Below are 56,150 nucleotides of genomic sequence, written 5' to 3'. Positions count from 1 at the left end.
TGTGTGCTGATATGCATCTAGGGATTATCCCACAATATGCGCATGTATTTTAGCTTTATACACACATACAAAGTTACAATGTACCTACCTCAAAATCAAAAAATCTATTGAAAGAACTCTCCTAAATTCATATTCACCACTGGATCCTTCCTACGATGTGCACCACCAATGGAGTAGCCACACCAAATCAACTCCTTCTTTTCTAAGGAGGGGCATGTGGGAGGAAGAACGAAGAAGGAGAGAGATAGGAAAGCAGAGAGAGAATATGAAATTAGCGGAAGTAGGAGGAAAGAGAAGAGGTCTCCCTTAAATAACCTCTCTTGTGAGGTCTCTTGTTTAAAAAAGGAACTCCTCAAGCCAATTTTAGCCAATTAGGATTCTTTCTAAATTATGAATCTTAGCTAATATGGGTTTCCTAAATAATAAGAAAATAAATAGGAAAAATCAAGAATAGGAAGGTAGGTGGGGATGTCCTACCTAGTTTGCCTTGGATTACCTTGATTGAGTCATTTCCCAAATGGGATTTCAAGGTCCAGGAGAGGCCCACCTAGAGAGGCATCCCACCCTATAGGTCAAGTTTTCAAATTTGAATGAAATTTTAAACCTAATTTTAAATCCAAATTGCAATTAAATCCTAAATTAAAATTTGAATCTAAATTGAAATTCAAATTCAAATTTAAAATTCTAATCCAAATTAAAATTTGAATCTAAATTAAAGTTCAAATTCAACCCAAATTGGAATTCAAACCAAAATTGAAATTCAAATTACATTGGAGACAAATTGTATTTATATTTATTATAAAAAATTCTTAGGTGTTATAACTACTCATGCAGATAAAAACATCAAACATCTAGTATAATACTATTACTTATTTACACTACTACAAGAAATTAGTGTTTTATTGACTCACCTTGATAGTAGCGCTAGTGTAAAACGTGTTTTACTGGCATAAAAAGAGGTTGGGTCAAAGAAAAAACACCTTTTTTGGCACAACCATACAGTGTGCCAGAGAAAACCTATAATATTTGGCACAAACTATGGTTGCGCAAGTAAATCCCCTAATCATTTTGTGGGAGGCAAAAATGTTTGTTCTCCCTCACATTTTTTCATTTCTTACATTTTCATAGGTTCACGAAAGGGGGATATCAGGAGGTGCAACAACTCTACTCCAACAATGATGATGATGGCAGGTGACGCCATCACTCTATATTTTCTTCTCTATTTTGCGTCATGTATTTTCTATCTCTTTCTCTCTTGTTCTTCTCTCGATGTTAGGGTTTTATTTTTCTCCTTTTCCCGATTGTAGATTTCTACTTCATTTTGGATGCTAGGGTTTCCCAAACATTTGTTGTTAGGGTTTGGGTTAGGGCTTCACTCGGTGTGCTGAAGCCATGTCTTCGAGGCCCAACTCCGAGACGGAGGTCCAAAAGAAGGTAACTTGGTGGACTTTCTTTTGTTTCTGGATTCATTCATATCTAATATGCAAATTTCTTAAAGTTCACAACTAATAGAGTACATTCATATAAACATCATATGAATGTACTCATGTTCGTAATTAATGAAGTACATTTACATAAACATCATATGGATTTCTCTATCTTCGTTGGCATTACGTTCTCAAATAATGGAATATATTCACAGAAATGTCATACAAATGTCTTCAAGTTTGTCAATAATAAAGTATACAACAACAACAACAACTACGCCTTCATCCCAAAACAATTGGCGTTGGCAATATGAACCAAAAAAGAAAATCATTCTGGGTCTTCCACATGAATCCTTCTCCTCCAATCATTTCTATCCCATGCCATGTCCTTAGTGAGGTTCAAAGCATTCATATCCTTTCCTATCACCTCCATCCATGTCTTCATAGGCCTACCCCGACCTCTTTTAACTAATATATTTTCCCATTTCTCCATCCTTCTAACTGGAGCATCATTAGGCCTTCGCCGAATATGTCCAAACCACCGTAAATGATTCTCTCTCATCTTATTTTCAATGAGTGCAACGCCTACCTTCTTACGTATCTCCTCCTTCTGAATCTTATCTTTTATTGTATTTTCACACATCCATCTAAGCATACGCATCTCAGCTACACTCATTTTTTGAATATGATGTCTCTTGGCAGCCCAACATTATGTACCATATAGTAAAGCGGGCTTAATAGTCATCCTATAAAACTTTCCCTTCAACCACAATGGCATTTTACGATCGCACAACACTCCAGTTGCACTTTTCCATTTCATCCACCTAACCTTTATCCTGTGATTTAAATCTCCATCAATTTCTCCATACTATTGAATGATACTTTTGAATGATAGATCCCAAATATTTGAAAAAATCATCCACCGGTATTTCTTGCTCACCAAGCTTCACTACACTCCCATCACTACTTCGTTGCTTACTAAACCGACATTTCATGTATTATGTCTTACTCAACTTAAAACTTCTTGCTTCCAATGTCTGTCTCCATAATTCTAACTTAGCATTAACCCCAGCTCTAGACTCATCAATCATAACAATATCATCAGCAAACAATATACACCACGACACATTTTCTTGAATTGATCTCGTAAGCTCATCCATCACTATAGCAAATAGGAAAGGGCTTAAAGCAGATCCTTGATATAACCCAACCATTATAGGAAAATTGGTTGTCATTCCTCCACAAGTGCGAACATTGGTTACTACTCCTTTATACATATCTTTAATTATACTAATGTACTTGAGAGAAACACATTTCTTCATCATTGTCCACCAGAGAACGTCCCTACGTACTCTATCGTATGTCTTCTCCAAATCAATAAAAACTATATGCAAATCTATGTTCCTCTCTCTATTTCTCCCAATAAGTTGTTTAAGAAGATGTATAGCTTCCATAGTTGATCTTCCAGAAATAAAACCAAATTGATTCTCCGATATTATGACAACCTTCCTCAACCTAGACTCAATCACCCTCTCCCAAAGTTTCATAGTATGACTCATGAGTTTTATACCACGATAGTTTGTGCAATCTTGTATATCACCCTTATTCTTATATAGAGGCACCAAAGTACTCTTCCTCAACTCATTAGGCATTTTATTTGTCCGCCAGATCTTTTTAAAAAGATTTGTCAACCATTCTAAATCTTTCTCTCCCAAGCATTTCCAAGCCTCGATAGGTATACCATCTCGGCTAACTGCCCTTCTTGATTTCATTTTCTTCAAAGCCTCTGCAATTTCTTTCTTTTGAATCTTGCGCATGAAGTCACGATTCATCTCATGAAAAGGAATGGACAAGTCTCCAAGATCCTGGGCATGACTTCTATTAAATAGCTTATCAAAATAATATTTTCATCTCTCATTAATCTACTAATTTTTGACTAAAACCCTTTGTGTTTCATCTTTGATACATCTAATCATACCCAGATCCCTTGATTTCCTATCTCTCATCTTTGCAAGCCTATAAATATCCTTCTCGCCCTCTTTGGTATCCAACTTGTCATAAACCTCCTTATATACTTTATCCCTCGTGTTTCAAACTACTTTTTTAGCTTCTTTCTTTGCTATCATATATTTCTCCAAATTCTCATTATCACGACTCTTACTTAGATTTTTATAACACTCTCTTTTAACCTTAATAGCTAATCTGACATCCTCGTTCCACCATGATGTATCTTTACCTAGCGGTGCACCGCCTTTAGACTCACCCAATACCTCCTTAGGCACCTTTCTCATGCCACCCGCTATCTTATTCCACATTGATTCTGAATCCTTTTCGAGACACCAATCAGCGTCCTTAACTACCTGCTCTACAAACATTCCTTGTTTAGCTCCTTTGAGTGCCCACCACTTAATTCTAGGATCTATCCTATGTCTATCCCTTTTGCGGCATTGTCTAATTCTAAGATCTAAAATTAAAACGCTATGTTGTGTTGCTACACTTTCTCCCGGTATAACGTTACAATCGATGCAACAACCCCTGTCTCTCTTTCTAAGTAGGAAAAAATCTATCTGACTCGTATTAACCCCACTTTTAAATGTTACTAGGTGAGACTCTCTCTTCCTAAACCAAGTGTTTTCTAAGATCATATCATAGGACAAACCAAAATCTAAAATCCTTTCTCTACTTTCATTTTTATCTCCTATACCATAGCCTCCATGAATACTCTCAAATCCATCCTTATTAATGCATACATGCCCATTAAAGTCACCGTCGATGAAAAGCCTTTCTCCATAAGATATCCCTTGTACTACTCCATCTAAATCTTTCCAAAATTGACGCTTAATGGAATCATCTAAACCTACTTGAGGTGCATAAACACTAATAATATTAATAATATCCGTACCTAATACTAATTTAATAAGTAAAATCCTATCACCCTTCCTACGGACCTCAACTACATTATCTATAAATTCACGACTCATAACAATCCCTACTCCATTCCTATTCCTATTTATTCTTGTATACCAAATCTTATATCCCCAAGGTTCTATCACTTTTGCTTTCTCACCTACCCATTTGGTCTCTTGTAGACATAAAATATCAATATTTCTCCCACACATAACATCTACCAACTTACCAGTTAAAGACCTTATGTTCCAAGTGGCTAACCTAATTTTATGGTCTTGGACTAACTTATTTACCCCCACCTGTCCAACAAAGTGAGGGAACCCTTGCCTATTTGACACCACACCCGGGCGCCTGTGTGACGCGTCGCTTACGGGCGACGACCTAGCAACCCTTGCCCATTTAACACTACCTCCGGGCCTATAGAGTACAACGTGTCGCTCAGTAGGGAACGCCCCAACGAAATTCTCATATTGGTTCATATTCATAGGGTATGACTAAGTTTTTATGTTGGTTGTCACAAGCCTACCGCAACCCTCCTCCTTTATCCGGGCTTGGGACCGACAGTGTATAACTAAACAGTTATACACAGGCGGAGTCAATAATAAAGTATATTCAGATAAATATCATGCAGACTTCCATATCCTTGTTGTCATCAAGTTCATAAATAATAGAGTATATTTGCATAAATATCATGCAGATTTTCTTATCCCTGTTGTCATCAAGTTTGCAAATAATGAAGTACATTTGCATAAACATCATGAGAACCTCCCTATCCTCGTTATCATCAAGTTTGCAAATAATGCAGCTTATTTGCATAAATGTTATGTGAATATCTTCAGGTTTGCAAATAATAAAGTACACTTGCATAAACATCATACAGACCTCCCTATCCTCGTTGTCATCAAGTTCGTAAATAATGGAGTACATTTGCATAAACGTCATGCGAATGTTCTTAAGTTTGTAAATAATAAAGTATATTCACGTAAATATCATGTGGATCTCCCTATCCTCATTGTCATCAAGTTCATAAATAATGGAGTATATTCACATAAACATCATGCAAATATCCTCCATTTAGCAAATAATGGAATATATTCATATAAACATCATGCAGATCTTCCTATCCTCATTGTTATCAAGTTTGCAAATAATGGAGTTATTTGCATAAACGTCATGTGAATGTCCTCAAGTTCGCATATAATGAACTATCTTCACATAAACATTATGCAGACCTCCCTATCATCGTTGTCATCAAGTTCGTAAATAATGACGTGCATTCGTATAAACATCATGCGGATCTTCCTATCCTCGCTTCATAGTGTGTGAATATCCTCTATTCTGCAAATAATGGAGTACATTCACATCACTATATGTAGACCTCTCTTTACTCACATCACAATGTGTGAATGTCATCCATAAGTCAGTGTATATATAACATTCAGAAAAATCACCTATTGTATATTCAAAATTTATACATTTAGAAATTCATAGAATCATAAATTCACCTTTTGTATATACATTAAATTCAAACATTCACACAACTCATATACATTTAGAAATTATATTTAAATTCAAACATTATAACTTCACACAAACATTATATTCATTCAAATTTACAAAAGTATTCAATTACAAAAGTTACAAGTATGCAAATACAAAAGTATTCAAATTTTAAAATATACACTGAAGCTAATACATTCATACAAACAAAAATTCAATTACAACTTCAATTACAAAAGTAGCATGTATATTCAAAATTTATACATTCAGAGATTCACAGAATCATAAATTCACCTTTTATATATACATTAAATTCAAACATTCACACAACTCATATACACTTAGAAATTATATTTAAATTCAAACATTATAACTTCACACAAACATTATATTCATTCAAATTTACAAAAGTATTCAATTACAAAAGTTACAAGTATACAAATACAAAAGTATTCAAATTTAAAAATATACATTGAAGCTAAAACATTCATATAAACAGAAATTCAATTGCAACTTCAATTACAAAAGTAGCATGTCTTACAATCATTATAATGATTTATAAAAGTAACATTGTTAACTAAATTACAATGAATGACAAAACAATATTAACTGAAAACAAAAGTCATTATTATGGATGCATTAGGTGCACGCTTATTTTCTCGATAACTCAGCGCTTGTTAGCGATCAGGTCAACTTGAGTATATATTAATGGACTCCTTTACTTGAAGCAAATCCTTCAACATGCGGTTTTCAACTCTTACAAGAGCCAACTCTGCATCTGCTCCACTTGCAGTCCTTTTGTGATTCATGTTTCTCACCCCAACTTCCTTCGCCTCTTTAATGCCCCTCTTTTTGGAGGGACTGCTTACCACTATATCCTCATCCTCGTGGGCAGGTACCATGGATGACGAGCTGATGTCCTCATCATCTTGTTAGTTTTCAAGTTTTGTTTCGAACATCATAAGGTAATCCTTGGTTTGATCTTTTGCACAAAAAGAAACAACTTTGCTAACTCCATGAGGGCAACCGGGTGGTTGTTAAACTATCCCAAACCGTCGGATCACTCGGCTGGCCATTTAGCACTCAACTTCATTTATGTTGTGCAATCAAATGTCTCTCCTCATGACGTCCATAACTTGCACAACCACATCATCCATTTTCTCCTTCGCGTCTGCGTCTTTGTACAGATACCACGTTACCTACAAAACAAAAGTTTTATTATTTGATTTAGCCATTAAAAGAGTGATTCAACCTATCGAAATGTCGAATCTCGATCTTTTTCGAGCATTTAACATAATAAATGTATTTCCAATGGATCAAAAACGTGAAAATAATCATAGATGATCAGTGGATCATCATCTTAAATCATGGAGCATGGGGCTTGAACAAAAAAAATGAAAAGAACTCAAGCATAGGGGGCGGCAATGACAAAAAAACATAAAAAAAAACAGAACAAAATAAAAAGAAGAAGAAAAGCTTACCTTACTTGCACCAATGGAGGAGGGTTGAGAGAGAGGAGAGAAAGCCACAAATTTGAGAGAGGGAGAGGATGAGAGAGCGTGTGGGGGTCGACCCCCTATAGCCCCTATTTATAGGTTTTTACAACTCTTAATTAAAGAGTTTGATTTTTTTTAAATACTCCTTAATTAATTAAGATAGACCAAATGGGGGGGGGGGGATTTTTGGTAGAGTCAGCCCACACAATTTTGCAGTGCAAAGTGCCTTTCCCATCTGAGAACCCAAACCACTTTGAACATTCCCCTTTGAGATAATTTTTCACTCATCCTTTTATAATAAACAAGTTCAAAATTACTTACAATAACAAAATGAGGAATCAAGGTAAATAGGCGGGCAAAAGGCAAAAGAGATAAGGAATAGGCTATTGAATAAGAATTATAAAAACAAACAAGATAGACTATTGAAAATGCAAAAAAAACTAAAAAATGATGAAAGTGTTCCATACTCATGTTTATAATATAAGATACACAACAGATAACAAATGAACACTCATTAGCAAATGATTTAAACAGAGAAAAAAAATAAAATATGCTATTGAATATGAAAAAATAATTTGAAAACCATGCAATTCTTTCACAAAATAACTGACTCATGCCGATGTTTTAAAAAATAACCGATTCATGCCGCTATTTCAAAAAATAACTAATTCAACCGTTAAAGATGTGTTTACCAAAAAAACTCATTGTTGATGATTGTAAAAAAGTCATTGATAAAGTGCCACTAACAAAGTGTTGCCACTGATGAATCGCCAAAAAAATAGTTGCCAAAAAATTGCCAAAAAAATTGGTCAGAGGAAGAACGTTGGGGACTATAAAAAAACTTAGTTTATGCAAAAATAACCCTGAAATGTGAATCATCACTTTTATATTGACGATCATCGCATTTAATGCTCATACGTACATTTGTAAAAACTAAGAAAAATTACAAGAAAGTTATTCCGCAAACTTGTGAATGTTCGAAAACTTTGCAAATGAGTAAGAACTTTCGTATATAGAGAGCAAATTCATAAACATTATATGAAAATGTTGTCACACATTTGTGAACCTCCTTGAGGATCATTTACTTAAAAGCGATTTGCATGGTAGCTTGTGAATGTCGTACTATATATGCAAAGGTAGTACCTTATTTATGAAGATTGATCAGAATGTGAAGGTCGAGGACATTCACAAACATTAATATGTGAATGTCTGAACACATTTATAGACATCTTTGAGGATCAGTTACCTAAAGTAGATTTGCACGATAGCGCGCGAATGTCGTCTATATATGTGATTTTCGTACGGTATTCGCGGACCTCAGATATTTGGATAGTAGCTTGTGAATGTCGTACTTTATATGTGCAAAGTTTGAGAACATTCGCAAACATTAATATCTTTTTTGGAAAAAAGACATTGGAGGGTGACCCTAAAATCTATTTAATAAGATGAGAAGTTACATACGATCTCCCATCGAGGGCAGTCAATCAGGCAGCTTGTCCTTTTAATACACAAGATTACATAATCTAAGCATGAACAAGATTTCACCTAAAGCCAATAAGGGTCCCTTGAAATAGACCTTACAAATCTGAAAATGAGAATGGAGAGCATGGGCATCAGGAAGAGTCACGTCCCTCATTAGCATCCGCTAACACTCTACACCATTGTCGGTTATTAGCATCCGCTAGCACTCTACACCATTGTCGGTTATTAGAAACACTTGTACATGACATGGCGGACTTTGGATAATCAAGTTACATCAATCAGCCTCAATAGGAACACAACCCTTAGGCCTCTTCAATCCACCAATAGACACAAACATACTCTGACAGCAAAGGCAACTAACTCAAATTCCTTGAAAGAAACTAATGCAAACCGGATAACAGTCCCATGTTCTATCTCCATGCCAGTATGACCTGCCGCCCAGGAAGGACTCCCTCATGATAGGTTGTATTGCGCAAAGTCTATATTCTCCAGCAAATTAAATAAAAGACTAAATCTCAGCAACCCTTCAGCCATGAGTGCTGAAATTTAACCGACATCCACCATTTCAGATCAACCACAAACTCAAGATGAGGATTTCTTTTCTTACCAAAAAGCTCACACACATGTTTCCAAATGCTAGCAGAAATAGTGTAGGAAAATAAAAGATGATTTGGTGGTTCTTCACTCTTTAAGCATAACGAGCAGCGATTTGAGAGGGACACCCCAAATTCCTTAAGCCTATCATGAGTTAACAACCTCTTATAAACCCAAGATACACCACCCACGAAGAAGCCCGTCGTAGAACATTCTTCACCCAAACTAGTTTGTACCAATCATGTGATGTTTGTTCATTGACAAATCATATTTCAAACATTCTTCACCCAAACATTAATATGTGAATGTCGTAATACATTTGCAGACCTCCAATGAAGATTCACACGATAGCTCACAAATGTTGTCTATATATGTCAATTTTGTACGGTATTTGCGAATACACACAAATTTCAGTTACAAGAAGTTTGCAAATTTGGTTATGCAAACTTTTAGAGGTCCACAAAATCATTGTGTAAATGTGCTTTTTAGTGAAAGGTTGCGAGATCAGGACATCATACCTATATATCGTGCAAACCTCAGGTGTTCGCACATGCAAAGAGTAAAAAGGTCCTAAAAAAGTTGGCCATTTACGAATTTGGATGTGGGGCATTTCAGAAAACATGTTATTTTTGCCGTACAGTAGTCATTTTCCGATATGATAATAACAAGGTAACATGCAAGGGGCTTCATGTTTCATGCCCCATATAAGACACAACTTGAAATCTTAATAACTTAATATCTTTTTCATGTGTTATGAGGCTTGATGCCACTGCTTAAAATCCTCCCTTGCCAAAATGAGCATGATATCAAAAGTGGATTATCAAAATTGGACATCAAGACATTCTAATTCCTATGAACTAATCTTGAGTAATCTTATGTGTCAAAATGTGTTTGTGAAGCAAAAACCACCATGGTCTTTCTTTTTCTTTCTTAATCCCTATTTAAAAAGCAATTAGTGAAGCATCTCTGATTTATGCCAAAAAAAAATTTACGAAGAAAGCTGGGGTTAGGCAGACCCCAACCACTTATACAACTTATACCATTGGGTTTTGAACTTGAAACATCCCAACACAAGGTGACGTGCACTAACTGCTCCTACCAAACAAGCACAAGAAAAAACAAAAGGAAATAAATGGAAAAAAGAGGAACACGCGCCCAATTTTTTGTCATGTAAGATCAGGAGCAGAGACTCATTCGAAATAGACCTCTACAAATCAATCTCCAACTTGGGAGGGGTGAGAATAATTGCAAAAAAGAAAATTGTGTGCTGTGGGGATTTGTGTGATCAAGGATTCTCCACGTCCTTTACAAAACTTGACCTAAGGCAGGTTCGATTCAGACTTTATGTAAAGGACTACTTGCGTTGGATGAAGGTTGAGTTAAAGCAACTATTGTAGAGAGAGAGAGATCATCTTCAAGATTGCTCACATTGACGTCGAAAAAATCCACATGAAAGCATACAATAATCGGAGTGAAATTAAAATGAAATTCTGAGATTGGTAATTTGGCACTCAAAGAAACAAGGAGCACTCAAACTGCAATATCTTTCACTAAGAATAGTAGAATACGTTTTCTCGATTCCTATAGGTAACTAGCACAATATTAACAAACTTCATAGCCAATCTATACCTTCGTAAGCTGGTGCCCAGTCTCTGCTACAGGAAAATCTGTAGTAAGAACTAAGTCATAATCACCCTTGGGGTCTTCCTCTTCATAATCTGCCCTGGAGTTAAGTGTCAACATCTGACAGATCAACCACAAAAGAGTTGAATCAAGAGCCAAGAATGCAGCACCACCAAATAGACCTGTCTTAGCAGTAGGGCACGTGTAGCTCATGTCATGGTGGATATTATGTAAAATGTGAAGGCTTTCAGTGATTGTAGCCCATAGCATAAAAGCTCCAGCAATGAAAGAAACAAACCTGGCACAACATACAGGACAGTCACATTAACCATTGTCATAGCATGTGTAAAGAACCTCTTCCCAAATAAAAGTTAGACAGATGCCCATCAGTATCCATTACCAACATGATATTTCATTAAGATCCCCAAGCAAAGTAAACATGAAATGAAGGATGATGATGGTAAACATGGTGTAATCACTTAAATTAACATACTCATCAATAAATTGATGAATGGAGTGACGGTTTGAGTGTAAGTTAACAATAGTGAGATCATCTAGCTGGTAGTCAACAAGGACTGGGAGTTTTTACTAAAAATGTTTATGAAAATAATTTGTAAAAATCACCATTATTGCTTCCCGTGTAAATCTAGAATTACAATTTACAGCAAAATAACCAAAAAGACAGTTGACAACTCACGTCGCAAATACAAAGAACACAAGGAGAGTAGTGCTTCGAAACAAGCCTGCAGCTGGAACTGACTTCCCCTTGTAGGGGAAAAACACAGCAATGAGGCCAAGAATGGTTGAGAAGAATAGGAAAATAAATGACAAGCTTCCCAACGCAACTGAAGGATGGTTGGGAAATTTGCAAACCACAACATCCCTTAATATGGTTACGTCCCCTGCTTTTGGCTGCCAAAAATTAGCAAGCAACATGCAAAAAGATGATTGTCAGACGAAAGAAACAAAAAGTAGCCAGTATCATCAACCGTGAGATCAGCAACATAACCAACAGCATAAAAAGAAATCAATTGTCCAAGAAAGAAAAAAATGCATGCAATCATTTTACCAGTAATCCAAGCATAATGTACATGATCGCTTTTTCTGTTGCTACTGCTTAAAAGTTCTAAAGGTTTACATTTCAATGGAAGAGGTTTTCACTGCTGGGAGCACCACACCTTCCACTGCACCACACTTAGGCAACCAAATTCCTGACTTTTGCAACTGTGTAACTGCCAATGATTCATTATCTTTTTCTTCACAGCATATGGAAAAAGTATAGTGCTCTGAATACAGAATAGTATCTGAAGGGTCCTTTAAAGTTATATTTCTTGTTTTCTTGGACAAAGAAAAACAAAGCTTGGTTGAAAGTTTTTAAGTCAGATACTATTTCTCTTGCATGGCTGTGGTCCACGTGGACAAGATTTTGAACCTTTCATGCTTAAGCATCCCACCCCACTTTCAAGAAGTTAAATTCTAGTTTTACAGTGAAATGTGACCGGATATAACCTTTATTACACTTCAGGCAAAACTATAATAAGTTAAAACTTTTACAGTCTTCCAGTACAAAAAATGACTTTTCAGACCATAATTTTCATAGCATATCTTCATGAAGCAAAAGACATTATCTTGTCACTAAGAGAAATTATTTATAGCCCAACTCCCTGTGCTTTTCCTTTTTTTCTGAGAGAGAGAGAGAGAACCGTGCATCTTATGGGACCTAAATTTCATTGCTAAGGTGTAATCACCAGTACATAGCTTAAAAATTAGCAATGAACATGTAATTATTTAGAAAACAAACATTTAGAGTTACTGCAGTTTCCACTTCTCAAAAAGGAGCACATAACAGGAAGCATGCAAGAGAAACTAAATAAGAGGCAACCTATAGTAGGTTATCCTTATGAACTATATTACATGTACTGATCATGCTTCATGGAACTTTGTGCTATATGACAATATGGAAACTTAAAAATATAAATACTATGATCTGAGTGTGCACAAGGGTTTATCTGTGACTGACATGGTAAGACATTTTTTTTCACTTAATGTTTTCCTTTTTCCATTTCTTACTTCATGCATCTATGTGTAATATGAACTCATGATGAATTATTACTTTCAATGATTGGTATGAGCCTCATTTGCTATAAACACTAAAATTTGATGATAGAACTGAAGTTGTGAAAATCATTAAATACTAATATATATATATATATATATATATATATATATATATATATATTAAAGCTAGAAAAGAAATGTCTAAAATGAGTGGCATTCAAGAATGTTTTATTTCTTAACTCCAGAAAAAAGAAAACCTTCTTGTTCTCTGCAATTACTCCAAATATGAACGCAAGACTGCCAACTAATGCCATTGGAATAGCAACACGTGCAGCTTGACCTAGAGCCATTGTACCTAGATTTTAGCACCACAACCTGGATGCATAATAGAAGAGAAAAGTGTCATTATCATATGAAAATGACCAGAGACAATCCAGTGATAAATATTATGCAAGACTCTTAAAAACAAGAGTATGCTTCTCAAAAAGAACATCAGTCCAAAACATGGTTTTGGATATATGATGTGCTTGGACTAGTCATAAGATGAAAAAAGAATAATCCTCTTACATAAACACAACATTTGTCTCAGATACAAATAAGCAACTTTTTATATCGTTTAGGATATAACAATACAGCAGTACAAAATACTGGAAAACAGGGGAATATACAAAGGATTTGATACAGGTCTCTAAATATATCAAAAAGAATACAAATAAACTTGCACTACAATAAAAGAAGGTTCCCAATTTTTAGAAAATTTAATTTTAAAAAATACCAGAAGAATTTTGAAATTCTCACAAGTTCCATCACATGGATTTCTCACAATATTTGTAGCAGTATGCAGCTTAAATCACTACATGGCTGTCAGACTTTGAATGTCTTCAATAACTTAGTCCAAATAATGCTAATAATCTTGCTGATAAACACCAACTAGAATAGTTTTCAATAGGAACGCAACAAAACTCACGGAACATAAATTAGTCATTGATCACCAAATGATACAAATTGATGAAGCATCCTATCGTGTGGGAACCCTGACCCCTCCATACTCAACATGATTGGAAGATAAATCCTACAGAAATAATCCTTAAAATAAAAAATGCTTTAGTTGTATCAAAAATATCAAATAAGTGAATAACAAATTGAAAACAACCCAATTCCACATCCAATCAAGAAGGTCAGGTTGCTTGTCACCTTGTATTAGCATCTACAACCAATATATGTCATTACAACAGAATAAACACAACCAGCACATTGCAGGGAAGATGTCACAAAGCAAAAGAGTTAGAACACAAATAAACCCCGATCCTGTGTGAATTATGGATGAAAAAGAGAACAACAAAATCAAGTAGGGTCAATGCTATAAGATGATTAACTTACCATGTACAAGACCAAACGAGAAAGAGAACTCAGAAGATTTCTATGTATTTCAAGCTAATAAGAAGCAAACGGATTTTAAAAAAAAACTTGTTTCAAACAAAAATCTTCAATCATGGAAACCTTTACAAACAACCAAATGCATTTTTAAAAAATAAAATAAAATTCTACATATTTTGAACCAATATGAATCATAAAGATTTTCAAAGCGCACATTTGGAACAAAAATCTTCAGACGTCAAAGCTTTTCCAAAGTAGACGTCAAAGTACCAAACATGATTTTCTAAAAAAAAAATAATCCCGAGAAGCCCATATAAAATTTTAAAAAGATGATCAAAGACAAAACCTATTTACCCAAAAAATATAAAAAACGCCATCCAAAAAACACCATCTTCTATTCGGTCAAAAATAAATTTCGCGACCAACATAAAATGCTAAAAGGAAAAAGGTTCGGGTACGGTTTTTTGGTTTATTTGGATGCAAGATATTTTATGCATTACTCTTCTTCTTTGATTATAGAAAACAAACAACCATAGATTCCGGAGAAAAAATTTATTAAAGGGGAGAATCGAATCAACATGAACTCATCCGGTGCAAACATAAGTCACGTAGAGAGAGAGAGAGAGACGAGGTACGTGAAAACAAAAACAAAAAGAAATAAATCAAGCTCCACAAAAGAAGAAAACCACCCGCCAAATTAAATCCCAAGAAAGAAAACGAATCGAAGGATCGAAAACACGATGGAAAAAATCGTCACACGAACAATAACCACCCCAATAATAAAGACTGGTATTAACCAAAAAAATTAAATAAAGAGAAGTATATCTCACCTCCTTGTGAGTAACTAAAATGAGTACTAAACCTCCTCTCCCACCAGGATGCCGATTGGGTGCTCTACATGGATATTTGTAGAGAGAGAGAGAGAGATTCTGGAGAAGATGCAGTTTCCTATCTGGGATCGCCTTCCATATTCGGCTGTGAATATTCTACCCCTTCAAAATGACGGTAATACCCCTTCTCCGCAAGACTCCCTACAATATAAAACTTTGTTTTTTGGAGACATCTGGCCAAATACGCAAAACATCCAATGTGAACCACAGAAAATCAGTGGAGCTAACAAATGTAGAGGGGACCAAGGGCAACTATTTTCCTAGTCCACACTGAAGTAGGGGGTGGGCAATGGGCCTGGTGGCCGGGTAGGGCAAGCCGACCCGTTTTTCCATGGGCGGGTTTTGGGTCAAGGTCTTAGGTTCTGACTTTTTAGCTATCTAACCGAAATTGAGCCGGGTTCAGGTTGGCCCTCTAGCTATTGGGCTGACTCAACGGATATGAGTTATTTATTAATTTTTAATAATATAAAAACAAAAAATTTAATTAATTACATAGTAACTTAGTAACTATTATTATTTATCTAATTAATTGCATTAACTTTATGAAAATCAAGATGATAAGTACATGAGAACTTGTTAATTATTTATTATTTACTTAATTAATAAAACTAATTAGTTGGGTTTGGATCGAAACATGTTGGGACAGGCCTCCTTCACATTGGCCCATTGGGCCAATAGGGCGGGTCATAGATTGATCTTCAAACTCAAGCTCATTAATAACCAGGCCAAAGCCCTTACCATTAATAAATGTGCAGAGTCATCTCAGGCTCAAGCTGCACTTAAAACCTGGCAGTCTAATCTCTAAACGGGTTCGGGCCAGCCCGGGCCGATGCCCACCCCTACTTTGAAGGAAAGGATGGAGATGAAATCCAAGAAAGAAAACAGTGACACTGGGTGGCCGCTGCCTTCCACAGGACCACCAAACTCTCAAGAAACCCATGCTCCCTGCTGGACAGTAGCTATGTCATTATAGCACACCAACGAACCTCTTCAATTCTCCCAAGGACAGTGATTACGGGATTCCAAGGAGTAACTAGTGTCGGTTGGATTTTTTTGTTCAAAACTACTTAAGTATAACCTTTACGTTGGTATAGGTTCTCTACAAAAATTTAGTCTGATATTGAAAGTTGTAAAAACTTTATTTATTCTTATTGGCCTTTAAGGGCATTAGATTTTTGGGCTTGAACATTCCTTGAATAGGAGAATACAAAAATATATATTTATATTTATATTTGAGTTTGGGTTTGGGTTTGGGTTTATAAATTCAGACTTAGACTCAAACTCGATTCAGTTCGGTTTGGTCTGATTTTATACTTTCTTTTTAATACTTAGAATGATTTTAATCTTCAAATATATTTTTTTGACCTTTGATCAACCATTAAATAAACTACACGTTTTGTCGAATCAAGAAAATGTGGTTTTGGCATTTCTCCTTCTGAACATGGGTAGAGTCTCAGCTAAGGCTAAAATTAGTTTTATGAGTTAACAGGTCTAGAGTTGTCCTAAAGGGGTATGCATGTTTAAGTGTGATCAGGGTATGTGTAGGAGTTTAGAAAAAGGAAAACAAATCACAAAATGGTATTGCATTGTTCCTTTGGATGAGGTCTTGGTCTAGATGACTTAGGTAGCTTTAGAAAAAGTTAGGAGTTGGTCCTAAGGTATAATAGGAGTCCAAGGAGTTTATAAATACCTGAGACAAGACTGAGAGGATAACTGATTAGCAAAACCATGTTTGACAAGGCTCCAAGGTTAGCTTCCGTAGGTAAAAAGGCGCTTTGCTAAAAGACAAGGGTAAAAGAAGGGCTTAGGTCCTTGGAAGGGATGAAGGACTAGCCTAGGGAAACTTGGCCTCACGTGAATCATAAAGAGAAGAGGGAGAAATGTGGGAAGAGAGAGAGAGGGAGAAGGAAAGAAAGAGATGTCTAGAGAGAGGGACATTTAGAGATAGAAAAGTTATGAGAAAACTTCAATATTATTTCATTGTATTAAAGGAGAACTCCAAACATCTATTTATAAATGAGAGGCCTGGGGTAAAGTCCCTAATTAATCACATAAGTCATAAAAAGTCCTATAAAACAAGACCTAGATTAGCGAGATGATTCTAGTGTCCTACCTCTATCATAACTCCTACTATAATTAAAAGTTATAATTAAAACCAACTCGAGAAGACTTTATTAGATTCTCCTCAATCACCTTCCTAAAATGTGAAATAATCATATAAAAATGTACTTCTTAAATAACGTTCTCCCATGTGGGCTCTGTCCACTGACACTTCCTACTTTTGGCATGGACAAGTGTTATGCTCTTTTTTTCTTTTAGTATAGACATATGTCCATTGACTTTTTCACATGTCAAGAAGACACCTTAGCTGCCGCATAACCCTTATGGGTCTCACTTAGGCCTGGACGGCCCTCACCACCTGTAAAAAAAGGCATGCGGATCCTGAAGCTCGAATCTGCACCATCTTTTGAAATTAGGTTGTAGCATTATTCCAATTAGACATTCCCAAACCTTATTGGTTAGATGATATCTTAACTGATCATTTGCCATGATAAGTCCTTAATTATCGTAACCGTTAGAGATGTTGAAAGGAAAGCCAATCTCTTTGTCTCGTTTACATGTTGTTGGGTTTAAATGCTTTGTACACTTGCCAAGAAATACATTAGGACAAACTCAACAGTCAATCAAATGTTATTTCTCTCAAAAAAGAGTATATAAATGTTATGATCCTGTACAAAAAATTGTATGTCTCGCGTGACATATAGTTTTTTAAATATGAACCTTATTTTCCAAAGAAATATCAATATGAACATATAATTTATAAGGAGTTTTTTTAATAAAATTAGGTCACTTGTGCTACCCATCGTATCAACTTATGACAGCAGTGGACAACCTCAACAAATTGATGAAAAGGAATCAGATGGCACCAACTCTACAAGTAGTGAAGTTGAACAAGGAGGAGAAAACCTAAGAGAGCTCCTTGTAGCAACAATTCATTAAGAGCCCTTGGATCGACATTCTTTTCAGTCACCTCGATTCACTCAAGGAACTTGTCCACTTCTAAGATTGACTTTTACACTTTTGACTCCAATTCTTGTACTCTTCACCCCATTGAACATTTTGTTATTTAATTATTAATATTATTTTGATAGTCTCTATGTTTGAGTTTTGTCATTCCTGTATAACGAACTTGCCTGGAATTTTACCTTATTAACAAAATTGTATGTTTTTACTAAATTCTATTTGTTATATTAATATATTCATAAAATGTATCATGGTAGCCATCTTACAAAGGAAATTATTGATATACGTAGATAAACTATAGAAATGTGGCATGAATAATATATAAACCTTGATACTTGCTAGAATTGAAATTACTGGGTTCCCCAACAGCCCCACCATTTTTTTAAATGACTGTAGTGTGCAGCAAAACTGATGTGTTTCTCCAAAAATCCTACTATTTTTTAAAATCCACTCGATTTTCAAAATTGCAAATGTCTAAGTTTAAAAGGTACAATTTAACATTTGCATAGTGGACCTCTTAAGGTTCACATTATATATTGGCATGCTCCCCGGGTATTGCACCCTCTCACTTTAAGGTAGATTCACACGATTGTTTTTTATGGACCATACAAAGTTAGTATAACCAAATTTGTGAACCCCATGTTAAAATGAAACCTCAAAACATCAAAATTTTTTATTAAATTCACATATATAACTTAAAATTCATGAGATATAGTGTGAATCTCGTGTTAATATATTATAACTTTGCAAATATTCTACTAAATTAACATATATAGTTCGAAGTTCGTATAACCATATCTATAAGCTTCTTAGTTGAAACATCACAAACTAACTTTGCATATATAGTACAAAGTTCACATAGAAATGTGCGGATTTTAATTAAGTAACTCAAGGAGATCCGCGAATAAGGGGCGATCTACGAAATTTTTTAGCATGCAAATTTTCTTACATTCGCATGCTTTTTGAATCATATATAAAATTATTTTTGTTCATTTTGTTTTTTTTCTCATTTGTTTATGCAAGAACCCTAAACCCTTTTCCTTTATAACCCTCAACATTTTTTCTCTTCCCTTGCAGTGATTCTTGTGATTTTATTGTGCTGCATTCTAATGAGGTTTTGATAACCTTCACATTGACTTCCCAAGTTAGGTCAAAATGTAAGCATTTAATAGCCCCATATGTATTTGTGTTTGCTTGTTCTTTAGTTAATATTTTATATTTTTGTATTGGTGTAATGGGGATAGGGTTTACCGTGCACAAGCATTGAATAGGGGTTTTCATAGTAGTTGTTGTAGGTAGTTATGTTAATTGAATGTATGAAATGTATATTGATGGTCTTTTCTCACATACTATTTTCATTAGATGAATAATTTACAAAAAATGAGTGTACTGTACGACAAAAATGATGTGTTTGTCTAAAAACCCTATAATTTACCAAAATATGCTCGATGACTAAAATCACAAATAGCCAACTTTGTTAGGACCTTTTTACCCTTCACATGTATGAAACTCATGAAGTTCACGCAATATATTGCTCCACTCATCGAGTATTGCAAACTTTCACTTAAAAGGAAGCACATTTTTTTTGCAAACATCACAAAGTTCACATAATAATATTTGTGAACATCCTTTTTAAGCACAAACCTTGAAACTTTGTAAATACCTAACTAAGTTTGCATATATATCCTTCTGATATGCGAATCCAAATATGTGAAGTTCCTCATGAAAATTCACACATATAAAAGAAAAATTGCATGAAATTATGTAAATATGCATAAAACTTTCATATAGTTTAGTGGAAATTCGAATGGAATCATGGAGATATGCATAACACTTCCACATAGTTTGATATAAAATCGCATAATTAGAAGAAAAATTGTACGGAATCATGCGAACTTGCATAGAACTATAAGGTTATTAACTGCTCATATCTACAACAAAAAGTTTAAAACACCGAAAATTGCAGAATTAAAGCAAAAAACTAACCGGGGAAGCCAATCAGTGTCTGAATGGAGCAAAAAAACTTACTAGAGAAGTTGATGAGCAACATAATGAAGCAACAAAAACTTTCACATGAATCATCACAAGGGTACATCGAAAAGGGCTAGGGTTCTAGAGGGAAAGGGTTATCACTCTTTCCACATACAAATGAAAAAATAAAAAAATGAGCACAAACCCTATATATATAAAGGTAAATCTGCACACTAAAGCGGAATCTCACATCTCTTAAAGTTGACTGCATGGAAAAGTCCATCAATTCCACAAACTTTTCATGATTTTCGCATTGAAAGGACACTTGCACAACTACCATCGCAACACTCTTGGCGAAATTTGCAAGTAATGGATTTTTGAAAGGATTATCGCAATTTTAGTATTATATTTGCGAAACTCATGAGAAATTTTTGCAAGGATTGTCAAGAGTTTTCATCAGATATCGTGACACTAGTGAATTCCACTGAAACATTGTGCAAATATTGTTTTTAGTGGTATTTGTTGTACAACACAATCATTTTCATTTAAAATCACTCTTAGTTACTCAATGAAATAAATTATGCTAATTATTTGTAATCTATTGACGATGATAATTATTGTCATCCATATGCTGGTTATCTGTAATCTTATGGATGACTATGTTAGTTTAAAACCGATGATAAATGTCACAAGTGATATAATTTCCAGCTGCTATATCTATTTTTTTTTCAAACTAACATAACTGATGATTTATTATCGTCGACATTAGAAATACAATCAATATTTTTTATATTTGGCTATATTTAGTTTTTTTTTGTTTTTTAATTTTGAAACTAACACAACCAACGATAAAAATCATCGACTATTTTCCTTATACCAATGATAATTTATTGTTGGCTATGTTAGTTTCAAAATAAAAAAATGAATATAACCAACGATAAAATTCGTCGCCTATTTTTCTTAGAGCGACAATAATTGATTGTAGATTAGGTTAGTTTCAAAATTTTAAAAAAATGAACATAGCCAATGATAAAACTGGTTGGCTATACTCTTAATACTGATGATAAATATTGTTCGGCTATGGGTACTTTAAAAGCAATGATAATCATCATTTGGTAATTGACAAAGATTAATTATCATCGTAATTATAAAAAATGTTTGGCGTTGATTAATCATCATCATATTTTTAAATCAATGATAATATCGTTGGCAATGTCTCTTTCTGACCACCTTCTGTGTATTCTTATTCATATTACCGACAGGATAAGGTAAATGATAAATTATCATCGACAATAGTTCTTTTCACTATGACATTATATATTGTCAGGATTAAATTGTTATTGACAATGATAATTTATCATAGCTATTTTTTTGGTTGGTAATAACTTATTTTCTTGTAGTGATTCCATAGACAATATATTCAGTCACTAGAATATGAGAGCTGAAAATATGAGAACTAATTTGTGAAGTGTGATTTTCATCACCTTTTGTTCTTTTCTCTTGAATCTAACTATGTGATCTACGTACTTGGTTTATAAGAACCTGCTCTTGAATCATCCTATTTTGATGCATAAATGAGTTTTTTTAAGACTTTAAAATCAATGTCATTCAAAAATAAAAAGATTTCATTGAAAAGTGAATGATTCCTGACAAATTCAGCATGCGCAGCACATCCGTATGGTTGGATTTGCAAAAAAGTGCTGGAAATGCTCATATTTTTAGTTCTCATGATTCCGTTCCATATCCTATAGTTACTCTCTCTCTCTCTCTCTCTCTGTATATATACATCCTCACAAAAGGATACATGAAAAAGGACGAGGGGAACAGTGTATGAGAGAGAGAGAGAGGAGAGAGAATGGGCGGGAAGGAATACGCGTACAGGGATGTGTCGAATTGCAACACGTACACCTACGGCGACGCCCTCTACTGGGACAACCGCTATCTCCAGGAGGTCATGCCCTACGACTGGTACCAGCGCTACTCCGCCCTCCGCCCCTTCGTCAACAAGCACGTCCCCAAGTCCTCTAGGGTCCTCATGCTCGGCTGCGGCACCGCTGGTCTTCTTCTTTCTCTACCCCTCTCTCTTATTTTCTTTTTGATGGGAATTGTCATCGTTCTAGCCTAGCACCTCCTTCGAATCGATGTTCGATGCTGGAATTTCTATGACAGAGTTGGATCTTCTTTCTTGGAATATTTTTTATGAGCACCCTTTTGGTTATTTCGGTCATGCACCGACGATTTGGTGAAATTTGCGTTGTGGATGTTTGAAAAGTTCTGATTTTGTGATTTTTTGTTGCTTTTGTAATGTAATTACGGGAGCATATCCGTTCAAATTTCCAACAGACAGGAGTTATATTCTCCACTAGAACGTTTTAGTCAATACCCTTCAATTACTTTGTTAAATTCCCCAAGTATGCTGGTATGATCCCTCGTGCATGCACCGACGCCTCACTGCCCGAGGTGCCTTTTGGTGTTCTCCATGTTCTCATCCAACGATGCACCTCTTGCCGTCAGCGATGGGGCTCATCCTTGTCCCCTCCTTTGTGCCCCAAAAATGTCTCATGTAATGCCTATATACACCCTGTATTCCTGAGGGCTGTTGTATGCTTCTTAATAACAATTCTTCTCCATCTTCTCGTGGATGTAGGCTGAATAGCCGAACCACGTAAACCTTTGTTTTTGCCTTGCTCTTGTTCTCGACACGATCCTGGTTCTCCCATTGTAAAAAAATGGGTCACGTTAAGGATAAGTGCTGGGAAATCCATGGCTGAACTACAAAAAGCCAGACCGACAAGGACCAAAAAGGTGGTACTACACTTGATGATTTGGCCTAGATGATTCAACAATTGAACAAATGAAAATATCGCCATCAGTCATGAAGCCCCGAAGGATCCAAGAACAGGTAACCCTCATGTCCTAACCTCTAATACATCTAGCAAAACTTGGAGCATGGACACCGGAGCCACAGACCACATGTCAGGTCACGTGGAATGGTTATCGAACTTCATATCCGTTAACAAGGATCCCGTATGCATAGCAAATGGATCCTTAGTCCCGTTTCAAGGAATAGGTGATGCTTCCTTTTTGGACAACATGAAAAGTTCCGAAGTATTATATATCCCTTACCTTCCCAGCCATCGTATTGTCTGTTAGAAAATTAATGAGAAGTCGCAACTGTGCCATTATGAAGTTGTTTTTCAGGACCTGAGCACGAAGAGAACTATTGGTAAAGGGTACGAGTCAAATAGACTCTAAGTTTTGGATGTTGAGACTAAGGCATACATTGCCAAAAAGGAGACCGATCCTGATCGCCTATGGCACTCAAGGCTGGGACATCCATCCAATAAGATTCTAAGGATTTTATTTCCTGAGATTTTACCATGTTATGATTCTTGTGAGGCATGTCAATTTTCCAAACAAAGTAGGATGCCATTTTACCCTTCTGATGAAAGATGCAATGACATTTTTCAGTTAGTGCATTCTGATGTGTGGGCCTGCCCTAGATGAATTATACTCTGGTTTCATATATTTTGTTATATTTATTGATGCTTTTTCTTGTGCTACCTGGATTTATTTTCTCAAGCTCAAGAGTGAGGTTTTTAGGGTCTTTAAAGATTTTGAAAGTATGGTCAATGGCTAGTTTGAATTCAAAATAAAAATTTTTGTTATGATAATGGAGGAGAATTTATTAATAATAATTTCACCGAGTACCTGACAAGTAGGGGCATCCACCACCAGACTACATGTGTTAGAACCCTGCAACAAAATGGAGTCGCTGAGCGAAATAACAGACACCAGCTCAACGTGGCATGGGCATTCATGTTTCACATGAATGCCCTAAAGGGGTATTGACATGATGTTGTTGCCACTGCTTGTTGCATCATTAAGAGCCCCCCTTTTCGGCCATTGAATTATAAAAATCCATTAGAGCTTTTGAGAAGTAGAAAGATTTCCTTATCCCATTTACGGGCTTTTGGATGCAAATGTTTCATCCACATACAAGAGCAACATCACTATAAGCTAAGAAAATACACAACAAAATGCATATTCTTGGGCTACTCTGTAGAAAAAGGATACAAGTGTTGTGACCCCGAAAGGAAGAAATTCTACTATTCATGAGACATGAATTTTTTGAAAAAGAGTCATACAACAATGAAGGGGACCCACTTTTCTTCGATAGTGGAAAATAAGGGGAGAAACCAATCATGTAGGGCACTTCCGTCTTACCAACACTTGATGCTCAAAACCATAACAGAACCACCAACTCACCATGAATTGGCAGATGCAGAGGATGAACATGGAATTTCCAAATCTAGTCCCATTACGGTCCCCAAACAAACCATTAATGGACCTAGGTGATCCATCCGTGTAAGTGTTAAAATGTAATTTGTATATACATAGATATATCTATATATGTATACATTATATATCTATATATATCTATATATATATATATATTATATTTTTTCTTGTAATACCCTATAAGGGTAAAACCATCATTTCCTATTTTATGCATATTCTCCTTTAAATATGCTTGTAATGTTTTTTTCTTCTTTTATTTTTTTCCTTTTATTTTTTTATTTTGGGGGTCCACAATATAGACGTTGGGCCCCTCCGGGGCGTTACACCAACGATCACAATTGTGACCGTTGGAGGGGATCCAACATCTACATGGAACCCCTCCAAGGCCTCCATCTCTTGTTTTATAAATAGGGGTTCAACCCCATTGTATTCTTAAGTTTTTTAGCGAAAGCTCTCCATTTCAATAAAGATTCTATTTTATTTTTATGCCTTTGCATTTGTAATCTCTTGTATGTGTTGTGCCTTTGTGCACACATCACACATTGAGAACTTAGTGCTTTTGTGCACATAGTCTCTTTGAAGACATTTTTACATGGTATCAGAGCTTGGTCTATAGAAGAAGAGCTCATGTATTGTGTCATCATTGTGGTTGCCTCGAAGAATGTGCCCATTCCACATTCTTGTTCTTTTAGCGTGAAAAGTTCTTGCAAATCATTTCAAGTAAAGCGCAATACATCAAGTAAGCTCAAAGAATATCCGTAGTGGTAAGATTTCAAATTTAGAAGATTCTTTCTTTCTCATAAAGATACTTCCATGGGGGAATTTGATTCTCATTTTCCCCTTAGTTTTAAACTCAATGAGTCCAACTATCATGTTTGAGCCAGCAATATGGAAGCTCGTATTAAGGGGAAAAACTTTTGGGGCTATGTCAAAGGCACCATTTTCGAACCCGAACCAAAAATCACCATCATTGGAAAAGATGAAATTAAGGTTCTTGATGGGGGAGAAAGAGAGAAGGCCTTTGAAGAATATAATAAGAAACATGAAGAGTGAGAAATGAAGAATTACAAAATCCTTTCATGAGAGAATGTATACCTTAAGAGATTTATCCCATAAATACTATCTTTAAAAAAAGGCATTGTCTTTTCAACAAGGAGAGATGTCTATTAGAGAATACTTTGCCGAATTATCATCCATTTGGGATGAACTTGCACTCCTTGAACACAAATGGGGTGGAGAAGCTATTGAGCTAAGGCATAAGCAATTGGAAGAAGTTCACTTTTTCAATTTTTTGAATGAGCTTAGACCCGAATTTGAATAAACTGGATCCTCTCTTTTATCTTCTTTTACATCTCTTCCTCTAGAAGATGTTCTTACCAAACTAAGTGGAGAAGAAACTAGATTAGGAATGAAAAAAACTAATCAAAATATGTTGGCCGTTCCTTCAAAAGATGAAAATGAAAGAGCCTATGTCGTCTCTAGACCAGAGAATAATGTGAATACATATAAACCCCCTCATTTTAACAAATTTCGAAATCAAAATCAAGGAGCGAGAGAAAATGATGTCCAAAATGAATGGTATCAAGGAAGAGACTATTGTAAGATTATATGTCATTTTTGCAAAGAATCAGGACATTTTTGCTATGTCTACAACCTTTCAACCATATAAAGAGGAGGGTCCATCTACTTCTAACAATGAAGTGTTGTCTCTAAGTCAAATCATGGAAGCTCTTCAACCTCTTCTCAAGGGATCCATTTTCGGGGCCGCCATGTCACCTCTCATCCTGGTAAGACTTTTTGACTTTTAGATTCGGGTGCTGTGATCATTGCAAAATTTTTCCTCTGGTTTCCCTCTTTTCCTTTTTTTTTAGTCTCTATTCTCTTTTTGAAGGTGAAATAAAAGATAAAAAAGAAAAGAGAAGAGAAAAGAAAAGAAAGAAGAGAGGAGAACTCTTTTGCAAAGGTCTCACTTGACCTAAATTTTGAAAAATGTTTTGAAATTACTCGCCCCCGTTTTTGAAAATTTGCGGGAAAATGGTGAGACGATATTCGGTCGTCGGTACGAGGTTCAACCATTTCTGGCGCATTTACCAGGGGTAATCAAACCAAGGATCGAACTTATTATGCCTTTTGCTTTGCCTAAATATTATTTAAAAATTTATTCTAAGTCTAAATGCACAAAAAATCATGCTTGTGCAATGCAAATGCAAAGATGTATGCTTTTGAAAAGAAGATTTTTAGAACTTTGATTTTTCCAAGTGATTTTGAAATACATTTGGAGATACTTGAAGAAATGATTCAATTAGTTTGAAAAAGTTAGATTTTGAATCTAACTTATAATTTTGAAAAATGGATCCGGAAGAAGAGACTTGAAATTCTAAGTCTTGAAATAATTAGAGTTTGGGAAAATAAATCTTGGATGAAGAGAAATGGATGATTGAAATTCAGAATTTTGAAGTAAGAATGAGATTTCAAAGTCAAGATGAACTTTTGAATTTGGATCGATTTTAAAGAATCGATTTTGAAAGGCGATCTTTGGTTTTGAACCTGAAATAGGAATTTTTGATTTGGAAATTGAATTTAGACTTGGGAAAAGTGAATTTAAAAAAAAAATAGAGTTGGAATTGGAATACGGATTTGAAAATCAATGTGAGATTTGGAAATGGAATTTGAGTTTGGATTTGAAAATCAAATTGGAAAATGAGATTGGATTTGAAAATCTGAATCCGAGATGGAATCAGATTTGAAATCTGGAATCCTAGATGAAATTTGATCCGAAATCTGGAATCCTAGGTGGAATTGGATCTGAAGTTTGGAATCCAAGATGGAATTGAATCCGAGATCTGGAATCCTAAACGGATTTGAAAATCAATGTGAGATTTGGAAATGGAATTTGAGTTTGGATTTGAAAATCAAATTGGAAAATGAGATTGGATTTGAAAATCTGAATCCGAGATGGAATCAGATTTGAAATCTGGAATCCTAGATGAAATTTGATCCGAAATCTGGAATCCTAGGTGGAATTGGATCTGAAGTTTGGAATCCAAGATGGAATTGAATCCGAGATCTGGAATCCTAAATGGATTTGGATTTGAAATCTGGAATCCTAGATGTAATAGGATTTCGAAAATCCAAATGAGACTTTGAAGATGGATCTGAATTTTGGAAATCCAGATTGAATTTGATTGTGGAAGTGGATTTTCAGAAATCTGAGTGGAATTCGAAAAAATGTGGAGTTGGATTTGAGAAATCCTGATTAAATATGAAAAAATGGACTTGAATTTAGCGCTAATCTTAATCTCAAAATGATTTGAAGATTTAAACTCAGAAGATTTCAAAATAACTTGGGGATTTGGGAATTTGAAGTGAAGAATAGAAAACCTGAAATAAGGAGATGAATATGGAAATTTCAAAGTTGAATTGAACTTTGAAATACGATTTGGGATATTGAATTGAATTTAAAATTGAATCCTAAAAATGAAAATGATTTTGAATTTTCAAATTTTGCTTTGAACTTTTGAAATTTGATTTGAATTGGAAATTGAATTTTGAATATGGAAGTGAATTCAAAATTTCAAAGTCAAATTTGGACTTTGAAATTGAAGTTTGAATTTTGAAATGAGATGAATTTGAATTTTATAAATAAGGATTGAAGATTGATTTGAGAAATGAAGAAGATATTTGAAGAATCATCTCAAAATCACTTGGATTTTGAAATAATATGAAAAGAGTTTTGAAAATATGATGTAATTCTATCATAAATGATAATGAATTAAAGAATTTTTGAAAATTGGATATTGAAAAACATATTTTATTTTTTGAATTAATTGAAATAAGATTGAAGATATAGTACATTCCTGACTATGGTCATAAAATGTATTATAAGATAATCTATATTTAAATTCAGATGAAGAATAAAATACATTTTGGTGCCTTTATAGAGTTTGAAATGAAATTAACTCAATATATTCTGACTATGACCATTGATATATATTTTGAGTTAATTTCAAGTTAAACTCTGATAAAGGAAGAAAAATTCAGAAAATATGATGATTTTTGAAAGAGACCCAAGTGTGGATCCAATGTTATTCTATAAAAGATAAAAATCCTAAGCATTGTTCACATTTTGACTATGGTCATCAGTGTGAATCATTTGCTTAGAGTTAATTACCTTTTATTAGAATGATGCACGTGCCATTCATGTTTTACCATTGTGGGATTTTTTGAAATAAAAGAAAAATAATATGAAGCAAGTAATTTGTGATATCTGCATGCTCATACATTTTATTCTAAGCTACAAAGTAAAGATTCTCATTAATATCTAACTATTACAACTTTAGAATTGAAATTCAATTTACAAAAGCCCCTAATTTATGGAGAAAAGTAGCATTTTCCATGTATTTCATGCAAAACAAGATTAAGACACAACAAAAATATAAAATATAGAAGAAACTAAGAGATTGCATTGAAGTTAAAGTGCCTGCAAAGATGCCTATATGTTTAATGAGGGGGGATCTACATAGAAATGAATGTTCATTTAGTGAGTGTTGTGACTAGTGGTGATATGCTTAAGTGTTTAGGTGAAGTATTGAGGGGAAGAAGGTGGTGCAGCTGAAAGGTAAGAAATATGACAGGTAATACCAATTGCTATGTGGGAGGTACAGTAGGTATGGAGATACAAGGGATCCCAACGTGTTATGCTGTGGGAATGGAGCATACAAATGCAATGAGGACACTGTTGGCAGGGTGAAGGTATAAGAATATGAATGTAGTGGTGGGGTCTACAAAAGCGGAATGAGGTGTTGAAGTAGTGTTTCAGTTATGGAATAGATGGTGAAGGAATTGTAGTGAGAGCATAGGTTAGGTGAATAGTGGTGAAGGTAAGTAGGTATATATGCAGTATGCAGATGGAGTGGGAAAAGGTTGAAAGCAATGATGCAGAAAACGAAGAAGGAAAGGGTGAGTGGCTATGGGGAAAAAGTGCAGTGGTGCTGTAGCAGTGGGTGCCACAACAGTGTGCAAGAGGGTAAAGTACCTGAACACATGAGGTGATGCTACAACAGGTGTAGCAGGGGGGGATTAGTGCGTGAGGGTGTAAACATGGGCTAAATGGTGGTGAGGAATGAGGTTATGAGGAAGATGCAGTGTTTAATGGTAGGGGGTGGCTGATGTACGAAGGTGTTGATGCTGCAGGAGGTAACAGTGTGATTAAAGAGTGCAGTGAGTGAGTATGAACATGATATTATGCAACAGGTGAATGGATGGAGTGCAGCCAGACGAGGCTGTAGGTGTTGATGAAGGAAGCACAGGAAGGTATTATAAGGGATCTTGACAACAAACAAGAATTTCATAGTAACAGAGGCATTCCAACATCCAACAGTAAACAAAAACTTCTGATAATAAACCAAAATCAGATGCTCATGATGCATAAGATGTAGGGGATAGTGTGAGTGGGTGCTGGCAGCAATGAAAACTGATGCAGGTGTTTGAAGCTAAAGTAAGATGGAAGTGGTGAAGATGTGGAACCTGTGAGTGTGGCACAACTGAATACAAGTGTGTTAGGTGCTGTGATGGGACCCAAAGAAATCACTGCTGAATTTGTTGAGAACGAAACAAAATAGAAACAAACAAGCTGCAAGAGGAAACTAAAGAACCCAGTTCTGAATTTACTGTAGTAGTTGAAGAACCTAAAATATTCATAATACTACGGTAGATGAATGACAACAGACATCAGGCAATCGACCCCAACCATAGCCTCAAAACTTTAGTTGCCTGCACACCTAGAACAAAGAAAAAAATTTCATTTGGCGTGATTTGAATTAGGCTGGAGCCTAAACCTGCAGGCATGGTGGGGAAAGAGGCCATATGCGATGGAAATCAGCATGCTTGCTACTGATAATAGCATTCCCTACAGAAATTTGAGCTACCTCTTCCTTTTCCATCACATTTCTGCTTCTGATCATCGCCAACCCAGAAAAATTTAAATCCAGAATGACCATCTGCCTGGTCATCATTAGGAGCAGGAAGGTTAAGATCAAGAAAATCTGCAATTACAGGTACCTGTTGTTGAATCAAAATTGTCCTACAAGCATCGCCTCTGAACCCTGAATCTCCAACTGGGGCAAGATGAGATCTCTTGTGTCCTAATAATTGGCCATAAGTGAACACCTTACAGCAGATTGGGCACTGAACTTTGTATTAAAGGCAAAAATAGACACACTTGAATGAATGAAAATTCCTTCATTCCCCCACGGAGAAAGTTGAAAGAATAGCGGAAAACTTCACGTTTCTTGGAATTTTGATCGAAGCCATAGAGAAGTAGCATGAACAGGAATGGTCTCTACAACTATGCACCTCAAATGGATTGCCAGGAGTGAGGAGTCTATCCTCACATCAGATTTCAGTGTTTCTTTGAAGTGCCATAGCTTCTAAGTTATCTGCACCCACAACTAAAATTTGTCTCAAGCATTTGGTACACCAACCAAGATGCAAGATCAGAAGCATCCCTGCCCCCATTGTCAAGATTCGACCGCACACTTCCCATAATCAAAGTTACTCTGCAAATTATAATATTCAGGTTTCTAGTAGTGCTTAAGCCTTCTTTCAGAGAAAAAAAAACTCACCCAGAGGAACCTTGGAACTCCAGCTATATCCAAGTGATAGCTATTTTAATGAGCAATCTGAAAGTGAATGGCATACCCTACGATGAACTCCTTTCATTACCCTATTTGCCTTTCCATCTCTGGACATCACAATGACTGAAAGATCTATTTCAAACCCAACATATTTAAAGGATCTGAAAACCCCCAAGTCAGGCATCACCTGTAACGACACTAGACCCATCTTCTTGTCCATTAAGGATGCTCAGGGTCTTTCTGGCCGCACCACACGCTATCACCTTGTGGGAGCACTTCCTGAGCATCATTTGGAATGATTCTGAGCTAGGTGGGAATTGGGGTTGCTCATTGAACCAATCGTTTTCTACCTTCCAAACAACACTGCCCTAGAACCTAAGAAAGAAAAAGGAAAAAGGAAAACCGATTAGGTGTTTTTCTTTCTCCTGTATCTATTGAGGGCAGAAGCAAAGAGGCCATGAAAGAGGTTTACTCAAGCAAGATGCTATGTGATGCGTCTCATAGAGACATGAAAACGCCACGAGATACAACAGTAAAACCAAAAATACGGTGAATCAAGGAATGTCCAAACCGATATTGCTGTATTGTGGTGAAGCAGATTGATGTGGGCGATAAAATGTGATGCATAAAAGCCATGATATATAGTAGAGGGATGCGAAATCAAGACGAACATCATAATAATCAAACACATTCATACAATATAATAGATCATCAACTTAGAACAGGAAATTGAGATTGACTAATAACCAAAACAGGGACTCGAAAATAATAAAAATGCTCAAAATCACAAACCGATTATCGAAACGGAATTGAAAATCAAATGTGGCCTAGAAACCGAAATAAGAAAAGGGAAATAAAACATAATATAAATTGGAATCGCAATATGTAAGGTGATGACGAGAGCATCGACATATATAAAATCACTGAAATTCAATAAACAGAAAGAAGAGAAAACAAAAGAAGAAAAGAGAAAAAAAATGTTGGGATGAGACCATCCTGTTGCTTTTGCACAGGAGTGTGTTGAAATTTCTATAAGCAATTCAACGCTACCCATGGTGCGTTAACGAAAAATCAATGTAGACTGATGATGCAAAAGCACAGAATCAAAGAAGAGAACGATACAGATGTGAAATAAAAATAGATCTAGCGATCTAGTGATGATCTGCAAAAGGATAGAAGCAAATATGTAATTCGATGTTATTAAAACGAGAAATAAAAAAGCAAGATAAAAAAAAAGAAGGAAAGGAAAGAAGAAACAAGAAATTAGGTGTTGGAATAAGAAAATTCCGTCAATGTTGCAATGGATGGATCGATCTTGCTATATGCAGGTCGATTCCACCCACTTTGCCTTGTAATAAGAGAAAAGAATGGAGAAAATGAAAGAAATTAGAACAGTGAAATGCTGAAGATAAAGGAAAAGAAATATTTGCAGAAAAGAAGAAGACGATGGTTACTTACCTGTAGTATGGCTTTAGGATTAGCTTGATCGGCAGAAGAAAGAGGGAATCCAGAGGACAGGGGAAAGAGGAGATCAGATGAAGAAGTGTCGAGATGCTGGTGTAATAACCGCAAAATTTATGCAGCTTAAAGAAATTATATTTAAATATATACATATATTTATTTAATTAACGAGAAATGGGCCTGGGATCCGTTATCGGATCCAAAAGAAAAATGTGCATATTAGAGTATTTTAGTAATACTATATAAATAAATATCTAATAATAGTAGATTTTTTTTCAAATCCACTGTCGGACCCAAGTGGATCCAACCCCTGGGTCCACTGCTATTCACGCGACCCGGATCCAAATCGAATTTGGGTCCAGCATCGCGGGTCGGGGGTCGGACCCGGACCCGACCCGACCCGACCCACTCCCTATAAAGTTTTAATACAGGGAGGGATAAAAGGGGGGGGGGGGACCCGATATGGGTTGCCCGATAAACGTAACAAGAGGGGGGAAAACCCCTCCCCCGACATATCGAGAGTTAGGGTTCAGTGGAACCCTAACGCGTAAGGATGGGGAGGTGGGGGAGCACACCGCAGCCGTCGGAAAGGTAAGATTTCCTCCCTTTTCGGGAGGCCACCCTCCTACAAAGGGGGACCCCCGAACCCTTTTTTTTTCCTCCCTCTCTCTCGATATCCCATTCTCTCTCTCACTCTCCTCTACCTCTAACCCTCGAAGCACCCTCCGATCCCAGGCCTGCAGCTCGAGACCTTGCAGGGAAAAGCCGACCTCTCTGGTGGTGGTGCTGTCCAAGCCAACCGACCTCCTCTCGTGGCTGCCGCAACCTCCTCGCCGGATAATGGTAGGTTACTGTGCTTATTTCTGTAGGTATTTCATGTTTCGGGATGATTGGGGGGGGGGTTTACAATAGATACTACCATGATTAGGGGTTTTCGTGTTTTACCCTATTCGAGGAGAGGATGGGGATTTATGACCGTGGGGGAGACTGTTTTTTTTTAATCGATTGGGTGTTTGCTTGAAAATTCATCCTTCATTCTCGAATTAGTTATTTTGTTTGAAATTTAGATGGGAAATCTATATCCTTTTCAATCGAAAACCCTAGTTCGAATTGGGTTTTTCTTGACCTTGGTATTGAAAGCCCTAACTAAGAGTCGGTGTGTCTTTTTCAATCCTTTCAAGTCTGAAATGTGTATGACTGTTTCAAATTAGGTCTGATATTATGTTGAATCATCGCTGAAATCATTTTGGATACTTAAATGATGAATATCGCATGCCTTCAATTAATAGTTTCTTTATGTGTAGCATTCATTTCTTACTACCGTGTGCAACTGATATGTGTATGAGTTATTGACTGTACTAATTGAACATGTGGGAGAACTTAACAGGTAGTTGCTTTTGTTTTTGGGTCCAGCCGAGTTATCTTGATCACACCATGGAGGAATGTCTAGCTGTTGTTTGTTTTTGTTTTTGTTCTGCATAATACAACATGCTGTATTTAATGAACTGAAATGTTAAATAATACTTAGTTCATATAGCTGAACAGGGTCTAGTTGGGTTATTGGTTTCTTGCGTAACTCAGCATGCTATGCTATACTAAGTATAGTAAATGGCTGAACCGATAGTTATTATACATGCTGTATTTTAGTGAACTGAAATGTTAAATAATACTTAGTTCATATGGCTGAACAATGTCTAGTTGGGTTTATTGGTTTTCTGCGTAACTCAGCATGCTATGCTATACTTACTACAGTAAATGGCTGAACCGATAGTTATTGTACATGCTGTATTTTCGTGAACTGAAATGTTAAATAATACTTAGTTCATATGGCTGAACAGTGTCTAGTTGGGTTTATTGGTTTCTTGCGTAACTCAGCATGCTATGCTATACTAAGTATAGTAAATGGCTGAACCGATAGTTATTGTACATGCTGTATTTTAGTGAACTGAAATGTTAAATAATACTTAGTTCATATGGCTGAACAGTGTCTAGTTGGGTTTATTGGTTTCCTGCGTAACTCAGCATGCTATGCTATACTTACTACAGTAAATGGCTGAACCGATAGTTATTGTACATGCTGTATTTTAGTGAACTGAAATGCTAAATAATACTTAGTTCATATGGCTGAACAGTGTCTAGTTGGGTTTATTGGTTTCTTGCTTAACTCAACATGCTATACTATACTTAATTATTCAAAAAAAAAATATACATTGTAATGACTGGGTGATCTAGTACATTGAATTTCCTGTGTTGTATAACTGAAATAGGCAGAATAGGTTACAAACTCTATTATTTTCGGCATGCATTGTGATGCACATCAAAAGGTTAAGTTTTGGCATATTGGCTATAAACACCGCATATGTTAGTTCGACAATTGTAAATATTTCAAGATCTTAAGGAGATGCCTACTTCCCTTTTTACATGTTGTAAATAGTATGCATAGAAATCTTACGTTCCTATTAATGAACTATCAATAGTGGGTTTGTGAATGTGCCAATTATCATTTTAGTAAATTTTATCACCATTGATCCTTATAAAGGGCCGAGCTAAGTTAATGATGATTCAAGTCAAAAAGAGTTGTAACCACTCTTTTAGTTTAAGAAAACCATGGTAGTGATTGATGAATAAGAGTAAATTTTCATTTATGTGTAATTGTTATGGTTTAAGGCTGGCATGTGAATCACCAAGCCTGGTACTTGAAGGCTTTACCTTGGCACTCTAGTTAAAAAGGTTAATACCCACATAAAAATTTAACTTTCGTGCTTCACTGGTTTACAGGCACCAGAGCACTTTGGGTGGGTTATGCAACCAATACGACAAAGGATTGGGACGGTTTTATACCCTGGGTAAATTGACTAAGGTTGGGAATTCTACTGCCGTGGTAGTAGAAAGAAGTTGGGGAAATGCCCTGTGCTTCGGGAAATAAATTAAATAAAAAGAGTAACCCACTCAGTTTCGGGCTTACCTTGGAGAGGGTAGGTGGTACAAAACTTCGGGGACATGTGTTTTTATTCGAGCGTAAAGCGACTCGTTGGTCCCAGTCCTCGGAGTTGGGGGACCCGGACTACCAATATGTCCTAGGTGGTAGCTCTTTGTTCTTCTGCAGAAGTTAGGGATGTATCCTGTTTTGGTTCTGGCCTTTGGGAGTTTCTCTCGGTCACTGGCCGCTCCCTTGGGATTTCAGTCTCAGTTAGAATGTTCGGGTTAATAAAATACCCTTGAATAATATACCCCCGAACGCTTTCTTCTGAGATGGTTGCCTTGGCCCGCGTGTACCCGTGGGATAAGAAAAGATAAATATCAACTAGAACAGTTAGGTATCACTGTGTTGGAGTCATTAAAGAGACATTTGCATATTCTTCAGCATACTTTATATTCGGTGCTTATGATGAAACGACATCCTAAACTGTGCAGATATGAGTTAATTGAATTCATATTGTGTATGTTATATAGATGTTATGCATGTTACTGTTAGTTCTGTTATTGAATATGCTTTAATTGCTTAATACCTTACTTGCTTAATTGTTGTAGTTGCATAAGATGCTTTACATGCTTAATTATAACTGTGGCATAATCTACCACTCTACTTAGATATACGTCGGTTATTGCTGTTGCATCGACTTCTTTATGTGTTTAATCACACACCTGACACATGATCTACTTGCAAGAATAATTACAGTTTTCCTACTTAGACGTGGTAGTCTAATTCCTATAACTTTTATCATTTTCATGCACAGAGTAGTTCTATAAGCAATGCGAGATGAGGCGCTGACCAAGACTTGATCTATTTGTTCCCTAACGATCCCAATTTCTTTCAGATTGAAATTTTTGTCTTGAGACTCATGATGTGATAAACTCTGATGTTGGATTCTATTATTATTGAAATAAAAAAAAATAAATGGTGTGGTTTGCTTTTACCTTCCTAATGCTTAACCCTAGAATCATTTGTTGTTTCCGCTTTTACAAAAAATCCTCAAAAATCTGGGTTAAAATTTTGGGGCGTTACAGCTGGGGTGAAAGCGGATCATGGAAGAAGACCCCTGCACCTCCTGTTTTATAATAGGAGGCCGTTAGGCTTTCTTTCAATTGGGTCCTTGGTTTTGAGATTTTCCAAAAGGTGGCTCCCTAGTTTTTTTTTGAAATTTTCAAAAAGGGGGCTCTTTTACAATTTCTTTTCAAAAGGGGTGTTTAAAAGCCATTTTTTTGATTTTCTTTTTTTTTTCTATTTTTTTGTTCTTTTTGTATTTTCTGTTTTTTGGTGTTTTTGAAGTAAAAACTCTAAAAACTAAAGGATTTTAAACTAATTTTGCAATTTTCAAAAATATTTACAAAAGAAGGGTTTTTCTGAGAATTCAGGTTTGATCTTTGGGAATTTCTTCAGACCTCGAATTGAGAAATATGGAACAGTGGATCCAAACGGATACCGGATGAACTGTCTGAGCCATTCCAGACTATTTTTGGTATTTTTGTAATTTTAATTTGGAAATTGGATAACGCGACTCAGGTTTGGGTTTTAACACTGAATTCAGATCCAAAATCGAGTCAGATATAGAAAATGGATTCTGATTCCAGTGAATTCGAGAAATAACTGGAATTTAGATTGGAGCTGACTCAATTTATTCAGAAAATGAGGGCCAGGGGCAAAAAGGGGATTTTTATAAAGTTTTGAAAAATTTGGGATGTTCACAGGTGCTTCCTTTCATATGACTCCAAATATCTTTGCTCTTTTCGAATACACAAAAAAATTTATCTCCCTTTTTTGTTTCAACTGCGTATGGTGTTTCTTTTGAAATTAAAGGAATTGAAAATTTTGAAAATCAAGAAATTTTTATTCCTAAAATTAGATTTATTTCTAAGTTAAAATTAAATTTGCTTTCGGTCTGTCAACTATCGGACCATGAGTGTGATATCAAATTCTCATCAAATAAATGTTGGATACAGGATCGCCGGTCTGGGAAGTTGATTGGGGAAGGTTATAGGAAAGGAGATCTATATTACATAGAGTTTCTCCAAATTTCGAAACTCTTTTTTGTAACATTGCCCAAAATAAAGATATAAATGTTTGGCATAAGCGTCTTGGCATCGTCAAACTTTCTTATTTGTATTTTGTTAAAGATCTATGTAAGGACAACTTCACTTGTGATGATTGCATTCTTGAAAAAATGAGAAGCTTAGCTTTTGGACAAAAAACTATGTTTACAACCAAACCTTTTGAAATTGTGCATTTGAATGTATTGGGACCGACACCCGTTGTATCTAAAGGATGATTTGCTTACTATGTCATTTTTGTTGATGATTATTCTAGATTTTGTTGGATATACTTTTTCAAGCATAAACATGAAGTTTTTTTTTTATTTTTAAGACATATCACATGATAAAAAATCAATTTAATAGTAAGTTAAAAATTCTTGGGACTGATTCCGGAGGAGAATATCTCTCAAATGATTTTAAAAATTATCTTGAAACTAATGAAATTATTCATAAAAAATCATGTCCCAAAACACCCTAACAAAATGGCTTAGCCGAAAGAAAACGTAGACATATAGTTAAAACCACTAAGACTTTACTTATCTCTCAAAAAATTCTTAAAAGATTTTAGGCCGAGGCGGCTCTTGTATCCGTTTATCTTATAATCGTCTTCCTTCAAAGAACTTGAATAAAATATCACCTTTTGAAACCTTGTATCAAAAGGAACCCGATTATAATAGACTAAGATTTTTTTGATGAAAATGTTTTGTTCTTACCGATAAAAATGATAAACTTTCACCCAAAGTCATTCCTTGTGCATTTCTTGGATATTCAGAAACACAAAAGGGATTTAGGTGTTATAATGTCGTAAACGATAAACTATATGTTTCTAGAAATATAACCTTCTTAGAAAATTTATGTGGTTTTGAAGAATGTAAACCCCATGAGGATAATGCCGATTATTCCTTCTTGTTTGAGTTATTGTCTAGAAATGATGATATTTCTAGTGATGATGAAATGATATTTGATGCTTCTAATAATGATACACAAGAGAGTGAGCGTCCACTTCTTGGGCAATTCTAATAATGATACACAAGAGAGTGAGCGTCCACTTCTTGGGCAACCTATCGAATAAGGAATATATAGTGAACCAATTACGTATACACCTAGAGATAAAAACACTTTTAGAAGTGCAATTGAAAAATATAGTGAATCTAATGAACCTTCCTCAATAAACAGTCCTCGTAGAACCGAGAGAACCAGGAGAAACCCTTCTAGATTTATATCCTATGAATCCTTCTCACCTAAACATAGAGTATGTCTTAAGCCAAGAAAATGATAGAATGGAGGGATGCAATGGATAATGAACTTAGAACTCTTATGAAAGCTTATGATGTAGATGGTTTTTCAAAGTCAAAACTAAGAGTGATGGGTCACTTGAAAGATATAAAGCTCGTCTAGTCGCTAAGCGATTAGTCAAAAATATGGTATAAATTACGATAAAACATTTGCCCCCGTTGCGTGGATGGTTACTGTTGGGTGCCTAATTACAATTGTTTCTATTAAAAAATAGAATATATATCAAATAAATGTTTAAAATGCAGTCTTAAATGAAGATTTAAATGAAGAAATCTATATGGATGCTCCTCCGGTATGGATGTACCTAATGGTACAGTTCTTTGCCTATAAAAAGCTGTCTATGGTTTGAAACAAACTCCCAAGGCTTGGTATGATCGATTTAACAATTTAATGGTAGAAAATAGTTTTATTTCATGTTATACTAACACTGCTCTATTTGTCAAGAAATCTGATGTAGGAATTGTGATTTTGTTATTATATGTTGATGATATGTTGATCACAGGTGATTATGCCAAATGAATCGAGAGTATTAAGTTTGCATTAACAAAAAAATTTGAAATATCAGACTTAGGTTTTCTGACATATTTTTTAAGCATTGAAGTTGCCTATTCTCACAGGGGCTATTTTTTGTCTCAAACTAAACATGCTTGTGAGGTCATTGATAGGTCAAACATTACAAATGATAAAATCTGTGAAACTCCTGAAGTAGTAGATTGATGATGGGATTCTTCTAGAAGATTTTACTCCTTACAGGCAACTCATTGGTTCATTGATGTATCTTAGCATTATCAGGATGAATATCTTTCATGCAATATATGTTGCAAGCCAATTTCAACATGCCCCTACATCAGTTCATATGAGTGTCATTTTTTGAATTATCATATATGTAAAGGGAACCATAAATAAGGGAGTATTTCTATTTTCATCTTCTGATTTGAATTTAATTGCGTATACTGATTCTGATTGGGGAGGTAACCTAAATAACCATAATTCCACCACTGGTTTTTGTGTCTTTTTAAGCGAATCATTGGTTTCTTGGAGATGTAAGAAACAACAAAAGGTATCACTGTCTTCTATTGAGGCTGAGTACCGAGCCATGATAATTATAACCATGAAAATTGTTTGGCTTCGGCGATTGCTAGAAGATATGGGAGTTCGTGTTTAAGGGCCTACAAAGCTGTGTTGTGTCAACAAAAGTGCAATATATATTGCCAAGCATCACACATTTCATGAGCGTACAAAGCATATCCAGTTGGACTGCCACTATGTTAGAGAAGGATACCTGAAGAAAGTCATTGATCTTCTGTATGTGACATCAGAATATCAAATGACTGACTTCTTTACTAAGGCGCTCAGTTTCCTTCTATTCAATTTTCTTCTTGGCAAACTTTTGATCATCACACCGTAAGTTTGAGGAGGATATTAAAATGTAATATATATATATATATATATATATATTATATTTTTCTGGTAATACCCTATAAGGGTAAAACCATCATTTCCTATTTTACACATATTCTCCTTTGAATATGCTTGTAATATTTTTTTTCTTTTCTTTTCTTTTATTTTCAGCAATTAGGGGCCCCACAATATAGACATTGGGCCCCTCTAACGTCTATATGGAGCCCCTCCAAGGCCTCTATTTCTTATATTATAAATAGGGTTCAACCCCCTTGTATTCTTAAGCTTTTTAGCAAAAGCTCTCAAAAACTTGTCTCAAGCCTAGGTGTCGTTCCTATACAATGTGTACTTTGCAAGTGATCCATCAAGCTTTGTGGATGCAAATTCACAAACAGTTTGGAGAAAGGCCATGGAGGAAGAACTCACTGCACTTGATAAGAACCAAACATGGGAGGTTGTTCCTTACCCTCAGGAAAGAAGGTTGTTGGTGGACCTATAAGATCAAACACCGTAGTGATGGAACCATAGAAAGATACAAAGCCAGATTGGTGGCCAAGGGCTACACAAAGAGCGAGGGAATTAATTATAATTAGATGTTTGCACCTGTTGTTAAGATGAACTCAATACGAGTTATTCTATCTATTGCTACTAACGGGAGTTTACCCACATACCTTTTGGATGTAAAAAAATGTGTTCCTCCATGGGGACCTCGAGCAGGAAGTATACATGGAGATGCCATTGGGGTACTATTACCAACAAAACAACAACAACAAATCGGTGTGCAAACTTAAGAAGACTCTATAAAGCCTCAAATAATTATCAAGAGCCTGGTTTGCCAAGCTCAGTGAAGCTCTAACAAACTTTGGGTTTCTAAGGAGCTTCATTGATTATTCTTTGTTCGTCAAAAGAGAGTCCAATGGAATTATGGTTGTCCTGGTCTACGTGGATGCCATAATTGTCATTGGCAACAATGCTGAAATGATAAGAAAGACCAAAGATCTCCTAGACTCCAAATTTGAAATCAAGGATCTTGGCCAGTTAAGGTACTTCCTTGGTATCGAAGTTGCCTATTCTTCTAAAGGAATCTTCATTTGCCAGAGAGTACAACCTTGATCTTCTCAAGGCGACTGAAATGTTTGGGGCCAAACTTGCAGACGGGTCTAAAGCCTCGTATATCTCACTGTAACGAGGCTAGATATTACACATGCTGTGAACTTAATGTGAAAGTATCTTCAACAAGATACTTTAATCGATAACACAATAACCTTGAGAATAAATGTGTGAACATACACACACCAAGAACACTTGGAACACTTGTGCACAACAAGCACAACACTCAGAATCACAAATGTGCAAATGCACTCATAAGATTCATAAACATCTAAAAGGTTGGGCTATAATCCCAAAACCCTTAAGAAAATACAAGAGGAGCTGTCCATATTTATAGGGCATTTAGGAGGCCTTGGGAGGGGCTCCACATAGTCGTTGGAGCCCCTCCAACGGTCACAAATGTGACCGTTGGAGGGGTCCAACAACTAGTGGGTTGGGCCCCTCCCAATGCAAGTACAATGCATTAATTAAAGAAAAAGAAAAAGAAAAAAGAAAAAAAGGGAAAAATACAAACCATATTCACAAAAATGAATATGTGTAAAATGCCTAAACTACCCTTAGCAATATATATATTTTATATATATAATAGGTAGATACATATACATATATAATAGGTAGATACATATACATATATAATATATGTATCACCTTATATATATAAAATATATATACGAAATTACAAGATTGTTTTACATATTTTAACACCCCCCTCAAACTTAGGGCAAGATGACCGATAGTTTGCCAAGAAGGAAGTTGAACCGCGGAGCGCACAAGGCTTTAGTAAAGAAGTCTGCCAACTGATATTCGGACGTGACATAAAGAAGATCAATGACTCCTCTGAGATATGCTTCACGAACATAGTGACAGTCCATTTCGATGTGTTTAGTCCGCTCATGAAAGGTGTGATTCTTCGCAATGTAGATTGCACTCTTGTTGTCACAACAAAGCTAAGTGGGATTTTCTATTGTAATCCCCATGTCTTCTAGCAATTGATGAATCCAAACAATCTCCATGGTAGTAGTTGCCATGACACGATATTCAGTTTATGCGGAGGAGAGCGACACCTTTTGTTGCTTCTTGCATCTCTACGATATCAGTGAGTCTCCTAAGAATACACTAAAACCAGTGGTGGAGTGACGGTTATTTGGGTCACCTCCCTAATCAGAGTCAGTATAAACAATTAATTTTAAGTCGGAAGAAGAGGACAAAAAACTCCCTTATTTAGAGTACCCTTTATGTATCTTACGACTTGTAAGATGACACTCATGAGAATTGATGTAGGCGCATGCTGAAACTGACTTGCAGTATGGACTGCATGGGATATATCTGGTCTGATAATACTCAGATACATCAATGATCATACAAGCTGTCTGTAGGGTGTAGGATCCAAAAGGGGAACCCCATCATCAATTTTCATCTTTGCCCCTACTACCGCAGGAGTTTCACAAAGCTTCTCATCTGTAATACCTGACCTGTCAGTGATCTCAGAAGCAAGCTTAGTTTGAGATAAGAAATATCCCCTAAGAGAGTATGCTACTTCAATTCCCAAAAAATAAGTTAGAAAACCCAAGTCAGACATTTCAAATTTATCTTTTATACTCTTAATCCCGTTAGAGTCACTCCCGGTGATGAGCATGTCATCAACATACAATAGTAAAATTACAATCCCTGCATTGGATTTTCTAACAAATAAAGCAGTGTCAGTAAAACAAGAGGAAAAACCATTCTCAATCATCACAGAGTTAAATTTATCATACCAAGCCTTGGGGGCTTGTTTTAGACCATAGAGTGCTTTTTGAAGACGAAACACCTTTCCCTTAGGAGTCTCCATTCCAGGAGGAGCATCCATATAAACTTCTTCGCTTAAATCGCCATTTAAAAAAAGGCATTTTCAACATCCATTTGATAGATGTTCCATTTGTTGATAGAGACAACAGTTATAAGGCATCAGACAGTGACCATACGAGCTACAGGAGCAAAAGTTTCTTCATAGTCAATACCATATTCTTGACTATATCCTTTTGCAACCAAGCGAGCTTTATACCTTTCAAGGGATCCATCACTTTTAGTTTTTACTTTAAAAACCCATTTGCACCCTATTGTTTTCTTGCCTTTAGGAAGATTTTGAAACTCCCAAGTTTTGGCTCTTCTCAGAGCCTCAAGTTCATTGTCCATTGCATTAATCCATTCAGGGCACTTACGTGCTTCTTCAAAATTTTTAGGTTCTATATAGGAGTGGATGGCACTAAGGCAGACTCTATATCTTGGTGAAAAGGAGTCATAGGAAATGAACCTAGAAGGAGGCCTTCTACTTCTTTCGGTTCTACGAGGGATCACTTCATTCTGAGAGGCACTGGGACTGACATCATTATATCTGTCAAGAGCACTCCTAAAGTTGTTTCGATCTCTATGAGTATAGGTGATAGGGTCTCTAGGTAATTCTTCATCAATATGTTGATGTGACGAAGGAAGCAAGGAGATGTTTTCCTCAGTTTCAAATTCGTTTGGGTTATTTTGATCTGACTCATCATCACTAGTATCATCGTCTTTATTCAGTAAATCAAATAAAAAGGAATAATCCACATTTTCATTATGAGGGTCACAACGTTCGAATCCACTAAGATTTTCCAAAAAACTCACATTTCTGGAAACATACAATTTATCACTTTTGATATCATAACAACGAAACCTCTTTTGGGTTTCAGAATAGCCAAGAAAGGCACAAGGAATGGCTTTAGGAGAAAGTTTGTCATTCTTATCAGTAAGAACAAAACATTTACACCCAAAGACCCTTAACCTGCTATAATCAGGTTCCTTATCGTACAATTTTTCAAAGGGATAAATTTTGTTTAAATTTTTCGATGGGAGTCTGTTTATGAGATAGACAGAAGTAAGGGTTGCCTCAGCCCAGAGATTCTTTGGAATATTTTGAGAAATGAGTAAAGTCCTAGTTGTTTCAATGATGTGCCTGTGCTTTCGTTCGGCTAACCCATTTTGTTGAGGGGTTTTCGGACAAGATTTTTGGTGAAGAATACCAAAATTTTCAAGATAACTCTTAAATTCATTTGAGAGGTATTATCCTCCAGAGTCGGACCTAAAGATTTTTAAGCATCCATTGAATTGATTTGAAATCATCATGTGAAAACTTTTAAAAGTTGAGAACACTTCATGTTTATGTTTAAGAAAATAAATCCAACAAAACCTAGTGTAGTCATCCACAAAAATCACATAATATGAAAATCCTCCTTTTGACATTACCAGAGCCGGTCCCCATACATCGGAATGGACAATTTCAAATGGTTTTGTCGTAAACATGGATCTTTGAGGAAAAGGCAAACATTTCATTTTCCCAAGAATGCATTAATTACATAAAAAATCACTTTTACAAAGATGTTTAACAAAAGGCAAATAGGAGATTTTAACAATATTGGGATGACCCAATCTCTTATATCACACATGAATATTTTTGTTTTGGACGACGTTGCAAAATTGACTCTTGGGAACTTGAAGAAAATCTACATAGTAGAGGTCTCCTCTTCTAGAGCCTTCCCCAATCAATCTCCCAGACTGGCGATCCTGTATCCAACATTTATTAGAAGAGAATTTTATATCGCAACCATGGTCCGAGAGTTGGGAGACAGAAAGAAGATTTAAATTAAGGTTTGGGATAAAACGAATTTTTGGAACAAAGAAGTCTTGTCTTTCAAAATTACCTATTCCTTTAATCTCAAGAGATGTTTCGTCCGCAGTTGAGACAAAGGATGAAAAATAATTTTTAGAAAAATTTGAAAGAGAGCAAGAGCTAGGGGTCATGTGAAAGGATGCCCCGGAATCTAAAAGCCAAGATGTCTTACCGGGGGAAGATGATGACATAGCGGCTCCGGAAGTGCCTCCCTTGAGAAGAGGTTGTAGTGCCTCTACGATTTGTTATAGGGAAAGAGACTCACTTGATGAAGAAGGTCGTTCTTCCGCTTGGGATGCTATAGCTGTTGCAATCAATTTCTTCCATTTAGGACACATAGGTTTGATATGTCTGGGTTCTTTACAATAGTAGCAATTCAATTTGCTATAGTCTCTTTTGTCATACCGATCATTTTCTCCTTGACCTTGGTTCTTGAAATGAGGAGGTCTATAGGTCTTCATGTTATTTTCCGGTCTTGACACGGCATTAACCATTTCACCATCTTCTTGAGTAGAAGTAACAAGAATGCTAGAATTATTTTTGCCAATCCCCATACGGGTTTCTTCACCACTTAGCTTGGTGATAACATCTTCAAGTGAGGGTGATGTGAAAGCGGAGAGAAGAGAGGACCGAACTTGTTCAAATTCAAGTCTAAGGCCATTTAGAAAATTGAAGAACCGGTATTCCTCAAGTTGTTTGTGCCTTAATTCGATTGCCTCTCCACTCCATTTAGGTTCAAAAATTGCGAGCTCGTCCCAAATAGAGGATAATTCGGCAAAGTACTCCCGAATGGACATATCATTTTGTTGGAGGGTCAAAACCCTCTTTTGGAGAAAGTACTTGTGGGATAGATCTCTTGAGGTGTACATTTTCTCAAGATACACCCAAGCTTCGGAAGCTTTTTTAAATTTGATGATATTGACGTTTATCTTGGTCTCAACGGATGAGAAAATCCAAGATAAGATCTTGAAGTTCTTCATTTCCCAATCATCATGTTTTTTAGAATACTCTTCAAGAGCCTTTTGTCTTTCATCCCCTTCAAGGATCTTAATATCCCCTCCTTCAATGACGGTGATTTTGGGTTCCGGTTCCGGTATGGATCCATGAATGTAACCCCAAAGCCCCTTTCCTTTAATATGGGTTTCCATATTACCGGCCCAAACATGATAGTTTGAGCCATTAAGCTTAAACCCAAGAGAGAAATGAGAGTCTTTTTCGCCCATTAGAGAGGAAAGAAGACAAAGAATAATACGTACCTCAAATACTTTTCGCGTCTTTTTTGACAAGAGAGGCTCCTAAAATATTGCTCGAAGAAGATGATTCTCTTTGATTTCAAAAAACTTGAAGGCACGCTTTTCGAGGAATGCAAGAGAGGGCGAATCACAATTCTTCTTTTTCAACGAGGCTCTGATACCATGTGAAAGTATCTTCAACAAGATACTTTAATCGATAACGCAATAACCTTGAGAATAAATGTGTGAACATACACACACCAAGAACACTTGTGCACAACAAGCACAACACACAGAATCACAAATGTGCAAATGCACTCATAAGATTCATAAACAACTAAAAGGTTGGGCTATAATCCCAAAACCCTTAAGAAAATACAAGAGGAGCTGCCCATATTTATAGGGCATTTAGGAGGCCTTGGGAGGGGCTCCACATAGTCGTTGGAGCCCCTCCAACGGTCACAAATGTGACCGTTGGAGGGGTCCAACGTCTAGTGGGTTGGGCCCCTCCCAATGCAAGTACAATGCATTAATTAAAGAAAAAAAAATAAAAAAGAAAAAAAGGGAAAAATACGAACCATATTCACAAAAATGAATATGTGTAAAATGTCTAAACTACCCTTAGCAATATATATATATTTTATATATATAATAGGTAGATACATATACATATATAATATATGTATATGTATCACCTTATATATATAAAATATATATACGAAATTACAAGATTGTTTTACATATTTTAACACTTAATCAGCCAATTTTGCATTGTCCCAAGCTTCCTCACCTAGAAGCAGTACACAAGATTCAAAGGTACTTGAAGTCGAGCCTCAGGGAAGGAATTTTGATGAGCAAGAATGGCCACAACAAAATTACCGGCTACACGGATGCCGATTGGGCTGGAGATCCAGACGATAGGAGATTGACATCAGGGTACTGCACTTTTGTTTGGGGAAATCTTGTGACTTGGCAGAGCAAAAAACAAATTGTCGTTGCTAGATCCGGTGCCGAAGCCAAATACAGGGAAATGGCATCCATCACATGTGAACTCATATGGATAAAGGCTTTAGTCAAGGACATGGGGACCAATCCTGAGCCAATCAAGATGAAATGCAATAACCGGGCCGCGATTCATATTAGTGTAAATCCTGTCTTTCATGAGCACACCAAACACGTAGAAGTTGATTGTCACTTTGTCAAGGAGAAAGTTCTTCAAGCTAAGGGAATCTCTACTTTGCATGTCAAGAGCGAAATTCAACTCGTAAATATTTTTACCGAAGCATCAGGAAAGGACAAGTTCCAAAACATTATTAGCTAGTTGTGGTTGATCGACATCAGCGCACCAACTTGAGGGGGAGTGTTAATTTCCCCAAGTCGGCTGGTATGCTCCCTCGTGCATGCACTCTACCAGCCGACGCCTCACTGCTCGAGGTGCCTCTTGCTGTTCTTCATGTTCTCATCCAAGGATGCACCTCTCACAGTTACTGATGGGGCTCATCCTTATCCCCTCCTTTGTGCCCCAAAAACGTCTCATGTAATGCCTATATATATACCCTGTATGCCTGAGGGCTGTTGTATGCTTCTGAATAACAATTCTTCTCCCTCTTCTCGTGGATGTAGGCTGAATAGCCGAACCACGTAAACCTTTGTTTTTGCCTCGCTCTTGTGCTCGACACCTCTTAACATACTTTTTATCATGTATGGACGGTTTGAAGAAATACTCATTGGTATTTGAAATTTTTGAATAGTGATGGAAATGATGCAAGTCCCTATGTTAATTTTGATCTTTAGGACGTCTCAGTCAGGACCCATCAATTGTTTTGATTCATATGTGGAGAATTTTAAGAAATTTGAGTTGTGGTTATCTGAATGTTTTTTTTTTCTAGTATGGATATGTGGCCGTTGGGGGTTCTTAATTTGCTATTTGGGTATTCTCCTGTGTGTGTTATTTTTTATTTTGATTTTTTAATGCACTGCTTATGAATGAATCCATTTTTAAAAGTGAACAAAGTGGCGTCTCTGTCTGATAAGACATATGGTCTGGTTTCTTAGGCTAGCAACTGGCTTTGTATGATGAAAAACAGTTTTTTTTTTGGTAGTTATGTCAGAAGATATGGTGAAAGATGGATATGAATGCATAATGAATATCGACATTTCATCCATTGCAATTTGCATGATGAAAAAGAAGTATGCGCATGTGCCTCAGCTGGAATGTATCCTCAGAAAGGACTGACTTATTGAAATGCAAGACCGATGTTTGGTGAATTTTTCATTCTATTTGTTATATCTTTTACATAATGGTTAGATATGCAAATGGATGCTACAGACATGAGTTTCTTTGGTGATGAGTTGTTTGATAGTGCTATTGACAAAGGTAATTTTTCTTGAATCTTCTTTCTCATCTATGGAGTGGTTGAATCAAAGTTGAATGAAGCTTCATATTTTGAAATTTGAATTAAAGATGATCATTACGATTTCATAATTTGCCATTTTTATTGCATTATCTAACTTGTATTTCTTCATGTTATCGATTTTCAATGTAGGAACTCTCGATTCTTTGATGGTAAGGTTCTTTGAATGATTTTGTATGGTCTCAGTTTCAACTTTTGGGCATAAAATTCTGATATTCAAATCTAAATGTGTGTTCCAAGTGTGGCTACAATGCTCCTATTAGTGCTGCCAGTATGCTGGAGGAAGTAAGCAGGTTTTGGATTCATCATCTCCGGAGTTGCATCATAATTGTAAACACTAGATTAGATGATAGGATCTTTTCCATTTCTTCATTTAGTGTTTTTTTTCTTCCTAAATCTTAAGACTCTACTATTGGTTCTGCACTCACATGTTCTTATTTCATTGTGGACTTGTAGACTTCTTAAACCTGGAGGCATCTTTATGTTGGTACTCCCATAAAATCTTTTCTGCGACTTCTGTGCCTTTTTCTTTTTCTCTTCTGATTAACTCAATCTAAGTGCAATTGGTCTGCCAATTCCTACAGATAACATATGGTGATCCAACAACGAGAATGCTTCTTTTGAACCAGTCAAGGTACAACTGGAAGATCACATTGTACATTATACGTAAGTTACTTTTACATTATCATTCTGGAAGCTGACAACTAGTTTTAACAACTGATGATGCAAATATTAGATGTTTGCCTAATTTTTTTTCAATCTTTTGCATTCCCTTACATGGTCAAATATCTTTAAGGGATTAATAACAAAAGTATTCTTTACAATATTAAACGTAACAAGAATTATATAAAAGGGAGGGGAAAAGATAGAACTGCTCATGAGAGTTTGTGGATTGGCTGCTCATGAAAGTCATCCATAAGGGGACGTTTGAAAAGCCTCGGATCTCAGATGGCATGGGACACACTGATGTGGTGCAATGCAAACCTCATGCCAGGATCCAAGGCTAATCAAACAAGTGATCTCAGATGAAGGATCTGAGATCCCTGGTATAAAGGGAATAATGGGCAAGTCTGTTATCAAATCTTTGGATCTCCCTTGGATTTGAGAGCCGAGGCATTCAAACACAGCCTAAAATAATCTTGTCTTTGTAGTATTCAACGTATGCCAAATTGCTTAGTTTTCAACTTTCTCGACTGTCAATGACAAAATCAGCAAATTGGTTTGTAAATTTAAGTTTAAAACTGGGAGGAATGTTTTATCACTTCAAGGCTAGATTGTAACCAAAGGTTGCACCAAGGATTACATTATGAAGACACACTTATTCCAACAGTAAAATTGAGATATATTTGTGTTTTCCTCTTACTAGTAAAAATCATGCCTAGGCTCCTAGGTAACATGTGTCCTGGCCTAGCACCTAGCAGCACCTCTGTGCTAGGCAGGTGCCTAGCTGGGCACTTTAAAAGCAATCATATATTCTTATTTATGATGCTTGATTTTTTTGAAGAAAATAATATTATTAAATAAGATGTAAAGCAACAAGTGGTCACGGAAGAAAGATTTATAGCTTGTCCTATCCTGTTATATCTGGTCCATGAGAGGTCACAATTTGGTCGTTTAGCTAAACTGCATAATCTTACATCCCTTGGAATTAAACTATGTATATAAGAGCTTTTGGAGATATCATTTGATTCCTTTCCATCCAAATGAACCATCACACTGAGAACAACTATCACTTCCATATTTGGCGCCACCTTTTGCTCTTCCTCATGTTTGTGGGTTCCAATGAGTTCCCTAATGCAGTTAGCCACATCCACTTACAAAAACATATCAGGCCAAGCTTTGCCTCCTCCAACCTGCACAAGTATCACACACAATGCTTGAAATTATTATAATTCTAGTTTAGTAATGTTTACAAAAGAAAATCAGTTTTTGAAGTTTTTCAAATATTTAAACATTTAAGTATTGTTTGATATAGGTTTCTAATTGATGCCTAGTTGTCAACTAGGCATTCCTGGGTGCCTAGGAGGCCCATGCATATGCATTACCTAGTGCTTTTGACCAATGCTGTCAGTATCGGTGTGTATCAGCCTGAATCGGCCAATACATATCACATCGCTAGAAAATTGATACAAGACTCACGTGAATCAGCTATTTTTTAATAAATGTAAAAAATAGTTTAAAATTAATTTTAAAATTATTTTAATGGCTTTAACACGTCACTTTTGATTGACACAAATTTTTTTTAATTATTTTTTGGTCGATTCAGAATGATTCACTTGAGAATCGGTATCGGCCGATTCACCTGAATCGTTGGGCAAACGATATAGGTCCAATTCCGATAATGACAACATTGCTTTTGACTACATAGGTTGTTCTTTATAATCAATAGTTGGTCATGAAGATATATTTCTTGAGATTACATATGGTAAACCAATGTTGTACGTATCGCTACTATAAGGAATATCGATACGATATGTATCGTACGATACAGACCCATATCGTACGATACAAGGTCAACACACTTAAAAAAAGGGTCAAATCATATTTTTTCTGTTTTGGGTTTTAAAGTGGAGAATAGATTTTAGATTTTGGTTTGTCCTATGATATGATTTTAGCAAACACTTGGTTTAGGATGGATTCTTACATAATAACATTTAAAAGTGGGGTTAATACGAGTCAGATAGATTTTTTTCTACTTAGAAAGAGAGATAGGGGTTGTTGCATCGATTGTAAGGTTATACCGGGAGAAACTGTAGCTACACAATATAGAGTCTTAATTTTACATCTTAGAATTAGAAAATGCCGCAAAAAGGATAGACATAGGATAAAACGTAGAATTAAGTGATGGGCACTGAAAGGAGCTAAACAATGAATGTTTGTAGAGCAGGTAGTTAAGGAAGTTGATTGGTGTCTCGAGGAGGATTCCGAATCAATGTGGAATAAGATAACGGGTGGCATGAGAAATGTGGCTAAGGAGGTATTGAGTGAGTCTAAAGGCGGTGCACCGCTAGGTAATGATACATCATGGTGGAACGAGAATGTCAAATTAGTTATTAAGGTTAAAAGAGTGTGTTATAAAACTCTAAGTAAGAGTCGTGATAATGAGAATTTGGAGAAGTATATGATAGCAAAGAAGGAAGCTAAAAAAAGTAGTTCGAAACGCGAGGGATAAGGTATATAAAGAGGTTTATAACAAGTTGGATACCAAAGAGGGAGAGAATGATATTTATAGGCTTGCAAAGATGAGAGATAGGAAATCAAGGGATCTGGGTATGGTTAGATGTATCAAAGATGAAACGCAAAGGGTTTTAGTCAAAGATGAGGAGATTAAGGAGAGATGAAAAGATTATTTTGATAAGCTATTTAATGGAAGTCATGCTTAGGATCTTGGAGACTTCTCCATTCCTTTTCATGAGATGAATCGTGACTTCATGCGCAAGATTCAAAAGAAAGAAATCGCAGAGGCTTTGAAGAAAATGAAATCAAGAAGGGCAGTTGGCCCAGATGGTATACTTATCGAGGCTTGGAAATGCTTGGGTGAGAAAGGTTTAGGATAGTTGACAAATCTTTTTAACAAGATTTGACAGATAAATAAGATGCCTAATGAGTGGAGGAAGAGTACTTTGGTGCCTCTATATAAGAATAAGGGTGATATACACGATTGCACAAACTATCGTGGTATAAAACTCATGAGTCATACTATGAAACTTTGGGAGAGGGTGATTGAGTATAGGTTGAGGAAGGTTGTCATGATATCGGAGAATCAATTTGGTTTTATGCCTGAAAGATCAATTATGGAAGTTATATATCTTCTTAGACAACTTATTGAGAGATATAAAGAGAAAAACAAAGATTTGCATATGGTTTTTATTGATTTGGAGAAGGCATACGATAGAGTACCTAGGGATGTTCTCTGGTGGACAATGATGAAAAAATGTGTTTCTCTCAAATACATTAGTATAATTAAAGATATGTACGAAGGAGTAGTAACCAATGTCCGCACTTGTGGATGGGTGACAACCAATTTTCCTATAACGGTTGGGTTACATCAAGGACCTGCATTAAGCCCTTTCCTATTTGCTATAGTGATGGATGAGCTTACGAGATCAATTCAAGAAAATGTGTCGTGGTGTATGTTGCTTGCTGATGATATTGTTTTGATTGATGAGTCTAGAGCTGGGGTTAGTGCTAAGTTAGAATTATGGAGACAGACATTGAAAGCAAGAGGTTTTAAGTTAAGAGTAAGACAAAATATATGGAATGTCGGTTTAGTAAGCAACGAAGTAGTGATGTGAGTGTAGTGAAGCTTGGTATGCAAGAAATACCGGTAGATGGCTGTTTCAATTATTTGAGATCTATCATTCAAAAGTATGGAGAGATTGATGGAGATATAAATCACAGGATAAAGGTTGGGTGGATGAAATGAAAAAGTGCAACTGGAGTGTTGTGCGATCGTAGAATGCCATTGCGGTTGAAGGAAAAGTTTTATAGGACGATAATTAGGCCTGCTTTACTATATGGTACGGAATGTTGGGCTGCCAAGAGACATCATATTCAAAAAATGAGTGTAGCTGAGATGCATATGCTTAGATGGATGTGTGGAAATACAATAAAAGATAAGATTCGAAACGAGGAGATACGTAAGAAGGTAGGCGTTGCATCCATTGAAAATAAGATGAGAGAATCGTTTACGGTGGTTTGGACATATTCAGCGAAGGCCTAATGATGCTCCAGTTAGAAGGATGGAGAAATGAGAAAATATATTAGTTAAAAGAGGTCGGGGTAGGCCTAAGAAGACTTGGATGGAGATGATAGGAAAGGATATGAATGCTTTGAACCTCACCGAGGACATGTCATTGGATAGAAATGATTGGCGGAGAAGGATTCATGTGGAAGACCCAGAATGATTTTCTTTTTTGGTTCATATCGCCGACCCCAATTGTTTTGGGATGAAGGCGTAGTTGTTGTTGTTGTTGTTGTATATATATATATATATATAAATAGTAATTTATAACCCAAAATAGTTCTATAAATGCAAATTATACCCTAATTGACTTGAATGAACAAATGAATATGCAATAAATAAATAAATGAAATTCAAAAGCTAGAAACACATTTCTAATTTGGAGATAAAAAAATGAGTTCTTTATTTATTAATAATCCTTAAAAATTACGGGTTTTACACAACACGAGTCTTTTTATGGTGCCTGATACAAATAGGCAAAGGTCTGGCCAAACGAGGTTGGTTTGCAGACTAAGCTAGTACCTTGTTTCACATGAGAGCTTTCCTTTGAACTCGGTGTTGTGAGCAAGAAGTCTTGATGAACGAGGTTAGATGAAGATGAAGCAAGTGTCTTGTCGTTTGAAATCGCACGAAATATCGTTGGCGATTTAATCAAGCCAAAGACTTCTTTTTGAAAAGACAAAGACAAACAAACTTTTTGGGGAAAAAGCATCGAAAAGACTAAGACATTTTTTTAATTTTGACGGGACGAAATAAAATGATGCCTTTTTAGAAATGTGCCTTTGGGAATATGATTGAGTTTAAGATGGTTTATGGGCTCGCCAAATGGGTTTCAGATTGCTCCATTAATCCGTGGGTCAATCTAAGGACCTAATGTCCATCTATTTAAGAGTATTGGGTAGGCTTTTCCTAATGGTTTGGGTTAATTGGGTTTCTAAGAGTTTCTAAGTGCTATGTTAGTTGCAAAGAAAACTTGTTAGTAACATGAAAAAAGAATGCATATGACATGACATGATGATGCATGATGAAATGCTTTGATTTGACCCATTTTGATCAAGATGATCCGGAAGCAAGTTCTTAAGACAAATTTTCAGATTCTTGATGTAACGACCCCAAATCGACCCTAAAAAATATAGTTTTCTTAATTAAATACTTTTTTAAAACATTGAAAAAAATATTCCGGGGACCCGGGGTACTTTCTATTCATGTTTGTGTTTGAAATTGATGCTGCTGAAATAGTAATATGTATGTCTCACATAGTAGTTTGTATGCTTCTTGGAATTGTGGAGATGATTAAGCATATTACCACATTGAACCATTGATGGCTCCTTTATTTTTTGGAAGCTGATGTTAACATGCTACTGTAAATTCCATTTTTTGCAGCTAGACCAGGATTTGAGATTCCATCTACCAGTTCTCCAAAATCGATCTTGGAACCTGTCCCACTTACTGAGGCTGGTCTGCTTCCACCAGGTTTTGTTCTGGAAGATCCCGAATCTCACTACATTTATGTGTGTGAAAAAAGGCAAGGGGGCTCTTTGTCTTCTGAGTCGTGTTTTATTACAGCAAATGACGCTTCACTGAGCCCTGTTAAAATAGAATAGCATCCTAAAACTATTGTTATGCTTGAATATTCAAGGCTTTAAGCTTGTTTCATTAAATTACAATACATAATCATTATTAACAATCCTGTTTGTTGGAGCACTCTAGAAAAAAATGATGTGTAATTATGGAATTCTGGAGCAATTCATCTTGCATTTCCTGGTTAGATAGATGTCACAAATGACAGTTCAATCTGATTGTAGACGATGTTTGATTTCTCTTCTGCTGATGGTACATTGAATCAGTGGTTACTGGAAGAACTATTCTTGACAGTAATGTTGTAATGGATATTCATAGCAGTTAATCTTGAATGGGGAAGTAGCTCTCGTGAATCCTTTTATGTAAGTCTTCTATTCTGTTGTAAATTTGGGGCTTCCTTCGAAAAGCGTGCCAATGTTGCAATTGCACGTGCACACACACATGTATCAAACACAATTTTTGAAAAGGCTGTGTGCTTATGAATGTTGAACCAAAGATGAATGAGTTACAATGTACCAAAGTTTCATGACTTGAATATAAATAAATGGCATTTTTACCTTCAAAAACATGTTCCAAGATATGGCTCCTATTAAACAAATTCTGTTGAATAATTTGAGGATTGATTGAGAAGATGCAACCTGCATCCATGGTTTCTACTGGGTGGAAGTAGATGCTCCCAGAGCAATATGTGTGTGTGGAGAGAGAGAGAGAGAGAGAGAGAGAGAGAGAGAGAGAGAGAGAGAGAGAGAGAGAGAGAGAGAGAGAGAGAGCTGACATTCATGTTTGTTTTCAGAATTCAATAACAAAGGTTGTGGGCCTAACAAACTCCATCCAAGCTGACTACGCCCAACCTCACCCAAATTTACTAGACGTGGTTTGGGTCAAGAGGCGAATAAAACCCGAACAAATGTA

At 36.0% G+C, this 56,150-nt stretch overlaps 2 protein-coding genes across 2 annotated transcripts; one reads left to right on the top strand and one right to left on the bottom strand.

The window, feature by feature from the left end:
• Positions 1-10,823: 10,823 nt before the first annotated feature.
• Positions 10,824-15,431, bottom strand: LOC149814759 (uncharacterized). Its single transcript, XM_089988285.1, has 4 exons — positions 15,295-15,431; positions 13,345-13,462; positions 11,727-11,941; positions 10,824-11,327 (listed from the first exon to the last, which is right to left on the bottom strand). Exons 2-4 carry the CDS (start codon positions 13,435-13,437, stop codon positions 11,030-11,032), a joined length of 606 nt encoding a protein of 201 aa, XP_089844411.1. The 5' UTR covers positions 13,438-13,462; positions 15,295-15,431; the 3' UTR covers positions 10,824-11,029.
• Positions 15,432-22,164: 6,733 nt separating this feature from the next.
• On the top strand, positions 22,165-55,388 carry LOC149814758 (S-adenosyl-L-methionine-dependent methyltransferases superfamily protein). Its single transcript, XM_089988284.1, has 8 exons — positions 22,165-22,406; positions 48,602-48,715; positions 48,808-48,876; positions 49,046-49,065; positions 49,154-49,206; positions 49,370-49,400; positions 49,498-49,579; positions 55,041-55,388. Exons 1-8 carry the CDS (start codon positions 22,205-22,207, stop codon positions 55,259-55,261), a joined length of 792 nt encoding a protein of 263 aa, XP_089844410.1. The 5' UTR covers positions 22,165-22,204; the 3' UTR covers positions 55,262-55,388.
• Positions 55,389-56,150: the final 762 nt, after the last annotated feature.

Source organism: Nuphar pumila, chromosome 15, assembly GCF_984573655.1.
Source record: "Nuphar pumila chromosome 15, dmNupPumi1.hap1.1, whole genome shotgun sequence".
In the NCBI taxonomy this organism is placed as follows: Eukaryota; Viridiplantae; Streptophyta; class Magnoliopsida; order Nymphaeales; family Nymphaeaceae; genus Nuphar; species Nuphar pumila.
This window is presented reverse-complemented; position numbering and strand designations above follow the sequence as displayed.

What these genes read in the sequence shown, in the direction of transcription:
- LOC149814758 (XM_089988284.1), top strand. Translation starts at nt 22,205, where the DNA reads ATGGGCGGGAAGGAATACGCGTACAGGGATGTGTCGAATTGCAACACG. An exon ending in GCATGTGCCTCAGCTGGAAT is followed by an intron (nt 48,716 to 48,807) that starts GTATCCTCAGAA and finishes CATAATGGTTAG; the next exon opens with ATATGCAAATGGATGCTACA. An exon ending in GATCACATTGTACATTATAC is followed by an intron (nt 49,580 to 55,040) that starts GTAAGTTACTTT and finishes CATTTTTTGCAG; the next exon opens with CTAGACCAGGATTTGAGATT.
- LOC149814759 (XM_089988285.1), bottom strand. Translation starts at nt 13,437, where the DNA reads ATGGCTCTAGGTCAAGCTGCACGTGTTGCTATTCCAATGGCATTAGTT. An exon ending in TAATTGCAGAGAACAAGAAG is followed by an intron (nt 11,942 to 13,344) that starts GTTTTCTTTTTT and finishes AATTTTTGGCAG; the next exon opens with CCAAAAGCAGGGGACGTAAC. An exon ending in GTGTTCTTTGTATTTGCGAC is followed by an intron (nt 11,328 to 11,726) that starts GTGAGTTGTCAA and finishes ATGTTGTGCCAG; the next exon opens with GTTTGTTTCTTTCATTGCTG.